The sequence below is a fragment of the Hemibagrus wyckioides genome, linkage group LG05 (genome assembly GCF_019097595.1).
Source record: "Hemibagrus wyckioides isolate EC202008001 linkage group LG05, SWU_Hwy_1.0, whole genome shotgun sequence".
Taxonomy (NCBI): Eukaryota; Metazoa; Chordata; class Actinopteri; order Siluriformes; family Bagridae; genus Hemibagrus; species Hemibagrus wyckioides.
The window spans coordinates 17,396,495-17,468,583 of NC_080714.1; the positions used below are offsets into that span (position 1 = coordinate 17,396,495).

At 37.6% G+C, this 72,089-nt stretch overlaps 5 protein-coding genes across 11 annotated transcripts in view; 2 read left to right on the forward strand and 3 right to left on the reverse strand.

The window, feature by feature from the left end:
* The window catches only part of prok1 (prokineticin 1), a 2,249-nt gene extending 131 nt beyond the window's left edge, over window positions 1-2,118 (reverse strand). Inside the window, exons 1-3 of the mRNA XM_058390608.1 lie at window positions 1,890-2,118; window positions 896-1,021; window positions 1-195 (exon numbers count right to left, since the gene is read on the reverse strand). The exon at window positions 1-195 is cut by the window's left edge and continues 131 nt beyond it. Coding sequence (XP_058246591.1) covers window positions 76-195; window positions 896-1,021; window positions 1,890-1,961 — 318 coding nt within the window. The 5' untranslated portion in view covers window positions 1,962-2,118 and the 3' untranslated portion in view covers window positions 1-75. The remainder of the gene's footprint in view (window positions 196-895; window positions 1,022-1,889) is intronic.
* A 5,011-nt stretch (window positions 2,119-7,129) lies between these two features.
* Window positions 7,130-10,724, forward strand: lamtor5 (late endosomal/lysosomal adaptor, MAPK and MTOR activator 5). Its single transcript, XM_058388791.1, has 4 exons — window positions 7,130-7,284; window positions 7,434-7,495; window positions 7,804-7,921; window positions 10,351-10,724. Exons 1-4 carry the CDS (start codon window positions 7,250-7,252, stop codon window positions 10,409-10,411), a joined length of 276 nt encoding a protein of 91 aa, XP_058244774.1. The 5' UTR covers window positions 7,130-7,249; the 3' UTR covers window positions 10,412-10,724.
* Window positions 10,725-13,137: 2,413 nt separating this feature from the next.
* slc16a4 (solute carrier family 16 member 4) lies at window positions 13,138-38,145 on the forward strand. 7 transcript variants are annotated; one of them, XM_058389242.1, is made up of 10 exons: window positions 13,138-13,397; window positions 19,456-19,588; window positions 27,755-27,884; window positions 28,050-28,182; window positions 28,475-28,618; window positions 28,801-28,962; window positions 29,133-29,714; window positions 33,047-33,258; window positions 34,917-35,010; window positions 36,911-38,145. In XM_058389242.1, exons 2-10 carry the CDS (start codon window positions 19,566-19,568, stop codon window positions 37,114-37,116), a joined length of 1,686 nt encoding a protein of 561 aa, XP_058245225.1. In that variant the 5' UTR covers window positions 13,138-13,397; window positions 19,456-19,565; the 3' UTR covers window positions 37,117-38,145. The 7 variants fall into 7 exon arrangements, with proteins under 7 accessions (XP_058245225.1, XP_058245228.1, XP_058245224.1 ...); XM_058389245.1 differs by lacking the exon at window positions 13,138-13,397 and adding an exon at window positions 18,315-18,337; XM_058389241.1 differs by lacking the exon at window positions 13,138-13,397 and adding an exon at window positions 18,740-19,011.
* Window positions 38,146-38,409: 264 nt separating this feature from the next.
* On the reverse strand, window positions 38,410-47,654 carry rbm15 (RNA binding motif protein 15). Its single transcript, XM_058389236.1, has one exon. The coding sequence runs from the start codon at window positions 47,495-47,497 to the stop codon at window positions 44,921-44,923; it is 2,577 nt and encodes an 858-aa protein (XP_058245219.1). The 5' UTR covers window positions 47,498-47,654; the 3' UTR covers window positions 38,410-44,920.
* Window positions 47,655-49,715: 2,061 nt separating this feature from the next.
* alx3 (ALX homeobox 3) lies at window positions 49,716-56,711 on the reverse strand. The gene is made up of 4 exons (XM_058389255.1): window positions 56,299-56,711; window positions 51,169-51,446; window positions 50,786-50,911; window positions 49,716-50,471 (listed from the first exon to the last, which is right to left on the reverse strand). Exons 1-4 carry the CDS (start codon window positions 56,624-56,626, stop codon window positions 50,121-50,123), a joined length of 1,083 nt encoding a protein of 360 aa, XP_058245238.1. The 5' UTR covers window positions 56,627-56,711; the 3' UTR covers window positions 49,716-50,120.
* Window positions 56,712-72,089: the final 15,378 nt, after the last annotated feature.

Consider the following 72,089-nt stretch of genomic DNA (forward strand, 5'->3'; position numbering starts at 1 on the left):
TAATTTTTTTCTGTCAAGTACTCATTTCTCCTAGCTTGCAGTCCTCGGTTTTCTCCCTGTCTCTGCTCTGTGCTTTTAAAAGTCTATACTTTTGAAATCTTTGGTACAACGATATCTGCTGTCAATAAATCTGGTGCACACTAATTGTGGCAGACAGGGGCAGGTGTGATGCTGTCTCTTTCCAGGGAACGGTACCTGTGAAGAGAGATATGTAGATATTGTTAATGTTGTTTCCTAAGCATGAATTGAATCGATTCAATTGAATCCAGTCAAGATATTCTGTCATTTTGTAGCTGCAAGAATGTAGTGAATATTACAGAACAGCACTGACATTTCTCTTATTTAAATATAATGTTTTAATTCAGTGCCCTATAGATTAACAATGCATGCTGGTCAAAAATATCCCTGAAATGGAAAAGAACTGTAAGCGCTGTACTTCTAAATACAACACATTGATCTTTATCTTCGTTTCTTTATTCGCTGTGCCTCTGAGTCCCACCTTGGCTGCACAGCTCCACTACCTCTTGATCAATGTGGCGGATGCAGTGAGTGATGTATAACTCAGATCTCTCTCACAGCACCCATGATCAGTATCAGCTATTTTTGTCAGTAACTGCACTACAGATGCCCTTTGAGCAAGCCCTGCATGTGGCTATCCAATAACTAACAAAACAGATGGCTGAAAGTGAGGATGTTTTGTTTGGCATATCATATTCATCTTATCTTTTATGTTATTACTATAATCCTTTACTCTGACACAGCTCCCAATTGAAATATCTTATATCTTCCTTACTATAGGATATATGCTGACAGGTTTCACAAACATATTCTTTTATATTATTGCCTTTAGATGGAGACTTGTCATATGGATGTACCAGTGTTAAATAATATGCACCTTGTGGCTGAACGGATGACACTCGTCTCCCTCAAACCCCTGTGGTGTGCACATTCGTAGGCCCCTCAGCCACAGGCTGACCGCACAGCACATCCCGATGCCGCACTGGACGTCCCTATCACACGCCTGTCATACACACAGACAGATACACTACAAGCATATGCTCATATTTACACTCATGCACATCAATTATATACTTAATACTAGCATATAAATACAAAATATAATATTTTTTCTACTAATATTTGCTTATGGGTTGTAATGGTTGTGCAGCTAATCCAGTAGAACACAATTCATTGATTCAAAATTGGTTCTGTCATGAATTTCAAGGTTGAAGCTTCTTTATTTACATTTAAATAAATGCAATGTAGTGAACTATTTTTCCGTAGTTACACGTCCCACAATGTGCCAACAAACAGAACCAGCTAAACGTGTACTCACAAATAATAAAAATAGACACAATAGAATATAATAAAATAAATAATTTTTAAAAAATCTCTATTTTTTATCCATCATTCCACAATTTATCTTTTGCTCATGATAAAAATAAGGATTTAATATGTTAGTCTTTTTCATGAGATGTCACACTAACACAGATCAATTTCTATGCAGATTTTCTTTTTTTATGCCGTTAGAATTCCATGAATGTTTCCGAATTGCATCAATTAAATTTAACTGATAATTCAAATCAATGATTTTTTAAAAATGAGTAATAACCTACTTATAAAATACAGTTTAATTATTTACATTTTTTTTTTTTTTTTTTTTTTTACAGTTAAGTGCTTTATTATGGTTAAATGTATTTTAATCAACCTTTTTTTATGACATTAATTGAATTCATTTAATTTAAAATAGTTCCCCAAATTTGCTTCAGTAACACATCGTGTAAATTAGGTAATGATCAAAAAATCAAATCTAGAATCTAAAAAAAGGTACTGCATATTATAAAGAGACTTATGCGCTCTTAATAAGTAGATAAAAAGCTAGTTCTTACCCCAGTGATCACAGCACATCTGCTGCCACTCAGAGATGCAAGCAGTACTGAGAATAAGATGAACAGGCTCATAGCAGCAACAGCAGAGCTTTACAGCGGACACTTCAGCGCTTTTACACCCTACAGTTCTATCTATTCCTCCCTGAACTCAACCAAGGTTCACAAAGCTTTGTGTCAGTTTGGAGATGCTGAGGGTCCTGCCTTAGCTCTGTTTTCTTTGCCTACTTCCTTTTCCTCTTCTTAGCTCATAGGTGCTCCAATAAGTTCTATACTGAGATTCAGTGTTTTCTCCCTCTCTTTATCTCCGTTCACCCCGGTGCAGCCCCCTCCCCTACCTCCGTATGATCCTCGTCATCTTGCTCTGTATGACGCTGGACAGGTTGATGGCAATGCCTTTTAGTGGCGAATGATCCTTTGACATAATACAATACTTTTATTTTTTGCAGTACTTGTACTTTTTTTTGTGGTTGCTCCTGACATCAGCAACATTAACCATGAAGTCTTAGAATAATCTGTGTTAACTCGTATATTAAGAGCTGATTCATTGTGTTTAGTTAAATAAAGAAACAAAACATTTTCAGAAAAAAATCTTTTTTCTCCTGATTGTCAGCGTTTCAACTCAATAAATAAATAGTGGATTTTCCTGTTAAAACAGTTACCCTACAATACAAGACTACGATGCTGCAGCCAGAGGTAAATGAATTTAATGTCCCTTTATATTATCTGAGCATTAAACCCTTCATTACACATGTCTGAGAGACCACCATGGGCTTAATATTTGGGTCTTTTGTTATTTTTTAAAAAATAAAATTTCTGAAGATGAGTCATCAAGTAGAGTTAGCCAGAGTGGGTGGAACTTTTATTTCCATTTCCAATAAAGGATTCAGCTTGCAGGTCGATCACAACAAATTAATCACTTGTCAGTGCTTTTGGGAACATTTAGCCTACAGTGACACAGTGATATGATTCATCCTGTCATTCACTGGCATTCTAAATTTGCACATTGAAGAATTCTCATCAGGGTATAGGACCACATACGTCCAGACACTTTTTTAACCACTGGCACTTTTTCAGTGAAGACGTGTATGCATTCTGTACAGTCAAATAGAATTAAATTCAGACTATCAATGAGAAACCCCTGTCTACGCATCATCTTTTTAAATCAGTGTTATATTCAGCCACAGGGTTCATTGTCTTGAAGTGTAGCGGCTGCCACATTTCATGTTTCAATCCCTTTCTCAGCCAATTATGGCAAATGATGAGCCATTTAGAGGGGTTGCACTTAGGTCAGACTGTGCACTTTGAATTCTGACACTGAATTGATTCAGGTCATCTTTCACTATACTGTATGATTGCAATATGATTTCCTGTGACCTTTGCTGTATAGATTAACAGCACAATGCTTAATGGGAAACATGGTTTATTTGTAATACTACGTCAGCCATCAAAGAGACAGAAACAATGAAGTCAGTCTCACCGTTGCTCTATTTCTGTCGACTGGTCCAATGCACCATAAAATTTACAGTAAGACACTAGCAGCAGAGATGTCTGTAAAGCACAGGAAATATACAGTAACTAATTGTAAAATATTGCGAAGCATTACAATAAAGTACTGTAATGTGTTTATAGGTAGTTACATGGACTGTTGTGTATGTAACTTTTAATTACCGTTCTTTTTTTAAAATAATATTACTGACATGTAATGTAGTAGCCAGTATTTGAAATAATTTATAATCAATTTCATTTGCTTGACATTTTCATCTAAAGCAAATTAGAAGGATACAACTCAGCAGTTGAAGGTTAAAGTATTAATATTAAAATATTAAATAGTAATATTAAAATCATAATAGCTTGGCGGTGCACAGTTTTCTGATATGTGAAGCAACAGCTAAAACATTGAGACGCCATTTTCCTCAACCTACTTGCACTGATCCAATCTCATCTACTGATGACTTCACAAACACTACACGGTTAATTTCAGTACTTTACTAAACTCGATCTGAACTTAAACTCAAAGAGGGTTTATTTCCCCCATAAAATAGTGGCTAAAATAAAGGACACAAAAATAATCCACTAATTTTCAGATGTCGAAAGGAAGAAAATATCGCTCCTCCCTAAAATGTTAATTATGCACTGCTCTATTTACCCAGCTGTATACAGTTCAATCCTTTAAAATAATAAAAGAGCATTTTGTTGTATGATATGAGTAGTTGTGCCGTGGTTTATACAGCATGGCAAGAGATCATACTGGGTATAAATTCATCTGAAGGATTCAGTGTTAAAGGTTCAATATGAGATTCTTCCTGGATGATGAGGGAACTCCTTCACCACATGGTGAGTTGTAGCAATCAACATCTGTGAGGTTACACTAGTCAGTGTTTTCTTAAACATCCTTCTTCAAAACAACACGAATAAATTCAGAATCGAAGTAAAGCAACTTTAAATGCTCTGGGGTGGAGCAGAATGCTGCTACTCATGAGGACCACATTTTCATTTTATTGCCGTTTTGAATTTGAGAGCTGGATAAATTAGGCCTATCCGCTGTGAGAGCGAAATGTGTGAGGTATGACAGCCCTGAAGGTTGTTTGCGTCTGTTAGATACTGATTTAGGGCCAGAAGGAGTCTGAAAGTGCCATAGGTTAGTCAGCATGGCATCACTGAGCTGCAGTTAGGAAGATGTATGCCTCTGATCTACAGGCCACATAATTACATTGCACCATTTTGCCTGGTCAGCACAGCAGTCTGGCCCTTATCCTGCAGAAGAGAGCAAAAAATCAAAATGGGGCGAGACAGTGAGCTGTAAACCAAAGTACAGTACCATTGTGAGTAATAGAAACTTGTTTAAAAGAAGTTCATATTGTGAATTGGGTTATGTTAGTTTTATATATAAGTACTGCACAGTGTGGTGTTCTATCACCACAGAACTTGTGGTGATAGAATCTACACTGATGCTAGTTAGGAAATGCAAAGAAATGTTAAAATGCAAATTTAATGCAATTCTAATCTCAGCATAAAGTGTTAGCCCTTATATCCTTTCTTCCAGCATCCCATGACCAACTCCACGTCGACCCACACTGGCAATGCTAGACTATTATTTGTGACATACAACAACATTACAAAAATTAAAAAAACAAACAAAAAAAAAACAAAAAAACACACACACACACACATTAGAAATGTTATGTTTACATTGTATTCAGACCATCAATAATTATTACATGTGCATTACAGTTATCAATGTCTCCGATCTTACTCAAAAACTGCACCTTCAGAAAAAGCTGCTTTCATATAAACCATGATTCTCACACACTTATTTTCATTCACAGGGAACTGCCCTATCCTCACATGGCTTTCTTTACATTGCTGCCCTTAGTGCCCACAGTGTCAGTTCTATAAAGTAAACTAATCAAAATCTATTTTGTTCAATAAACATGGAAAAAAGACATTATCAATTACTATATTAATATACTTATATACTTAGAATAATCCTTTATTGTTAACCTAGTATTCTTATTAATATTAATATATTAATAGACTACTGTATTAATATTACAAATTAATAGACTTTTTAAGACACTGACAGTTCCCACCCACCAGCTAATGTTCTCATATCTCATGATAGATACAAACTGGGGACGATGAGCAGTATGTCATGGCTGAGACGCTTGAAGCCAGTATTACCAATTAATTTTCTGAGCAGATGTTAACAGCTCTCCTGCACTCGAAATGACTCTCCAGCTCACATCACAGCTGCTGGTTATACGAGTCATACGAAGGAGCAGGTTTCCTCGACTGTTAATTTGTGAGAAAGGGAAGGAAATGTAAAATAGGAGTTTGACATCCTCACTGAATGAGGATAAGTTTAATACTGTGCTCTGCATTGAATATGTGTGAATGTTGTCAAGCAGAAATCATTGTGAAAATATTTGAAAAATAGATATAAGACAAAAAGTAAAATGAAACCATAACCGCCATCTTTTTAATATAATATATATATATATATATATATATATATATATATATATATATATATATATATATATATATATATATATATATATATACAGAAAGTCATTTGATAAGGAGGTCCAGCAGGCTGTCAAAAATGGAAGGTATTCCTGTCTTTTGTGTCCCTAACAGAGTCCATTCATAAAACACAAACACAAAGGCGTTTGGCCATGGTTTTGACACTGAACAGAAAAAAAGCAGCAGAGATTTCTGATAAGAACGTATACCCTTTTAAGAGTGCATGTTGAGAAGAACTGATCTTTTCATGGTGCTATAGTCAGTGACCAGGTGTCATCTGATAGACTATCCACATTCAGTCATCAGTTCCCCAGTGATCACACTGACAATAGTGAATAAATGTGAGTTTAGTCTTTTTAAATAGTAGCAGCTCAGCGCTTGGTGCTCTGGCCAACTTATTGGAAGGTTATGAATTTGATTTGGAGTACTTTTACCGTTGCGCCCTTGAGCCTTCATGTGCTCAATCTGTTCAATTCTAGGGTCCTTTCGGAAAAAAACATATGTGAACATAATGTTTTTACTGGCATGGCTGGATGTATGTAGGGGTAACCTGGGCAACATTTAAAAGAAATGTTGTCACTGGTTTCTCCAAACGTTTGTCCTGTGACATTAACACCACGGCGTCAGTGTCTTCACCACCTGAGATGTTAAATGGATTTTAAACTGCACTCAAATGTGCTAACTTTTGAATTTTTACCCCTGCACTTTTGAGAGCACCATGATGTAAAGCATCGCAGCCCAGTTTGGGAACAGCACAGAGTAGGATAGGCATACTGTGGTACGATCAGCTCAGCACAGCATCCTCTATGAGCTCCCTGACCTGCAGTCTATCCCCAGCAAGCAGTGCTGGACCTAGTGAAGGACCTCAGCCATCTGAACGGTGAAGTCTTCTCTCTCTCTTGCAGCCGGGAAAGTGTTTCCACTCCTTGACGACAAACACAGAGGAAACAAAGAGGAGCTTCTTCATGGCATATGGTTATGTATGTGACCAATAATGTATAATGTGCAGTATGCAACCATGTATGACCAATTGTTAGCTCTAAATATGTAACACTTCTGAGGATGTTTAGATGACAGACGTCTCTCAACATAGCTCTCAATACTCATTTTGAACATCCAAGCACTAGTGTTTTAGAAAAACCTATTTAAGGCAATATTTACGCCATAATTTCGCCAGATGGCGCTTTACTCTGTGTCCGCTTTAAAGGAATCATGTGATTCAGAATCAGGTGATTCTTTTTCCCGGAAGTGACTTACGTGCATATAGCCTTTAGCTTATTTATGCAACTTTCCTTATTTTTGCCTTTAAATAAAGCATTATTGTACTTGTTTTCATGGAGGCTACACTAGAGCAACACCTCGACGATACGTAAGCGTGGCTTTCTGTTACTCGTTTTATTTGATTGTAGTGTTATTTTCATTGCGTTTGGTGTTTTCATGAAGTTGCTGTGGTTTGTTTTGTTTATGAAGCCTGTATGTTTTCCTGTTTTTGTTTTTAACATCATTTTCTTGTGCTAGAATGAAAAACCCTGCGATTGTTGGAGTTTTGTGTACAGACGCGCAAGGCCATAATCTTGGATGTAAGTATTCATAAATTGATTTCCTAGTATCTAGTCTGAAGATTATTGATCATTCCTAAACCCAGTCTAAACTGTACACGTGCACTGGGAAATAATACACTGAGGTTTATTCTGTTTGACCAGCATGTGTGCAAGCGACACAACTTCATTTCTTCGACTTCATAGGGGTGTCTATTTGTAATTATTGTACATAAAAAAGTAACATCATGGAAAGTTTTAAATAATAAATATTTATCCAAACCCAAAGTCTGTTTCTGGTGGAGCGGTGTATGGAGTGTTACAGGAGTTCGTGTTTTGTGTCTTTGCAGGCCGTGGCTCCCTTTCTGATGAGCATGGTGGAGTTGTGTCTGTTTTGGCTAAACAGGCTGCCTCTTTAACTAAAGATCCAACAGACTCTCCTACTGTGTGTCTCGAATCTGATTCAGGGTAAGATACTAGTTTTACACACACACACACACACACACACACACACAGTGTGATGCTGGTGGAGGAAACTGATTCACTCCACCAAAACACCCCAGAAGTGACTAAATAACATCTAGATCTGGTGACTGTGCATGTCTGTGAGATGCTCAACAGTTTCATGTTCATCAAACCACTTTATCACCAGTCTTACTGTGTTCATTATCATCCTGACAAGGGTACAATGTTTGAACCGTTGGGTGCACATGGCCCTCCAGAATGGTTTACATGTCATGCTGATCTAGCAGAAGTAGTAGGTCTAGGGAACAGTATGATATTGCAGTCTAAACCATCACTGATCTACCCCCCTGCTTCATTCTGGGTGAGGGCGGTAAGCTTCTTTGGGGCTTCCCTGCAGCGTAACATTCCCGGATGTGGGAGAGATAGTAAACAATATATGTTTCATCACAATGCATGTTTCACATTTCCCTCAGCCTAAGATTTCCGCTGCAGGCACCATTGAAACTGATGTTTGGCATTCGTATGAGTGACCATAGGTTTGGCTATAGCAATCTGACCATGAATATTGACCCTGTGGAGCTCCTGACAGTTTTGGTGAGTCAAGGTGCACTTTTGATTCTGCACTGAATTGGACAGCTGTTTTTTATATATATATATATATATATATATATATATATATATATATATATATATATATATATATATATATATATATATATATATATATATATATATGCATGTTTAGAATCTGTGTTTGTGCCCAGACATCCTTTTCAGTCAGCTTTTTCTGTGGTATGCCGACATTACTCAGGATACTGTGGTTCTCAATGAACCACAAAGACTTGCTGTCCCGGTCACAAATGCACCAGCGAGACACGCACCAACAATTTCTTCTCATTTGAGCTCTGATATCTCTCCCTAATGTTGTGTGGATTGCAGTATTTCATGTACAGATGTGCTACTGCTCTGCCAATTCAACCTTCACACTCTGCTCTTACTTATGGTTTGGGATTGACCACCAGGATGTGCACATAAAGGTGTGAAACCTCCAACACCATATTGGCCAGTGTTTCAGTTTTTTTGTTCAACCCCTGTGCCAAACCCACATGATCACACACATGTGTCTATATATTACACACATGTGTGCATGTTGAACATTCCATTATAGATTTAGTCCCCCTTTGATCTTATAATTACCTCCATTCTTCTGGGAAGGATTTCCACTAGATTTTTGGCGCATGACTGGGGATTTGTGTTCATTCGGTCACATAAGCCTTAGTGAGGTAAGGCACTGATACTGGGAGAGGAGGTCTGGTGCAAAGTTCACATTACAATTCATCCCAAAGGTGTTCAGTGGGTTACAGTCAGGGCTCTATGCAGGCACCTCAAGTTCTACCACTTCCACTCCAAAATTATTAAAACATATCTTTACAGACATCTCTTTGTGTACACAGCCATTGTAATTCTGGAACAGGTTTGGGCTCCTTAGTTCTAGTAACGTGGGATTTTTTTTTTCTTTTTTTTTTTCTTTCAAAGTTATTCATGACCTATCTTTTTCAGTACAATTAAGATTAATCATTTGATCTTGGCATTCAGTAGACTCGGTTGTGGCTTCTGCTTCGTAGGAATGCACCCACACTGGCCTTTCCTGCTTAAGACAGGACAACCCTGTTATATAATTGTGCGAGTAAGACAGTTTGTCTAAGGCCTGGTTAGGTACACATAAATGTTGATGTTATATGTGAATGATATATAAGCTATAAAGTCATTCATTAAAAACATGCATTTTTAATTTGACAAATGTCATGTTTTCTAGAAACCACAATTTTATTTATTTTTTAAAATAATTTTAGGCTTAGATAAATATAAACCTGCATGCATCTGTAGCCATGATGTGGGCAAAAAAACCATTATACATTTTTTGAAACTGTAGGCAGATATACCTATACTACATGTACAGACTTGGATATGACAACACTGGCCCATGCAGTCTAACCTAACTAGCTTTGAATTAAATGTGCAAATCTCATCTGTTTACTCTATATTAATGTATTCGATCTCTCTACAGTAAGCAGATGAGAGTCGCTGGCTTTTTTTAAAACCACAGTATACATTAATATTAACGTAATTCTTCTTGGCGGCAATATTTCATAAGATTACTTTGCTTGCTGAACTGACTTGATTTGATAAACCTTCTTTATTTCCATACAGATAAATTGATACTGTCACGAAGGTTCCAATAATATTAAGGTTATCAAAGGTTCCAATAATATTAATGTCATCTGTAGTTTAAGAAACTGTCATGTGGATACAGCAGAGAGAGCACATTAATATAGACACATTATATAGAGTAACCAGAAAATATCTGCATATTGCTACTCTAACACTTCGTGCTATTAAAACTTGTTGTGTTGGGGTTTTTTTTCCTACAGGAATGTTCTGGTGAGGACACACGGGACAATCACAGTAGCCGTGCACAAGATGGTTTCATAAAATCTTTGGATGCATGCTCCATCTTTACCAGATCTGAGTTGTTGCTAATGTACAGAAACATGGCTGATGCACATTACACCTTATCTGCTTTTGTTTACAAAAAGACTCATGCATATCTGATAACTGCCATGTGTTGTGCTTTGCTTATAATGACATGTTTTGCAGTATTTTAAGTAACTGGTATAGTGCTTGCATATATACATTTCCTAATTATTTAGTACTTTCTGGTTTAACACGAAATTCCTGATGGTGTCTTAAAATGTTGCTGTTAATAAATTATTTAATAAACAGTTATTTGATGGTTTGTCCTAAAGTACTATCAAATGTAATTAATTTAGTCATCTAAAAAAAATCGAACAAATTTTAACACTGCACCTAGTCTTTTCTTATCAATGAAATTTCTAACTTTTTTTTTTTATCTTAAACACTTGAGAAGTATGAAAATTGAGGATATCTTGCAAATGCAAAATAGTGTTAGTACAGCCTCTTCCAAAACAAGAAAACCCACATCAGGTACAATCTGATATTTCTCTCACTTGAGAAATGTGTGTTCAAACAAAAGGCCATGTTAAGCAAGTTGCTTAACTGATCTTGATGTAAATATCAGGAAATGAAAGCTGAAATTCTGATTTAAGATCTGATTGTCAAACCCTGATGTCTTCAGGATATAGCAAGAACAGTAGTATTGGCCTTGAAGTTTAAATACTTTTCACATGGGGCCGTATATTCAATTTTATTTTTAATAGGTATTGTCTCAATACAGCTTATTTAATGTACTTCCATTGCATATATTTACACACGTATCTTTTGACTTTGTACATATATATAAAATGTTTACAAAATGAAGTGGATGGAGATAAATGTTCAAAGCCCAGAAATGTCCAGCAATAGATCTTTTTTGTTGCAAAGCTGGTTGCTGGCAAATACACCATTATAGAAGATTTTTTGCCTTTCTGATGGCAAATTGTATTCAAATCCCCAAGGTTACAACAGCCCTTCTGAGAGACTCGAAATCTTCAAACACATGCATTTTCATTTGTGTTCAAGGCAGGAAATTTGCAAAGCCTTCTTGAATCATTATGTCATTAACTAGCAATGAAAGTGTTTCTTTCACTGAGGTGTAATGCCCACCATTTGCAGAGGAGCAGCCTGTATTATTGTGCTCCCACATGCATACTTCACTGTGGGTATGATGTTTTTGAAATTAGATGCACAACACTTCTTTCTCCAATCATTGTAAGCTGAATTATTACCAAAGATTGTTGTTTAGTAATGCTGTCAAGCTGCAAGTTGCACAAGAACAATTTGTACTGTTATGAGACTCATTGAAACTGGACACTTTTTTTTTTATTTAATTGTAATTTATTTATTTATTTATTATTTAATTTATTTATTTTTTGAACCATTCTGTGTAAACTCTATAAACACACATACATATGGTTGCAATGCGATGGGTTATCCACAAGGCGGCAGTAGCTAAAAGACATCAAAAATCGCAACGTATTAAAAAGGCAGTAGGAATAACCTAGTTTTTTCCTTACAGAGAGCACACCATGTGTATATTCAGTAGATACATTTCATCATAGGGATGTACTGACACTAAACTTTACATGTGGCCATTGGTGGAATCCAACTGCAGCTCTGATATTTTACCACCTCTACCTGCATTTACAGATCCGGATATTTATTATAGTCTACAAAACACAGTATCTTGTATTATTATTCTAAATAGTGTTGTTTCATCTTTTTATGGGTTTGGAACGCTTTTTGTATTTAATTTTTTAACCGTCCAGTTAACAGTTTATCCTCAGAAGCTACAGGAATGGAGCATGTCAGTGGATTTGCTAAAACAAGATGATTATGATCACCCAAATGTTTAGAGGCTTATTATCCATGAATCAAAGTGGAACTTCAACAGCTGTGTATGTGTACATACAATGAGCAATTTGTGAGTTTCACATTGGATGATCAAAGCTTAAAGCCTATATAGGCAGCCTGTTAGGTGGCCTATATGTTTTACTCTATTCTCTTTGTCCAGGTCAAGGTCGCAGTGGCCTATCTTGAGCATGAGGCCCAAGGTTTACAGTTTACACCCTGGTGGGGATGCCAGTTCATTAGTGGCACCATGCACACCCTCAGTCAAACTGGAGAAACTCATTCTGACAAGGACAGCATGCACAGAAATGCTGCACATTTTATTTTCACAATGTCTTAATATTTTGAAATTTATTTTTATTTTGAGAAGATTTTTAAGTTATTTTAAGCATTGTTTTTCCATCTGATTTTTTTTCATATATATATCTATATCTATCTACCTATCTTTCTCTCTCTCTCTCTCTCTCTCTCTCTCTATATATATATATATATATATATATATATAATGTGTGTGTGTGTGTGTTTTATTTTTTTATTTTGTTCAAGAGGCCAAGACTTATGTTCACATGTGCATCAAGTACTAAGTCTAAGCTTAGTACTTGATGTCAGTTAAGATCAAGTTTGTTCCAGGGGAAAGGTTGCCCTAAAACTGAACCTCTGCCATATCCTGTGCCTCTTCCTTAACCTTTGGAGGTCTGCTTCCTAAAAGGGTGACACTTGTGTTGCATAAGCCACAGCCGGCCTTGTCGCACGAGGTTTCGGGTCGAACCTTATGGTGGCGATTCCAGTCACGTGGTTCTCACCACGTGGTCAAGTGCTCCAGTGCCACAACGCGAGCCAGCGCAGGGAGCGTTGGGTCAGTGCAGTGCTCAGCTTATGGAACTTGTAGAACTGGGACAAACTCCAAGAAAAAAAACGAGAACGCATAAAAACCAGCCATGGTCAGACATGATATCTTAAAGGCATATCACTGTTTATCAATACCTGTGTGGAAGAGGTGTGCGGACGGTGCAGAGAGCGCGGCTGTAGATGCTCAGGAGAACAGACGTCACCGCAGCTCCATCCTTCACCACTGACTGCACCAAGCCTTCATGCCGTTTCACACAGCAAGGTAACAAGCTGCTGGTTTTACTCCAATTTGTGCGTTGTTTATTAACTGGTGCGTTCCAAATGCAGCAAACTGGGTTTAAAGTGTAGCAAAGCGGATTATTAAAGTGCAAAGGAATTTATTCAAATTCTCAAAGCCAGGCGCCTGAGGGTGTAAAGGAGTACTAACCCCGTTATACCACAGTAATATGATGCTGAAACAAAACTCAGATTTTGCTCCACTTTACAGTTTTGGGATCTAAGATATCCCATCATTCACTCTTTCTCCTACACATATATAGGCATGATTTATTAAACATCAGTGTACACACACACACAAAGTGGCTCGAGGGTTTGTTCAAAACAGACCCAAGTAAATAAAAACTTGTTTTCCTGCTTTTAATTAATAAAAAAATTATAGAAAATACTTCTCATGCAAATATCTGCTGATATCCCCTGAATAAAAAGCAGCTAACCCAATATGAGTTAAAGATAGCTTTATAACGCTTTCACGCGCTGTGGCTGGTCACGTGACCGACTAATGGGGTGAGGGGTTAAATTATACTGGTTAAAGTACTGCCAGAGCGGATTATTGTACATTTGAACACAGAAGCTATACAAGGTAAGAACAAACTCTGTATTTAGACACTCTTGTAACTGTAACGAGCAATGCATCTACAAGAATAGATATTTGGAACAAACCAGCAAGCGAACAAACAAATTTAGTAATTCAATTGGGTCAGGTATAAATTAAAAGACGCGGAGTCGTCTTTGACCGCTAGAGGCCGCCATATTTAAAAATCGCCAATTTTTTTCTCTTTAAAACTATAATTCTCTGCGCAATGTTAGGATTAAACGAATTTCCATCAATATTCAATATTTCCAGTCACATTTGGCCGAGACAAGACGTATTTGTACTGGTCGAGATAATTTAGCAGTGTTATAGTTTGGGCTGGTTTCTATGGCGGGGTCTGGTTTAATCCATGGTTTTTCCCATGTGGGCAACTTTACTTCTTCTGCCATGGATTAAACTTTTCTTTTTATATAGTCAGCTAACAAACACACACAAAAACTCATCCAAATCTCAACATCCATTGATGCTAAGTCTGTTTTAAATATATCAGACTCATGGTTCAGTGCTCATCAACCACTGAAGCCTTTTTTTTTTTTTACTTCTTTCCTTACTGTCTGGTCTCCCACTTTTCTCTAAGTCAGCAGATATAAGGAATTCATTTTAGTGTCACAGCTTCCAGTACACAGAGACAACAACAATTCAGAGACAATAAAAAAATAGCATGAGAAAGCCAATCACATGAAGTTTGCTCCTCAGAATCTACCAAATTAATTGATCTTCCATCTGCTAGCTAACTGGATTCAGTGAAGAAGTGATGAACCCAGGGAGTTTCAAACAGGGACTGGCTTTTTGCAGGGTCATTCCAAACTAGCGTGATGAAAATCAATGACTTTAAAGGGAAGAACCTGTGGACACTTTGCTCTAGGGTGCATGGTTTTATCGCTGCCTAAGGTAAAAGCCCATAGTGCATGCATTTTTAAACACACCGGAGCCTTTGGAGGGAGTAGGTCATCGTAATGATCACTTCACAGTTATCTACAGCCAGACAGAGCGTAGAAACAATTTCAGACCCACACAACTTCATCCTCAAAAATCTACAGGACAACCAAATCTGCACAACATTCATTCAGTCCATTATATAATTTAAACACTTATTGGTAAAAAAGCAGACCTTAATGCACTCAGGAGCTCCACATGTATAACATCAACGTAGTATGAGTTATTACTAAAACATTTAGATGATCCATAGCAACTTGGAGACACTTTCAAAACAACCATTTTATAATTGCCATTATAATTGTCTATGTGGCACTGAAATGATCAGGCCATTTTCACATTTCCTATACCTGTTAACCACTTCTTCCAAAGTTCTGCATCTTTTTAGTGTAGCATGATTTTATATATAACACAACAATCGACTAATAGCTCTTCCTCACATGTGCTGTACCACTAATGATTAGTCATCTTAGTGAGGACTTAGTGAGCACCATTTGATGTATTTGCTAATGCCTGCTTGGAATGGTAGTGAGCAACAAAATCAAACCCAACAACAACAAAAAATTCTTCATTTTGTCAAAATGCTGAGGCAAGGAATGTGTTGCAAAAGGAATATTTTCGAATAATTGTTGCCCATTAGAAGCAGGAGTTATCACAGCTATCAAGGTCATCATAGCTGTTAAGAACTGGTACAGGAATACATTTACATTTCTGGCATTTAGCAGGCACCCTTATCCAGAGCAATTTACATTTTGTCTCATTTTATACACCTGAACAGTTGAGGGTTAAGGGCCTTGCTCAGGGGCCCAGCAGCAGCTGCTTGGTGGACCTGGGATTCAAAGGACCTGGGTTTCTCTTCTTCTACCCATACTGAGGCATACAGAGATTGTGTCAGCTCCAGTGGCATCCAGAGATTGACCAGTTCTGCTTTGTGAGGACTGGGGTTTTCAAAGCAACGCTGCCAGCCCTATGTGGACGACAACAACCTCCTTATTAATTTACACAACATTCTACACATGCTGTATCGGCATCACACAATTGATTATACATAAATGCAGAAAGGACATTGTTCATATTACACTTTCCGGTGTCACCCAAATGAGGATGCGTTCCCTTTTGAGTCTGGTTCCTCTCAAGGTTTCTTCCTCATACCATCTAAGGGAGTTTTTCCTTGCCACAGTAGCCTCAGGCATGCTCACTTGTAACATCTAGGACTGTTTGTCTGGTTGTATGTTTGTTTCTTTTGTTGTTTCTTATGTAAAGCTGCTTTGAGACAATGCTCTTTGTTAAAAGTGCTATACAAATAAAATTGAATTGAATTGAAACTCAGAACCTTTTCATCAGTAGTCCAACACCTTAACTGAGGTGGTGTTACCTTAACTATGAAGCGACCACATCCCCCAATCCAGTATCCCATCAGTCAGGAACAGCACTGGAGAACATTTTCTATGACTGGATCCAGATTCAAGTGTATGTGTTTAATTCAGGCATGAAAATTTAAGATGCAGTTTACCAACCAAAAGTATTATTCTCCTTAACAGCATTGGTTGCTTCTGATGATAGTAGTCACCTGCACTGCAAATCCTGGCAGGAAAAGCAGAAAGAAAACAAATAGCTGAATGCATGTGGCTCAGCTGCATGAGATACTTACTCTCACTGCATATGGGGAGTCATTCCTCTGGTTAAAGTTATCATGTTAAAAGAATAATTCGGCATTAGAAAAACTGGTCAAGTTGTTAACACAGCTGAAAACTGTTGTGCTGTTTAAGGGAGCAATAAATCTGGCTTTAGGCTGCTTGAATATCTGGATCATCCACATTATTAGGTTCATTATGGCCTATCAAGAAGATGTTTTACAAAGGTGTGTACTATTCCCTTTGCAGAACTCTAAACAGAATATAAAAAGAACTGGGTGTGGGTGAGCTAGCAGCTTTATTAAATTGTACCTAAGCAATAACAAGCCTCACCTTCAGCAGTGACGTGGTGACTCTGGGACACTGGCCTTCTAGGCAGTGGAAAACATCATAATGGGAAAATAATACAGACGTTGAAATTACTGGAAAAAGTGAGATAAACATGAATTTAAGTTTGAGGATCACAAAGAAGAAGGAGTACCTCAGGTGCCTGCTGAAGGAATAGTGATTGTCTGGGAGTGATCTAGTGCTGGTAAAACATTTTTACGGGGTAAAAGGAATATTGAACAAGAAAGGTTATCAGTACAGGCCATGGTATACCTTTTGGAAAGCCTTGATTGGAGCCAGTTTTATCCCACAACAGAAAAATGACCCAGAGCATTGATCCAAATGATGCAAGGCCTAGGGGAAGAAGCAGTCAGCTGGAATTCTGTCTGTAATGGATTGCCCAGCACAATCACTGGATCCTTTTGAGCTGTTGTGTTAGCACCTTGATCAGATGTTATGAAAAATGTGCCCATTAATCCAATCCAACTGAAGCACTAAATTGTTATTTCTAACCTTGTCAGTGTCTAGACTGTATTTTGCAACTCATTTGAATAAAGATATGTATATAATAAGTTTGGAACACTAGTGTAAATTGGATGTTTGCAAACATTTGCAAGTTTAAATTTCTGCCAAAAGGTGGGTTTAGGTATACAATGCAAGCAAAATGTGTTTTAATTAAACAAGATTTATCGGAATGTAAAAAGGTAAAATATTAAAGTGATGCATTTATACATATACATTAAACACTAGACAGCAAACTTTTCTGAAGTGAAATACAACTGTTATAGATTAGCCTAGCAGACTAGAAGTCCTATACGGAAGGATATCAGTCAGACATATTCATTAGAATATTAGGACTGGACCCATCCAATTCTCAAGTCACACTGAGATTTTAATTGTGATTGGTATTTGATTATTGTTTTATAATTATCTGTTGTGTTTGGTTCCCTTCAATCTTTGCTTTTTGATTAGTATATCACATAGTTTGAATATCATACAAACTTTTAATATTTGGTACATTGTGCCCTGGAACCACAAGTTTAGTAGTTTTTTCATTTAGCTATCACCTCTCAGAGGTAGGTCTCTAGTATGTGGCCAGTTTACATTCATAGCATATCTGCCAATGCATCACTTCATATGTGCAAAGTGACATGTGAACATAATAGATTCTTATCTGATAGCCAACACCCTTTCTTATTGTGTAAATGGATCTCACAAATGAAAGAAATGAACCTGGCACTGGTTTCTGGTGAACTACTGCTTGTTTGAAGAAACTGCACAGTGGCCTGAGGGGGAGGAAGTCATTGTTTTGGCATACTGCTGATACTGTCCACATTTTCTCTTCTTCCCATCTGGACAACCTTCCCAAGCTCTGATATTCTTTTTGTTTTCTTTCTGAACCCACTTGTTCATGGATTTTGGAGTCAATATCATGTAAGTGTTCAATTCCGCATAATAATACTGACAAATTCAGCTCTTTAATGAGTGAGGTTCTTAATACAATTCTCTAAAGTCAGAAAAATTATAATCGTTATTTTGCAATGACAACGTAGAGTGGACTGTTTTGGGGTTTTTTTTCAGATGTGACAGAAAACAAATACATTTTAATCATGGGCTCCGTGTAAACGCTCCTGTAAAACTGAATACAGGTCTGAGTCTTTGCGCACTTCTCCTAGGCTACACTTCAGCACCACACACAGGCCATCAGTGCATCGAGGTGATAAGACAAGGCTTCACTCCTAATGCTATAGCACAGCCTCCTGCTCCACCTCCTTCCTCCCTTACCCCTTTGCTCCCTCCCTCTGGAAAAGCCTTGATTTACCGCAGCATGTACATAAAGTCCGCATTTCACTGCAGCACTGCTAAATTATCTGCATGCTAGTTCAGGGTTGTTTTAGCTTGGCTCACTGTATAGCTATATCAGCTATAATATTTTGCAACACCTCTGCTATATACTGATACAATAACAAAGCGGGTAAAAGAGAGTTCAGGGTATAACAGTTTTAGAATTTAGATTTAATTGAAAAAAAAAGGTAATTAGAATTGACATGGTATTTTGGTAATTCTAGAAAAGATATTCGTACTGCAAGTGGATGGTCTAGAAGTAGGTAAGCCAAGATTTTGTTCTGCTCCACCTTGGCACCAGTGAAGGAAAAATTAGTTTTAAACATTAACTTTTTTAAGACAGTACTTTCTTGCCTGGTCTTAAATGGTATGCCTACAAAGGAGGGATGAAAACAGGTGAAAATCACCAAAACACCCAGCTAGAACACAGACCTAAAAATCATTAAATCAGTATTTTTGCTCATAGATACCTGTTACAATCACTTTGTGTCTACAGAAATGACCCCTGTAAAGATTTTTCTCTGAATTTCTTTTGAAATGCACAAAGTGTGAAAGTTCACCTAAAACATATAGATTGCGTGAGCAAAGTGAGGCACTTTATGTTCTTTCTTTCTTTCTTTCTTTCTTTCTTTCTTTCTTTCTTTCTTTTTTAATTGACTCTTCCTTTTTAATGTTAGAGTTGACCATTTTCTTTTCTGTTGTTTTAGGTCTAACAGGAGTACAAGAATAAGGCTTTCCTGTTGTCTGTCTTGAGGATGACACTAAGAATATAGGCTCTGCAAAGTTTCTTCATTTCACTCACATCAGATCATCTAATATGCTGCCCAAAGAACACAGCAGGTAAAGCAAATATTATTGGACTCATATCACATATCAAATAAAGTCATTTTTTGCTCTGACTGAAAGAAAGGACAGACACATGACATTCAGTTTCTCAGCAAGTGCAAAAAAGAGTGGTAAATGAGTGTACGATTATTGATTGTGCATGATGTGTTCACGTTGTTGATCTAAGAGTGCACTCGGAGAGATAGTTTTATAGTTTGTTAATAGGACCTGTTTCAATATTCATCTTGCTCAATCTTACACAAATGGGTAAATTAAGGTCCCAGTTTTTCTTGTGTGAAAAGCCTGTGGGATCATATAAAGACCTCGGTAGTTAACTTTAGGCAAGTTATATTAAGCTAGGTAATTAAATTTAATTGAAACTGCATTCAATTGCAAAAACATTTTTAAGTTGCAGTTTATACATTTACACATTCAAATGTGGTAGCTGTTTGGTTGTAACTAATATCAACATTGTTACTAATATCAACATTAGGCTTACCTACAGGTATCTTAATTCATCTAGTTCTGTTTACCGGAGTCAAACCTGTAAAGTATTTATTTATTTATCATTTACTGTTAATTTTAATTTTAAGAATCTTATACTATAATCTATACTAGATGTTTTTTTTTTTTCCATTAATGAGTGCATTTGAAACAGTAACCTTTTTAAAAAAAAAAAAAAAAAAAAAAATCAGTTTCAGATTAACTACCTTGCACTGCATGGTATCTCTGTGTAAAATTACTTACTTAGTAGTTGAAAGGCTTTCTCAGAATTTTTTCTTTTTAAGAATTTCTGTACTGTTTAAACTGTTTTGGTCTGTTGAGCCAATGGTTACTGTGTATAAAGTGTTTTTAATAGCAGCAGAACCGGCCTGGTATCGTTTCGCAAAGAGTGCGTATATTGTTTACACCTCGGTTGAAGACGAGCAATTATTTCAAAGATGTGAGTAATCTTTTTATTAATCCATAGAGCACAATCTGTTTATAGCAGCAATACCTAGGTACAAATCTACAGTGGTGATTGCTTTAAGACTGTGTGGGAAATCTGATCCCCTGAAGTTTTGTTAAAATGCCTGATATTTTTCAACAGTCTTTGAATACATAATTTTGGGTCCAGATCTGGCATGAAGCTTTACTCAGGGTCTTTTGATGCTCTTTTTTAAGAATCATACAGGAGGCCAGACCAGCAGATAAAATACAAACAGACACACATATATCAATAATAATAGGCATGCATGCGTCGCCATTTGAAAAAAACACCATCAACATCTGTAATATCCATCCATCCATTGTCTATACCCGCTTATTCCTAATTAGGGTCACGGGGGTCTGCTGGAGCCTATCATGTGCTTTGAGAAGCTAGTCATGAAACACATAAAGAGCAGTCTTCCAACAGTACTGGACCCATTCCAGGATGCCTACTACCCTATCTGATCAGCAGAGAACAAGATATCTGCAGCCATCAACCTGTCTCTGAGCTACTGCACTGCTGTTTACATCCTGACTCATGACTGTGATACTACATTGATGATGATACTGCAGTGGTGGCCCTCTTCAGCAACAATGATGAGATGCAGGCAGAGCAGCTCTCACAATGGTGCAATGGTGAGATGTCTGTTGAAAGTATAAAAACAAACATATTCCATTATTTACCAGCTATTGGGCTAGATCTACATTTTGGACACTGGTTTCCCTAAATATAATGTTCTCCATTAGATACAGGATACAGCTATTTAATCCTAAAAATGAAAAATTAAAATGTGTACAAGGAGCTTTTCGTACCCCCTCTGCAACATAGTGTTTAGAATAGGAACAAGTTATCCTTTTTGGATTCATCTTCAAATGAGCTCCCAGAACGCAGATGAGTGCACCAATACATGGCCTGTTCAATTAAGAAACAGTGGCCTTTTGCAATGTTGTGCCTCCATTCAACAGCACCTGACCGCAGTGACAAAAGTCTGATCACTGGTCAGTTTCACCACAAAACATTACTTTTTAGAATATTCACTATTAGATATATATGAAACTACCAGCTTTCATTGTGCAAACGTTTAATTATTATTTGTGTCTCCAAATATTGAAACAGCATTTTAACGGCCTGTTAGACTTTCCCCAACCCAAGTATTGATTTTGAGGTTGATAACAACAGTCGGTCAGGGATTGGATGCTTTAGTAGCTAGTTGTCATTAAAAACCTGGCTCACCTCAACATTGCAATCTAAATTTTACTGGCAGCTTCAGCATCTTCTGAGAACAGAGAGTTGTTTAAAATAGATGGGCTTAATCCTAACCTCACTGGTTTTGGAATGATGGCTGCCAGTCTGCTTTATGATATCACACATCTGCCTATAATACATACAGGAAATGGCAATGGAAGAGCCCCCAACTCCCCCTTCAATCCCCACTAAATACCAAGATGTAGAAATTCGACCACCATTTTAATACTTAAAAAAGACAAAATCAGTATTGGACTAGTATCCAGTCCAATAAATATCTTAATTCACAGCATTAATACTTCTTAAGTCCTTGTCCGTGAAGTTTAAAAACTCAGCTTTAGCAACCATATAAGTAATGTCTGTACTACAGCATTCTATAACCTTAGAAACATATCCATGGTAAAGAATTATACAGGAGCCAGACCAGGAGAACACACATACAGTGCATATAGAAAATCATCATACCCCTTTGAAATAGTTACTTTATTTGGTGTACAGCCTCAAACCATTAAAAAATCATTTTCTAGCTTTTTTCTAGAATTAGGATCATTGCCGTGTTGGAAGGTGAATTACTTGCCCATCTTCAGCTGTCTAGCAGAGGGACGTAGGTTTTCCTCAAGAATTTGGATGTACTTGGCAGCATCTATTTTCTCTTCAGTCCTGACCAAACGCCTATGGCCTCTTGGTAGCTTCTCTGATCAATATCCTCCTGGCTCAGTCATCCAGTTTGGATGGACGGGATTGATGTAGACAATGTGTTGGTGGTACCATACGCGTTCCACTTCTAAATGATGCTCTGAACAGTACTCAAAGGGATCTTCGAAAGCACTTCCCCAACAATTCTTTGCATTACCATGCACTACTAACAGTGTAATCATCAAGAAGCCACTGTTTTTTATTCTGAAGTAATTAAAAACCAGTGGAAATTGATTGGTTGCACCATATTACGTTTATAATGGAATACTCTAAGGGGCTTCTCACTTCACAAAACCAGGTATTTCACTAATTAATTTTTAATTAAAAAGTTAGACTAAATTTATTTTATTTGCCAGGGTGTAATGTGCCAAAATTAAAGATTTTCATCGGGTATGATGACTTTCTGTAAGCACTGTAGATATACTATTCAATAATAGGCATGTGTGCCTCCACTATTTAAAAAAACACCATCAACATCTGTAATATTTCAAATTTAATTTCATTATTAGAAATGTACAGATTGCACACCCTAACACATTTTGCATTGCCTCTGGGGACTACATGAACCTGACCACCACCACATGGATTTCATAGGCGTTGGAATAAACACACTAGATCTTGTTTGAATTGTTAGTGCGTACAAAGCTGCAACACCACCTCAACTTGGACTCAACTCAACTCTCATCACTTATATGTATATCCCAGCACACAAACACTCATGAAACCTGCATAACCTGATCTGATGACAGGACATCATAACTGAATTGAGCAAAAAAAAAGAGATGTTCAAACAGTCTGCTACATATAACCACACCTAAGGAATACACGCCATTAGTGACTGGCTGTAGAGCAGCTAGACCTGACAATATATTGGGCTGGGTGCCCAGGGGTTGTGCTGATAGGCTGGCCAACGTCCTTAGAGATACACTATATTGCCAAAAGTATTCGCTCACCCATCCAAATAATCAGAATCAGGTGTTCCAAGCACTTCCATGGCCACAGGTGTATAAAATCAAGCACCTAGGCATGCAGACTGTTTTTACAAACATTTGTGAAAGAATGGGTCGCTCTCAGGAGCTCAGTGAATTCCAGCGTGGAACTGTGATAGGATGCCACCTGTGTAACAAATCCAGTCGTGAAATTTCCTCGCTCCTAAATATTCCACAGTCAACTGTCAGCTGTATTATAAGAACGTGGAAGTGTTTGGGAACGACAGCAACTCAGCCACAAAGTGGTAGGCCACGTAAACTAACGGAGTGGGGTCAGCGGATGCTGAGGCGCATAGTGCGAAGAGGTCGCCAATTTTCTGCAGAGTCAATCGCTACAGACCTCCAAACTTCATGTGGCCTTCAGATTAGCTCAAGAACAGTGCGCAGAGAGCTTCATGGAATGGGTTTCCATGGCCGAGCAGCTGCATCCAAGCCATACATCACCAAGTGCAATGCAAAGCGTTGTGTAAAGCACGCCGCCACTGGACTCTAGAGCAGTGGAGACGTGTTCTCTGGAGTGACGAATCGCGTTTCTCCATCTGGCAATCTGATGGACGAGTCTGGGTTTGGCGGTTGCCAGGAGAACGGTACTTGTCTGACTGCATTGTGCCAAGTGTAAAGTTTGGTGGAGGGGGGATTATGGTGTGGGGTTGTTTTTCAGGAGCTGGGCTTGGCCCCTTAGTTCCAGTGAAAGGAACTCTGAATGCTTCAGCATACCAAGACATTTTGGACAATTCCATGCTCCCAACTTTGTGGGAACAGTTTGGAGCTGGCCCCTTCCTCTTCCAACATGACTGTGCACCAGTGCACAAAGCAAGGTCCATAAAGACATGGATGACAGAGTCTGGTGTGGATGAACTTGACTGGCCTGCACAGAGTCCTGACCTCAACCCGATAGAACACTTTTGGGATGAATTAGAGCGGAGACTGAGAGCCAGGCCTTCTCGTCCAACATCAGTGTGTGACCTCACAAATGCGCTTCTGGAAGAATGGTCAAAAATTCCCATAAACACACTCCTAAACCTTGTGGACAGCCTTCCCAGACATCATATTGAACCCTATGGATTAGGAATGGGATGTCACTTAAGTTCATATGCGAGTCAAGGCAGGTGAGCGAATATTTTTGGCAATATAGTGTATCTTCAAAGTTGCACTGAGCCAAGCAGTTGTTCCTGTGTGCTTCAAGATAACCATCTTCATCTCTGGGCATCATCATCCCCCAAAGATGTCTGTGACCTGCCTCAATGACTACTGGCCACACTCCCACCTATCATCATGAAGTGCTTTGAGCAGCAAGTCATGAAACACATAAAGAGCAGTCTTCCAACAGTACTGGACCCATTACCGAATGCTTACCACCCTATCTGATCAGCAGAGAAGACCATATCTACAGCCATCCACTTGTCTCTGAGCTACATGGATAAAAAAGACAGTTTCTGTATGTGAGGAGGCTGTTTGTAGACCTCGGCTCAGCGTTCCACACAGATAAGGAAAGCTGAGCCTGTTGGGTTGAACACTTCCCTCTTCAACTTAATCCTGGACTTATTGACTGGAGGACTGTAAAGATCAGCAGCATCACCTCCAGCACTACCACATTGAACACCAGTGGTCCCCAGGGATATGTACTCAGTCCACTGCTGTTTACATTGCTGACTCATGACTGTGATACTACATTGATGATGATACTGCGGTGGTGGCCCTCTTCAGCTGCAATGATGAGATTTTGTAAATAAAATTTTAATGGCAATTTCAGCATCTTCTGAGAACAGAGAGTTGTTTAAAATAAATGGGCTTTATCCTAACCTCACTGATTTTGGAATGATGCCTGCCAGTCTGCTTTAAGACATCACACATCTGCCTATAATTCATACAGGAAATGGCAATGATGATTGGAAGAGCCCCCAATCCTACAATCCCTATTAATACCAGTATTCTAAAGCCCTATGTAGAAATTCAACCACCATTTTAATACTTAAAAAGACAAAATCAGTATTGGACTAGTATCCAGTCCAATAAATATCTTAATTCACAGCATAGATACTTCTTAAGTCCTTGTCTGTGAAGTCTAATAACTCAGCTTTAGCAATCACATAAGTAATGTCTGTACAACAACATTCTATAATCTTAGAAACATATCCAAGTCCATTCCATTCTCCGGTGACAGTGAGAAACTTATGCAGGTATCACCTAGGCTGGATTATGGTAACATTTAAAGATCTCCATCACTAGTTGCACAGTTATTGCAACATGCAGTTCTATGAATCTTGACATGCGCTTGTTTTTTAGAATCGATTTTAAGATGTTTATCTTATTTTTTCCTGTTTTTCTCCCTACATTTGTCTTAACCAATTCCCACCTGTCACTTAGGTCTCCCGGTCATATAACAGCTACCAGTCAGGGAGGTTGAAGGTTATCACATGCTAACCTTTGTTGGAAGGACATGTGAAGCCAACCAGCAGCATCTTTTCAAACTGCTCCTCATGCTGGGTCACTGGACAGTGCAACACACTCAGAGGAAAGCATTGTCCATATGTATGAGCTCTCAGATGCTCATAATTGCCTCATGAGAGAGTGAGAGAGACAGAGAGAGAGACAGAGAGAGAGAGAGAGAGAGAGAGTATGCCACTGCTTCCTAAATGACTCCCAATCATGTATGGCTCTGGCATTGTCATGATCTAAACCTTCAAGGTCTTTCTCCTTTGTATCACAGCAAACAGATTGTTAGGTGTTCCAGTGAGAGCTGTCAGATAAACTAACAGAAACATGCTGGTCATACCCACCATAAAGACATACTGAATAATCTGTCCTTGTCAGAAGGTGACTGAGTGAATGAATGATAATGAATACTTTAGTAACTTTAGTAGGTGTATTGTCATTAGATTCTTCATAATGCATTCATGTCCCTCTGTCTGTAGTTTTTTTTTTTGGTAAAGATTGTACACTTTAAGTACGTATACCTGTTTTTCTTACTCACTTTTTGAGAACATTTTAGAAACCTCAAACTTCCCAAACTTTTTGGTAATATAAGAGTGACCCAAGTCACCAAGAAAGAATCACTTCTCAAGTCATAGAACTGAACTAAACACAGTGACAACACCCACATGCACACACTCACACACATGCTATGTGGCAGTTACTGGGTAGCTCATGTATAGGAATACTTTTACCTGTAACACAGTTACAGTTTATCCTGCTCTAATCTGCTAAGTAGTCTTTGACAGATTTGGGCTAGGCCCCTCAGCATGGCCATTTCTGCTCAGTGGTATGTATATTAGCATACCAGCAGTATTGACTCAGAAGCTTCTAGGAAATGTTAGTTAAAAAAAAAAACACATTGAGCTGTGCATCTGAGCAATAGAAATGGTCCAAGAAATGATTTGGTGAATTCTTTACATTTATAATTACCATAACACTCTAAACAATAGCCTTGTACCTGCTAAATGTGGCCTGCTTCAAGGTAAAAAGTATTTCTGTATTTCTGTGTCTAAAATGGCATTTCAGAGGCCCGTAACTGTACAGTATATTTTGTATTCCTTGTTTCTTTAGTGTTGCCTGCACACAACTAGCTTTGGTCTGTCCCTAACATATTTTTGTTTGTATGGCCTGCAATAATTTCTAACATATACTTAAACATATATACTTTAAAACACAGAGCCCTTGAACTGGATAAACAGCTAAAGGGAAAATAAATTAATAAGGTATACATGTATTAATGAAGGTACACAGAATCAATCTTTTCTTTTCGTTTAGTTACCAAATATTAAGCTGTTTAAGATTTACTATGACCTAGTGCAATCTGAGAAGGACAAAGATTAAACATTTATAAGGACTGCACCAAACCTAGCAGCCTCATAGCAGTTATGTTAAACAGTGAAGATCTGGGACATTAACCTGCTTTGGTCAGCTATATCGACTGTTTGTTTGTTTTTTTGCATTTATTCTAAATAACAAATTCACTGTTGCATTTTCAGGAATCTACTAAGAACTGGTCAATGACTGACATTTAACTGTGGTGACTGATTTTGTAATACTAACTGATTAATGAAGGTGATTTAAATTTACCCTTAACTTCTTGAGGGAAGGTTTCCAATTTGTATTTCACATTTACTGGGGCTATTATTGGCAGAATTTAAAGCCGTATGTAGCCAAGGTGGCTATGTTCAACAACACTGAACTGAACTGCTGAAAAAAGTGCATAATGGACATGAAATGTAAAGTAGTATGTCCAATGATTGACTGTTCGTGGATGTTGATTTTGAATAAGCATCAATGTGTTTTCAGTGAGGGCAAAGCAGCCAAACTCACGCAGTATGAAAAGAAGCTTGAAGTTCCCAAGAAAGAAGAGAAGATGCGTTACGTGGAGCCACCTGATGGAGGATGGGGCTGGATGGTGGTTCTACACTGCTTTCTGGTGTGTCTTTAACAACAGTACCTACCTTAAGACTGCTTTTTCTTTTGCAGCAACACTCAGTTCATCTACAATTTGATAATCGCTGATCTCTAGGAATGTGATTTCTAATTAACTTTTGCCACAGTAATTCTTCCATTTTGATTTGTGCTGTTTTCTGTCTACCAGGTGAACGTGCTGGTGATGGGGACCTTGAAGACTTTTGGGATCTTCTTCGTGGTGCTGCAGGACGAGTTCGGTGGCTCGTCCGAGAGCATCAGCTGGATCGGCTCCATCATGTCCAGCATCAGACTCTCAGGAGGTAGACCTGCTGTCCCTATAACAACCATCCCTTACACGCGGCCAAACTGTTCCACCTATTTCTGTAGCACTCACTGCATCCAGGAACTCAGACGAATATGAGGGTTGCGTAGCCTTGCAAGAATGACAAGGTACAGTTCCTTGTGTAGATGTTGGAACTGTAAAGTCGCACCCCTGAAATGGCTTACCAACTGTGAATACGATGCTAGCAACCTGGATCTGTAGCTTGCATTTTCTTTCACTTTACTCTGGTCTTTGCATCCCTCCAAATAGTGTTGTCCCTGTACCACCAGGTCCGCTGGCCTCTGTAGCGTGTGCTAAGCTGGGGAACAGAGTCACTTCCGTCATTGGAGCCCTACTGGTGACTGCAGGATTTCTCATCAGCATTTTTGCTAATAGTATCGTCTACCTATACATCAGCATGGGGATGGTGGTGGGTGAGTCTTTGAACTTTGGAATATTAAGTTCATGACAAGTTTGGTAAATGAGTACATAGACATATGTACACATTCCACGACTAGATGCTGTTAATAGTAGATAATAATTTATTGCCTATAGATTAGACAAATCACTTTGATGTTTTTCGTTTCTTTACAATAATTAAATACTTTTTCTTCAGGTCTTGGCTTTGCACTGCTGTACCAAGCCTCATCTGTTGTGACTGCAACTTATTTCCGTAAGAGATTAGCCACGGCATACTCCATTGGCCGCTCTGGCATGGGCTTGACCTTTGCGCTGGCACCCTTCACACAGCTGCTTCTGGATCAGTATGCATGGCAGGGTAAATATGACTCAGAGTATCATATTTAAAGTATTTTCATTTACAGAAGATACAAAAAATGTTCTGAGATGCTTTGAAGTAGTAGAATTATAAAATTTTTTAAATCAAAACAAAAGTTTTCTAACTATTCATTAATGCTGATTATTCAACTGATCTGTTTGTTTGTGTAGGAGCTCTATTGATTTTGGGTGGTCTGATGTTGAACCTGGTGGCTTCTGCAATGCTACTGAGGCCCATCCAAACGCAGCCTGCTGTCTTTCCTCGGCCATCTTCCCCCACCCTCTGCAAAGATCTGCCTGCCTCTCTGACACAAACGGAGAAGGAAACTCTTGAGAACAGTCAAAATGTGACTCTAGCCATGTCTAATGGCATTGCCAAAACAGAAGCCCCTTCCATACACAAGGATACACTTATCACTGAGAACACATCTCTTGGGCAGTGTATGCACCCAGCTTTAGAGCTAACAAACCTGGTCCAGAATGGTGGCAATGAACTGGACAATTGTCCAGTAAATGTTTGTCCAGAGACAAATGGCAAACTGACAGTGAATTCCTTAGTACAGGAGAAGACTCCAACCAAAAAAGCCAAAGTTTTGGATTTCTCACTCTTAAAAAATCCTTTTTTTTGCATATATACCTGGTCACTGGTTTTCAGTCAGTTAGCCTACTTTATCCCCTACTTCCACCTGTCAGCGCGAGCCAGGACTTTGGGCATTGACCCCATGGATGCATCTTTTATCATATCTGTGGCAGGTGAGTTTCAGGAAATCAATGCTGGTTCTCAGCATTTCTGTAATTTTAGAATCATGTTACCTGTATATTATTTGCTGCTGTAGGGATGAATTTTACAGTCAGTCTATAGGGAGACCTACTAGATTTTCATATTTTAAGGCTGGCTCAGTGTAAGGTGTCAGATTTTCTAGTGAAAGTAATGAGTCAAGTGGACAAATAGGGTATGCTTTGTCAGTCTCACATTGCACAGTTTTTACCGTAATTACTTTTGTACAGGAAATCGCAGAGAAAAGTCAAAATATAAGACCTGATGTTTTCTACTCTTATGAGAGAGAAGGAAAAAAAAGCTAGTTTTCCATGACATCTATGGCAACCTGTGCATATGACAAACCATAGACAAACTGACAGCTACAGAGGAAAGTCATCAGAGGGGCTGAGTTTGATCTTTGAGTTTTATTTTGTGTTAAGTTTGTCATGCTTGTTGCTATGCTTTGCACTGAGCCATATTTGAATGAATGGTTTAAAAGTAGATGCAAAAAACCTGTCAGTGTCTGCACATTAATTATTTGTAGGCTACTGCGAATCTGCAGGGTTATGTAATGAATCTTACATAAAAGATGAACTTTATCCCAGTTGCCAGAGTCAGTGGGTTCAGAAGTATCCCAACTACATCAGAGAAAAAGATGCTATATATTAAATGCTATATATTTAGATAAATGTAAACATAAAGTAGACTTAAATGTTCCATGACATTGATTCTGAGTGACAGGCTTTACAAATCTCTAAAAATCATGTTGAAAGAGCACAAATCTTTCAACATATTTTCTCTTAGTTGGCGTTTTGATTATGGCAATGGAGAATACTGTTTAATACATTGCTCAAATTCTCCTATAACCATTTGAAATTAGATATTCATTTAGTCAGCTGTTGTGTTCTGTGCACGGGACTCCCATCAGAATAGAAAAGTTTCATCATAGAATAAAGTGATCAGTTAGAATAACTTTGTATTGATTTGCATTGGTTTATTGGTTTAAAAGAAAACCCGTGAAAGAGAATCAAATATTGACTTGATTGTCCAAGTAACCAAAGCATCTAATCAGTCATCAAAAAAAAAGTAAGTAGTATTTGTCAGTCTCATATGATGACATTTTCATAGAAAAGCTGTCCTTGATTCAGAGCTTTTTTCCAAGTAGGACAGCCTGAGTGATTGAGGGCGACTCAGGCCACTAAAAGTGTCTCCTCATCGTGGAACACTCTGTGTCACCGAGCTGGGGAGGTCGCTAAGCAACGGCAGGGCTTCCCAATTCCACAAACACCTCTAAAGTGGCTGACATTGTACTAGGGAGCACTGGGGCATAATAGCAGGAGAAGAGAGCGGCCAAAAACGCTTGTGCTCTTAATGAGTGGACTGGGAAATTGGACATGCATTTGGTCCGTCGTCCCCCAGCATGAGTTCATTGTCTCTTTTTTATGTAGGGGGGACACTGCATTCCCTCATTTTCAGTGGTTGTTTGGGTAACACGATAAAAGCACAAACACCTGTGCTGTTGAACTGACTGCTGAATTGGGCCTCTTGTATGCTAGACTTTTAATTGTGGGATAGCAGAATGGTAAAGAGATTTAAAAGCTCCATTTTATTTCCTTGCTATTGAAGTGTAATTGTGTGATACATGATAAAGACAGCTGTTAGTTTCACTGGACCTGCTGTGTCTTAAACACACAAGCAAATCCTGAAATGTCTCTGTGTTCAAGTAGGGGCACACCAGGATAAAGCCTCTGGTGGTGTGGTGAGGACAGACAAACATTGTCCAGCTGTTTTGCTTCATGTTTGACCACAGCAAAGCACATCACAGTGTGTGACACTGTGATACTGGCACTGCATTAAGAGTGGCCTATATTTTATGGTGGACCTTATTGACTGTCTATTCAATACTGTATTCAGTATATGTTTCCCACATTCTCTTGGCCTCGTTATAATTACTTGGTTCACAGTATGCTGTTGTGGCTCTGGTTAAAACCATTGCATTCATTTCTAAAATAAAATAATGCCTTCATTTCTAAAATAATGCATTTTTAATGCATTGTTATTCTCACAAAAAGATAGGATCCATAATACAGTGCACAGCTACATTTGCATCTAGTGTTCAGTGATGGCTGTGCTCAATAGCACTGATCCATAAATATTTTTCTGCTTTAAATTATTGATCTCTGCGGTACAAAGCCTTTTCCTGACTCAGTCCATTACCCTGCTGCAGCACAGACCCTCAAAACTCAACACCAAAAACCAACACAATTCATTTCGCTTATTTGTTTTTGCTTATATGAGATTTTAAGGAGATTTTAAGGCTACTCTCTTCCCAATATCTGATGAAATTAATATGGAAAAATGTGTTAGGGCATGAATAATGACAGGAAAATAAATGTATGGTAACATCAAAATACGCACATAGTAAATTATTATTTAAAAAAAAAACGTAATCATCTAAATAACCAAATAAGTTACTTTTTTTGGTTAATTGATATTTAATTGCATTTAATTGCAGTTTATTATGTTTACACATAATGTTTTTTGTGTCACACAAAGGGCAGCATACATCTAAACAACTAAACTGATTTTAAGGATTATTGTGTCTCTGTGCATATTTGTTTTAAAGCATGTTACACCATGCAATTTCAGCAGTCTTTTGCTGCTACTTTTTCACACTGTACAAGATGATCCCAGTTAAAATCTGAACGCTGAATTTTATGACAGACCAGTTCTCCATGTTAGATTATGCAGTGAAGATCCTGTAATTAGATTGACTTTGTTCTACTTATGTCATCAATCACTGTGATCTGAGCTCATGCAGAAAATGTACCAGAAAACAGAAACATTCTTCAGTAAGATAATAGGGATCTTTTTTCTGTGTTTTTCTGTATTTGAGCTCCCATGAGTTTCACGTAATCCTGTGCTGTCCTCCTATTGGTAGATTTTAGACAAGCATTCTAGCAGTGTGACACTCTGAGATAGTAATAAAAAATTCTGACACTGCAACAAATAGGTCCTAAATATCCCTATTTATGCATTTTAATCTCAGCTGATGAACAAAATAATTTTACAGGGTGTGATTTTTGACTGTGACCTCCAAAATTAGGCCAGTGGATTGTATTGGAGCCATTCACCACAACAGTGAAGTAACTGTTCACTGAGTCCTATTGATTGATGCTTTTAGCAACATTACTGACTCAGAATGGTTCATGTGTGGGACATCAGAGAGGCTGTTCTTGAACTGCTTCACGCCGGTGATTTTTACCGAAGCTTTGTACAGATGCAGTGTGGGAGTGTGTGATGAATGGGTTCTTGTTTCATACAGGTATAACTGAAACTGTGGCTCAGCTGGCCTCTGGCTGGGTGACAGACAGGAACCTGGTCCATAAGTACCACTACCACAAGGCCTATCTGATCCTTTGCGGGATTGTCAACCTGCTCTCTCCCCTTGCCACCTCATATGTCCAGCTCATGATCTATGCCGTGTTCTTTGCCATCTTCTGTGGAGGTTACATGGCTCTGCTCCTGCCGGTCCTGGTGAGTACTTAACTGACACTCAGAGACAATATGCTTTGTCATCAGGATGTAGTATCAGTATTTTTTCCAGTGAGGAAGAATGGATCACTGAGCTTCATTCTACTAAATGATGCATTTTTTTAGTCAGTCTGCCCCATTACTGAATGTATTCAGACAAACCCAGAGCATATCAGGTTTCTATGCAGGAGACTACTTCTGTAGGTTCAGTATTCTACAGCACAGTTGTACTATTGTTTATTTATTGATTCATTAATATCAGACTTTGGGTATTCTACATATACTGATCCTTACTTTGTTGGCCATGAAAACACACGTGCATGGTCAATCACTTAGACTATAGGGACATTCTTTATAAATTATTTGATTTTAAATGAAGTACATTGGCTAGATACATTAGTTATCTTGGACTGAGTAGGGTTTAGTCATTAAAAAAAAAGTCAAAGAACAAAACAAAGAAAAAAAACATATATAAAAGAACATATTGTAAACCTGCTGCTGCTGTTTTAGAGCTTTCCAAAAACTAAAAGTTTGGCCTAGCAGGCCTAAAAGTTATGCGTTTGAGCCTCTTAAGAGTTCCTAAGTTAATTCCATCAAATGGAATTTTTAAAAATGCTGAGTTTTTTCTTGGTCTTATAACAGTGAGCAAGCCAGAGCTAAGAGTGTATGGTGTGTGTGTGTGTGTGTGGGTAAGGTGAACAGTAATCAGCAGGCCTGTCAGACAGATAATGTTGTGGCTTGTGTGGCTTTGTAAGTCAGTGACCAGGTTGTAATCAGGCAAATTAACAGGCAGACCGTGTTAAGTCTGATAGAGTTTTGGGTGAAGTTATCTCTGACAGCAGCATTTTGGACCAACTGCAACCTATTTACATTTACAAGTGGACAAGTTTCTATGAATTAGTAAAAAAGCTATTTTAAATAAATAAAATTCCTATTTTTATAATGGTTTAATAAATGCATATGACAAAAAAAGTCCCAGACATGCCAGTAAAAGAAAGATCAGGAAAAATTATAGTGTTCAATTCACTGCACTAAGGGTTCATCTATGAGAGAAGAAAACTGTTGTCCTTTACTTTGATGTCAAAAGATGTGTTTTCTTTACCCCTAACTATTAAGAATAGTAAACACAAAGAAATGAACAATGGAAAGTCTTTATAAAAGTGTGGAGGATCTACACCAATGACAGATTTTAGTTAATGATAAAACATACTGTATATATAAAGGTTTTATGTTTGGCATTGCTGTGATAAATTCCGTTTTTTGAAGTTTGTTTCAAGACATCTTGCTGGGCACATTCCAAACAAACCCACCAAAGAGGCAGAACTTCAGACCTAGAGACAGGGGACATATTTAAGAGAAAATATGTTGACTCTGTTATGCTGTGGAGGTTTTACTCTGTCATGGTTTGGCTCTACTTGTCTACTTAGAAGGAAGCATAATTTTGGATGATCAGTGTTCAGCCATTTAATACAGTTCCAGGAGATTCTGTACCTAGCACATTAAAGCTGTTCTAACAGGGGGCACATCTTCCTAAGACACTTTATATTGCCCTCCTTAAATTTGTCACGTGTGTAAAATGTGATCTTGCCCAGGTAAAATTGCTGTGTTACATTTGTTTAACTATTCATTTATACACACTCACAATTGTTCATCTTTTCCAGGTTGACTTGGTAGGGTCTGAAAAAGTGAACAACTCTATGGGGTTTTCCATGTTCTTTGTGGGGCTTGGCTGTCTAACAGGTCCTCCACTGGCAGGTGGGTTTTTTCCCAGCATCGTAAGTAAATTATTGAATAATGCCACATATTCTGTTATCCAAAACAGTCAAGGCTAAAATGTTTTGCATAGTTTATTAGTCTTAGGAGGTACCACTTTTGTAAGTGTGTCATTGCTCTTAAAGGGGGAACAAACATATCTCCTTTTGCCACTGCTAGGCAGATCATGTCACTTCTCTTTATTTAGCACCATGTTAATTGCTCAGTTGCATGTTTTATTTCCACAGACCTTCATATTCAGTACAAGTAGTCCTCAAACATTGTTCAGTCAGTGATCCATATAATTGCAAAAGTTACTGATTCTCAGTACAGAATCATTTTAAATCCAACTATTCATATATTAGACTCATGTGTACAGTAATACATATTTTGACTATTTATTGGTGGCATATAGAGCTTTTTAATCCTTAATTGTCAATGGACACCAAACACAAGTCCATGTTATTTGACATTATTTATAATTCTTTTTGTGTTTTTTTCAAGTGATTGGGGTTTGAATTAAAAATTTAAAAATCACAGATTTGAGAACTCACTTCTCAAGAACTGATTGAGAAGTTCACTTTGAGAACTGATGTTCTATATAATTCAGTGTAGCTGAAACGAAATCTTGTAGCGAAGCAGCAGTAAGTTGAGAAAATGGTTTGTTTGTATTGCCATAATGTCTGCTTAAAACATGCCTGTGCATGCCATTACGGTCACAGATAAAATTCTTAGAAATTGTACACACTCACCCTTAGACAGGCCCCTGCTTAGGAGGGGCTGGTGCAGGCCCTATTGCAATAGCGGGTATGTTTACTCTTTCTGGGTGGGGGAAGTGTAGGGTCTCAATGGGAGAAGGCTGTGTATGGTATGTAAGAGAAAGGTGCTGTGAATAGTCAGTGTACCAGCTGGTCATAAGATTATGTACCATCCCTAGGAGCATAGGCATATCTGAATTAGATTTTTTGAAACCATCATTACTGGCTGCCATCCTGTAAAAGAATTCTAAAAGGTCACACTTCCTGAGCCTGTTTAATGTAAAAAAAAATATTTATATACTTTATACATTTGCTCCTACTTAAAAATTAGCAAGCCGTCAGTAGATGTTCATGCTACTGCCTTCTACAAAGAAGCAGAATAAAATGAAATGTCAAGTGTTTGTCATTTGGTTTAGGTTGATTAAACCAGTACAACTGAATACTAAAAACCAAACTAAAGCCATTATTTTCTATTCCCTTATATTACAATAATTGCAATACAAAATTTCAAATAACACAATTGGTGATACAAATGTGAATTAAGTACCTTCATTTTTTTTACTGATCATGTCTGATGAGTTAAATGTGTTACATACAGGAAGACTGTATAGCTAACACCATTATTCAATTCACAGAGAACACTGTAGTGCTTTAATGAAATACAGACAGGTGGCCTTCTTTCTTTCTTTTTTTTTTTTCTTCCAAATCTCAAACCTCAATGAGATTGGCTGTGGTTTAGGGCGGTATGCAGCCTTCCATGCCGGGCCTCTCACTCAGTAATGGTAGCAGCTTTCTCCCACAGGCAGTGTACTCCTTGACCTTAGTCCTACAGTCACACTAAACCAAACCATGTACACCTGAGCCTCAGCAAGGAAGTGCTGCCTCAGCTTGGCTAGTGCATCATATAGAATTACAGACACCATAACAGAATGAAATTCTTAGAATCCAACATTTTTTTAATTTGGTTTAATGATATATAATATGATTAAATATAGCAAGTTATTCCTTGTAATGACATCTTTTTTATGGTGTAAGAAAAATGTAAGTGAGTAGTAAATTGAACCTTGCTAAATATAGTATTGCTCAAAGATGTACTCCATGTATCAAGAACAGCAAATGTTTGACTCCTTACTCATGTCTGCCAGGTTTCCTATACGACTATACCCGAACCTACGACTGCTCCTTCTACTTAGCTGGTGTGTGTTACCTGCTCTCGTCAGTCTCTCTCTTCCTGGAGCCACTCGCTCAGCACTGGCAGGCCAGAAAAAAGCAGCAGGAGCTGCACAACAAAGAGCTGGGGTGGAGCAGCGGCTGCTTCTGTTCAGCATCTCAGAAAAACGGGGTAGTATAACTATACCGCATGGCAAAAAAAAAAAGTGACTTCATCCTCCTACAGCGGACTTGTCCTCAGCTTTGCATTACAGTGCAGTGGCACCAGCCTTTTGAGAGAAGGAGGTTTTTGTAAGAGGCACAGTGAACGACCAACTTAGTCACAATGTTTGAAGACACCATCATGGATGATGATTCAGATGATGTCGTCTCTAAATTCCAGTGAAGCAAAATGACTTCATGTATTAGATTATAAACTTTTATCTTTTTACCAAACTTTCAATTTAAGAGAACCGGCAACTTTTCATTTAATGTCTCCCAAATATATATGATAATACATGTATGAGACTGATAGTGTGTGCTTTTCTTAGCATGCTATAAATAACATTTTTGTTATCAAACAGCGATCAACATAATATTCAAATATTACCCTTAAAATGTAGATTATTATCTATGCAATGTGTCTGCTGGTTTGAGGTCAAGGTTTTTCCCCGTAATACAGGTTTATACAGGTTTATTTTGATGCTCTGCTAGAAGTTCCAGTCAGCAGTCTTAATACTCATGTATGAGACTTAAACACTACATAAATAGATTTATTATTGTTTTCAAATATATTCGACGGTGTATTTGGGTCACTGTGTCTCTGGACCTTGGAAATGGCTTTTTCCCCAGCCGGTGGTCTCAAATTTACAGTTGTGCCAGCAACCATTGACTAAGATGAAAAGTATTTCCAAAACAAAATGGCTTTAAACCGCTTTAATCCTGACAGGAGTGAAAATACTTCAAGGGCTCAGTCTAAAAGATTTAGGGCATTGTGCTTACAGCTACAGCCTTGTTTTAGACATTTTGTTTTCTGAAAACTGTAATTTGTATCAACATTGCTGTAGTGTTGTTTTTATCACCATTAGTTGCCTTTTGTGTACTGCATAACTGTATTAACTATTGAGATATGAGCCAAAGATGCAAGAGATTTGAAATTTTTTGTTTTTTGCATTTTACTCTCAGGCTTGTGTAGACTTTCTTTTTTTTTTTTTGTTCATTTATCTTTAAACTCAAACCCTTTTCTTAGCAAATGTTTACGGTTGCTTCTTAGATATAGTTTCTTTTGTCACAGAGTCCTCTAGTGGTACAGACACTGAACTACTGGTGAACGGTAGCATTAATTACTTTACAGTGCTAATTATATACTGTTGTGAGTATGCTGGAGAGCCTCATAGTGTTTCACTTGGTTTTTTTTCTCACCAAAATCAAAAAGTGACAAAACGGTGAGGTGGTAAGTAGCATTTATAGCACAAATTGAATACACTCCTGTTAAAAAAAAAAAAAAAAAAAAAATCTACTGTTGAGTTTTGTTCTGGTTGTTTGTTTAAAATGTTGTATCATGTTTCAACATCCATGCAGTCTGATTGGGAAGCACTGCTTATTTAATCTCCTAAGACTTTTTTTCTCATGGGGCCAAGGCGTCTCTATGAGCCACAGATTGCAGTCTAAGAATAAAACAGTTACAACGTAGTGTAAGAAATGTGCCAATTCAGTGTAGCCCACTCACTGTGTGTGGACATAAAGTCTGTCTTTTATATATGGCTATGTGTTTCTGTATAAATTCTGACAGTGGTTTAAAAAAAAAGGTGGACTTCTTATGATTGTAAAGGTTTTCATAACTGAAATTAAAGCAAATGGTAAATGGGTCTGAATTTCATATAAACTGTGTTTACAAGGTTGAATGAATGTAACAAGAAAAAACTAATTTATTGGTCATTTTTGTTGCCTTTATTGTGATTCACATACATATTTGCAGTTCAAAATGGTATCAGCAAGATTCAAAACAGTTTGCCCACCATTAAACAAGTGAATTAATTTATCAATTAATATTTTGAATGAATACTATAATAATAATAATAAAATAAATAATAATAAATACTACTACTACTACTACTACTAATAATAAATAATACTTATAATAATAATAATAATAATAGCAAAAACAAATGTAGTACAAAGTTCTACTAAACATATATCGCACACAAAGCTAAATTACTTACGATTTAGAAGCAATAATCGTAGCCCAGGGTTCTTTATAAACTTATAGATGAGCTGGGTCTGTACTGAAGTTCCAATACAACCGCTGGTACTGTGAGCAAATATAAGAGCACTGAAAGTGTTGAAAGAGAAGAGAGAAGAATATTACCCACAGTGTATTCATGGAGACCAACTGCTCACAACTTCATTACTGTAGCTGTGGTTGAGTTTCTCACATCAGCCTAGAAAGATTCAGTGTAGAATGTAGGTAAGTAGGGAAAAAATAGGTTAGTATTAATATGAACAAAAATCCATCTTATAAATTTTTTACTATAGTTTCAAATATTAGACCATCTACATCAATGTCTAGCTATCCCCAGACTCAAAGGCTCTTTTGAATCTTGTGCTAAACTTACTCATACCCAAATTGTTTTCTTGGCTTTCTAAAACGGTCAGATTCTCCCAGGGTTAAAGTGCACAGATCACAACTGTTATCATATTCAATCCTGACGGTTCATTCTTTCAATAACAACATATCATCCTTCCATATACATGTCAATACTTGCATACAATAAGGAAGTGCTGCAGATTTGTCTGATTCATTTCTAAGCAGACGTCAAATCTAATACTTTATATATACATACAAATAAATGACAGCAGGAAAACATGCTGAGAGGGGCATTTTGTTGGCATTGTTTGGCTCCATTTGTTCCCCTACGGTACCCGATCCCAGCCTCGGCCAGGTCCTGCACATTTAAATGTTTTCCCTGCTCTAATACATCCACTTCCATTCACCAAGGGCAGTTAATCAGCTGGTTGATTAAATCAGTTGTTTTAGAACAAGAAAACACTGTAGTGTGCAAGCCAGAGTTCTTGCAAATCAATACAGAGTCATTCTAAATGATGACCTACATCTCACGATGAAACTTTTCTATCCTGATTAAAGTGTTGTTTTTTCAGGACAACAACCCCAACAGTACATTAAGCTCACTGAATAGTTTAATGAGTCTGAAAATACAGTACATCCTACACCTTTGCCTTCACAGGCACCAGATATACACAATGGTGTTAGTGTTCTCCATGATCATGACACCAACAGGGAAATATCTTTTCAAGAAATGTTTTAAATATTTTGAGATTTCTATAATCTATAATCCAGTATTTTATAAAGACCTTGTATGTTTTTTTCCCCCTTTAACTTCTCTTTCTCTAGCTATCTATCTGTATACTGTCCTTAAATCATTATCGTTATAAAGCCTTTTTTTTTTTTTTTTACTGCTGTCAGTGTGAATAATATTTCATTTATACTGTTTTATTACCTTCCAAGGTCAAAGAAATTTGAAGCCAACCATCTGTTCTTCTGATTTGTGTACTACTGTGCAAAGAACTCCAGTATGTGTGGTCTAAATATTTACATAACAATCTGTGTATTCGTCAGCAAATTGTCAGATGATCATCTTATTTATGGTTTTGCTAAATATTGCATTTGTGCTCATCAGAGAGGAATAGACCAGTCTTTCCCAAATAGATCCTGGAGTTTCCCTTGTTCTCTCTCTCTCACACCACACACACACACACACACACACAAATAGTGGATTTCACAAGGATGTCTGGAAAGCACTTGCAGATGATAAGATGCCAAATGAACTTCTGATTTAGTTCTCATCTAAAGTGTCCGCTTAAAACCATAATATTGATCAAACCATCATCATTCAGATCCTAAAAGGTCATTCACCACTCTGAGAGCACAAAGAAAATATTGGGTGCACAGGCTAAAGCACGGGACTATAATCTGGTGAGTTTGTGGCGCTCAACAAGGTCTTTCTTTCTTTCTTTCTTGGAACCAGGCACTGAACCATTCCTATTTAGTTATTTTAGGTTTCTTTTTTTTATTTTGTAACCATCATCCAATCAGTAAATTCTGTACAGGGGATAATATTCACATGAACATTGGAAAGCTTTATGAGTGTTTATATTGAAAGATTTCAAATCAACTTGATCCTAAAAGTTTCTTATATAATTGGTGGCATTTCCTAATGTTTAGTTAAACCTACCTTTATAATTAAACTGTCCAGAGTGAATCTCTATCCAGAGACAATTCTCTGAATTGAAATCCTAGTCCTGAACTAAAACACAACATGACCAGAGTAACACCATGGTAAACCCCTATGTTCAAGACTTACCTCCTCTATAAAGCATGTTACTCCCACATACTAGTCATATATTATGAGGGATAGGATTATTTATTATTTAGAAATTACAATAAAAGTTAAACCTGACCTGCTTTTATTTATTTTTTATCTAAAAACAGCATTTTTTTTTTTTTAAGGAGAAGGGGGTGGAATTACTACTGAACATCAGCCCATGCACGAAGGAATTCAAATATCTAAATACATATTAATAAAAATGCAGTACTTGCTGGACAAAAATCTTCTCCAGTCATATTAATAACAAAGCTACATGGGGTCATTATAATCTGTGGAACTGTCAGTTTAGTGGCAAATATAAACATTCAACCTCTACATGAGTGAGTTACTCTGTCCTACACTGATACTTACCTTCAGCAGGCAGGCTTTGAGCAGCGTCCCCTGTATAACACACACACACTAGCCCTACTCACCACCAGCGGGCAGGCACTCACTGCTGGATGACCTGATGTAGAGGTGATAAAGGTGAACGCAACCGTTTACTAAGGACCATTTTTTTTTCCTCTCCAGCTGAAGGTTCTTGCAAGTACCTCCTCCACGTGTTAACTCGTGCTGTTTGAGGAAACTGGCAGTCTAGTTGGCAACACCTGAACTTCAGGTCAATTTAGGACAGGTGTAGGTTTAATACTTCTGTCGCAAACGCAAATGGGGAAAACAAAACTATCAGCCTTCCTTCGGGGCCTAGAAGGGCGTTTTTTTGTTTTTTTTTACTTTCTAGATTGCTCTCCTTTTTTTCTGATCATGGAAATCCTCTTCCTGTACTGATATCTCAATGGAGTGGAAAAAAAAAAATCAAATCAAATGTGCAAAAACCAAAGGATGAGGTAAACAAATGCCTGCTCCACCGAACTAGAAAGTATTCAAATTTGACCTTTAATTCGCAGGTGGTGGTTGTGCTGCCAATGCAAAGCAGCTGGGTTACAGCAGACCTGACCTCTTCCAGCTGTTGCAGGTAGGGAAGAAACTTGGAGGACATCACTGGTAGCGCTGGAACAAAACTCGAATCTTATCTGAAGGTCTGTTATGTGAAGATCTCCCCTCTGACTTTTGGCAGCAGCAGAGCACAAGCCTGCTACAGAGAGCACAGTAGCAAAAGCCCCCTTCTTTCTGCTCTCGCTTCCCTCGGGAATAAGGGGGAGGTTTAGGGCAGGAGTGTGCAAGGGCTGTTAATTAGCAAAGCCGGGCAACTCCGGGACACAAGGGTGGAAAACACTGATCAACAACACGGCAATAAAATGCTCTCGCTCTTGGCTCTTAATGTCATCCCTGATCCACATATGGGAATATTTTTTTTTCCTGAGCAGAAACAATCAGCAACAATTCCATCGAAACACAACCGCAAAGCAGCGGGAGATGTTCTTCGATTCATTTCCAAGGAATGAACATTTCTCCCTCAAATGAAACAATTTATTGATAGTAAGACAAAATCAAATAAGTGCCAGTGCACTTTTTTGTGTGTATGTGGACAGCTATTTCTTAGCTGTGCGAGGCGTGAATGAGCGATTCCTCTTTTTTTCCTCTCCTTCAAGAACCCAGGTAAACACACCACAAAGCAAGACGATCATATTTCCGTTTAAATATGGGAAGTGTAAGCACAAAAACATTTACACAAGTGTGAAGCTGCTCTCTCAGCGAGAATACACAATCACTAAACGGAAAGCTCTTGCCCCTCTGCATCCAAAGGGCTCCTGTATCAACTCAATCATTTTGATTCCAGCCATGAGAAGTCCTCTGCTGCAACAGTCCTTTTTTCATCCTGAGAGATGGCTACTGAAAGTACAGTATCTCCTACTCATCCATACATATAGAACAGCTTTGAAATTATCTTAATTCACAAATCAATCTGTTTTAAAAATGCAAATTTAGTGTGATTTTAAAATGATAGATGGCATAATACAGATGGAATTAACACATTTGTTAATAATCAGACTCAAGACACTCCAAAAAATCCTTTACATTGATAGAAAGGCAAAAAAAGAAACTAAAATAAAAAATCTGATGTGGGGGCATAGAACAGTTTGCTATGCATCTAGAACAGACTATCCAAATACAGATTATTCAACTTAAAACATACTTAAATTTAGGGCTGCATATGTAAACATGGTCCAATGAAAAGCTGAATCAATAATTAATGCACGCTCTTTAGTGGCATCATCACTGCACAATCATGTGTATTACCCAATTACAGTGCTTTGTGTTTTTGCACTGAGCCATAGTCATTATTAATGTAATGGAAAATACTAAACACCTTTAAATGTACAGCCCTGCTTCAAGTATGCCCTAAGCTGACAACTGAAGTGTGTTAATATATGGGAAATATAGCTCAAAGTAGAATTACATCACCATAGGCATTTATATGTTTATCAAATTGGAAGGACCACTTTTGCACTCACATTCTGGTACCTGGACATCAATTTAACAATTCCTTTAATGTGGCATATGGAACAAAACTGAGGCCAATGCTGACAAAAATGAAAAAGCCACATGCATTACATACTGCTATTTTATCAAGTTTTCTTAGTACTGTATTTTGTACTGTATTTGATGGGCAAGATTACTAAAAAAACAACACAACAATAAAAGCATTGAAATCAGTAGAAATTAGTGGCTGACTACATTACCAATCCTGAACAGAAATTAACTAGGAGTAAAAAGCAAAGTAAAAATGGAAAAATGTCTCAGTAGAACTAGCTTTTCAGATCTTGTCAAATACAAAAAGACAAATTAGAGGAGATCTAAATTATATAAGCTATGTGCAATGGTCTGTGCAAACGGTGGCTCTGAAACATGTTAGAATTAAAAAGAAGACCAAAATAAGTCACTGATTCATATTATAAGATGACTTGGGTATAATAAAATCTTGAAGAAAACAAACAATCTGTAGCCTTAATGAATGCTTGCCCAGTTACACACTGATAAACACTTTAGTATTGAAGTACAGTTGTGTATGAAAGTTTATAATCTGCAAACTTTTGAACTGTGAACTACCCCGTAAAGGTTTCAAAACAGGACAACAGTCAACATGCAGTTTTAAGTGAGAAATACCTGGACTGCTTTAGGTGAACTATAGAACTACACACCTAGGCCTATGTTACACTTTCTCTTCATCGTTAACTGATTGTTCCAAGCGTTAAACCACAATGACTCAATAACCTCTTTTTTTTTAAATAAAAAATATATATAATATACCTACATGAACCAACATTTTTGTTAATATCCATATAGGGAACTGCTTACAATCTAATGGCTAAACAAACATGTATAAGATTCTCAAGCAGTACAGTGTATAGGGTAAATATTCAGTTCTCAAATTGTCTGCCTTTTATCTTTCACTCTTTCAAACAGTTGCACAGTATCACAATGATTTGGTTTGGAAACTCGACTTGCAATGGTGAGCAAATATTGCAATATGAAAACCAATTTTGCTATATATGAGATGTTTTTCATGCATCGCATTTGGCAGAACAGATGACACATACCCTTTTAATAACTGTTTAAACTATGGTTGCTGCACCAGGCTTAACAGAGCATGCAAATGAGACATTTCTTTCATTTTTTTTTTTTTATAACAATGCTTTTTTTTTGTTTGTGTTCCGATTGTTAGGATGCTCCTCGGACAATGATCATGACAAGATAGTCCTCTTCTGTTTTGGCAAGAGCTTTTGCAGAGGAATCTAAGAACTGCTGAGAGAAATCGCAGGGTGGGAACGCGTGCAGCACTCCTGCATTGTCCTTATCGCGAGTGCCCCCCACAGGTAAACTGATTACCCCGGCCGCCTGCTTTTGCTTCAGATATGAGACCAGGTTGCGTAGAGGACGCTGGGTTGAGGCTGCTGGGTCTGTTGATGAGGAAGATGAAGATGCATCGTCGGAGCTGGCTGGAACTGCAAGGAGAATGGCATACCCGCCTGGACCTGCTGCTTTGATGCGGCGCGACACCTCATCGATCTTGGGCTGGTCGAGCCGAAGGCGCTGTGTGATGCGGAGCTGCGTCACCTTCCCTCCCGTACTGCCGTCGACCAGGAGGGTGTTGGCCACACTCAGGTCTCCCTCCAGGATGTGCATGCAGGCTGGGAAATTGCTATTCTTTAGCAGCAGCATTCCATTCCAGGCCATGCTCAGCTTCCCGCCAGTGTCCTGCTTGGATGACTGGCTGCCCTTGGAGCTCCCTTCAGCTCGCTCTCTCTTTGATGGCCCTTTGTTCAATTCACTTGCTTTGCGTTTTCTCTCTGATGGACTTGCGCCAATGCTGGACTCGGACAGGCTGCTGCTGCTCTTGAGACGCTTCTCTCCAGGAGCTCTCTCTAGGCTGCTGCGGCGCTCTCGTGCTGGAGACGGCCGCTCTGCTCTCGTTGGCCGCTCGGAGTCGCTGAATCGGCCGTCGCGACTGCTACCTCCTGGGCTGCCCTCAGTTGATGGGGCTCTCCGGCGCCGGACTGCCCATTCACTGCTGCTGTCGGGTGAACAGTCTAGGTGGCGTCCATCCTCTAGAAGGCGTCGTTTTCTTGCAGCATCTCTGCTCGGCAGCTCCCGCTCCAGGGACCATGGCTCTCTGGGCCGCCGATCTCGTTCCAAGTGCTCCAGAGACTCAAATGCAGGAGTTCTTACTCGTTCACGGATGGCAGGAGCTGGCCATTCTGCACCGGCATAGAGTTCCCGTTCTCTAAAATGCAGTGGTGGTGGAGTTCTTTCTCTGACCCTGATAGCTTCAGGGGTTGCACGGTGAACAAAGGACTCGGCCACAACCTCATAGTGGGGCAGAGGGAGCGGCTGCAGGAACTGCTGCTGGTAGCGATGCTCAGTGTCTGCAAAATCCACTCTGAGCCGTCGGTCTGGACCTCCAAGAGGAAACCCACGCATGTGTGTGCAAGCTGCCTGAGCAGCATCCAAGCTCTCATACTGAATGTAGGCCCACGTGTCCCCTTTCCTGTAATCTATAGTCCTAATAGTGCCAAAGCGATCAAACTCCCTTGCTAACGCAGCCAGGGGAACCCAAGGTCCGAGGCCCCCTACCCAGAGGCGTGTTGTTGGGGTCGCCTTTCCATAACCAATTTTAATAGCATTTCGACCAACCACTTTTCCTGACATGCTGATCTTTGCTCTGTGGGCCATGTCCAAGTTTTCAAACTTAAGAAAGCCATATGTGCTGTTTTGGCCCCGAGTGGGTCTCTTGATGTCCACTTCAGTGATTGCCCCAAAGCGGTCAAATGCCCTCCTCAGATCATTTTCAGTTACTGTAATGTCCAAGTTACCCAAAAACAACGTTCGGTTTGCTCTTTGGTCGTCCTCGGGAGAAATAAAATCCTCTTCGCGAAAAGCAGCAGCTCGTTCAGCAATGTAAGTCGGCCTTGCTCTGGCTTCATAAAAGGCAAATTCTCTCTCTCTCTCCAGCTCTCTGGGTAAGGGAGGCGGTGGGGGTGGAGGAAGTCGACCAAGTGCTAACTGCTGAAGTCTGTAGTCCCTATAGCCTAGTCCAGTAGGGGACAGAGGCCTCTGAGTGTGCAAATGTCTGTGGCCAGCCACTGCAGAAAAGTGGTCTTTTTCCACGGGTGATCGACTTCTCCTCCGGTTCATGTACACAGCCTCAATTTTCAAAGGCCGGTCATAGAGCACCAGGCGACCTCGGGCGTGTTTCGCCGCTCTGGCATCGTCGGGCCTCCTAAAGTTCACAAACGCAATTCTTTCGTCGTTAACGCGGCTAATTTTCACACTGACGTCGCCGAATTTCTTGAACTCGTGAAATAAACCGTCCTCGATCTCCTCGTCACTCAGCTGCGACCCCAGTTCGCTTATTTTCAGTGTTTTGTACTCACTCTCGTTAGCGGCGAGCTGGCTGCGTTGCTCTGAGCGGGAGTTGCTTCTCGCGGCCGCCTCGAGCGACAGGCTCGAGTTGTGATTCTTGCTGCTAGCGCTAACAACGGGGCTGGTGTAGCTATGACTGTTTCCCGTGCGGCTAGAAGCATGTCCGTCAAAGTCGCGGCTATCCCTTTTGTCTCCAAGCAAACTCCTTCTCGCCGAACCTCCTTCGCTTTTGGAAGAGCTGTTTCCATTGTTGCTTCCGCCAGAAATCGCCACAACCCCCATTTTCTTGCTGCTCGGATGGCTTCCTCCCCTATCTCGAACATCGTCCACGGCCCTTGAGCGTTTTTTCACTGGCGACCTTTCTTTTCCTTTCATGATAGATATTCGGCGACTCTACGGCTTATAACAAACAACTACGACGCGATTACACTACAACAATTCATTAAGTTAAACGGGGAAAATACTGCAATTCGCTCAATATCTTAGCTGCAAAACAACCACATACGCCATCTTGTATAGACTACAGCGTTCCTCGCCCTAACAATTTGATTGGTCCACTAAGCTGACAGAGTGCAATGCTATTGGCTGTGCTTCACGCTAATCAAGGAAGTCCGTAAACGCCCAGATGACTTCTCTTCGCTTAGAGATGCTTCGCCCTCGTGGCATGCGGAAATAAAGTCTTAAAATGGTATTTATGGATTTTACAGTAGTTATTTTTGATAGATATACACGCACGTCGCGAATTAAAACGACCGGTCATTGTAAATGTCCCACATTTCTGCAAAAATGGGGGCAAATGGTTTTATTTTACGTCTAAGACCGGTGACCTTTGCGAGAAGCAAATTCAGCATGTTCATTTTATGTCCAAGAGATGTCGCCATGTGTATTTTTAGTTTTAGAAACGCTCGGAAGTAGACACACAAGTGTAAATTATAAATACAGTATAATAATAATAATAATAATAATAATAATAATAATAATAATAATAATAATAATAATTATTATTATTATTATTATTATTATTATTATTATTATTATTATTATACTGTATTTATAATATACATGTGTATATAATAATAATAATAATAATAATTATTATTATTATTATTATTATTATTATTGTACTGTATTTATAATATACATGTGTATATAATAATAATAATAATAATAATAATTATTATTATTATTATTATATTTGTTGTCTAACTGTTGTGTAATTAATTTAGTAGCTATATTTCTTTACTCTTAAACTAAAATTTTTAAAAATGTATCGTCATTACATTATTTTTTTAGACATTTAATTAAAGATGTTTATTTCTAGAAACAGCTAGTCCACAAAAAAATATAGGTTTATGCAAACCAGTGCCACTTCCTAAGCAAAAAGACCTCATTTGCTGCACGCACATCATATTAACCCAGACACTATTAAAAAGCTTTTTAAATATATTTTTTATATGCTCAGTAATTATTTCACAAAAATTTTGCTTTTGCATTTTATTTTATTTTATCATTACATTATTGGGAGCAAAGCCTCTGTAGCTGGAGGAAGTACGTCTGTCTCAAAGGGTCAGGCTGGAATTCAAAGCTGTGGGTGTGGAGTGTGTGTGTGTGTGTGTCTCCTCTATTGAAAACACATGTCCTCTCTCTAAAGCATAACATAGTAGGCCAGAATGGCACTTAATGTGGTCCAGCGCTGATCTGATGTTTAACTTATAATTGAACACTGAAGCAATCTTCCTTTATGGCTTTCTCAGATTATCAGAACTATGGCTAGGAACAGGTTAATATTGTAGTATATTCCATTTTTTTGTTACCTAGTCATTCTTTCTACCACATTAGTGGCAGACAGGACCGACATGCAGTCATTAGATCCAGATGTCCCATGCATTACCGCATACATACTGTGTATGTGGCCATGCTGCACTCCGGTGGATATCTGGTGCTGTCTGCATGTATGTTACATGATTAAGGTGTTAAGGTTAGAGTATTATAGTCTGAAATCATAATGTATTTTTCCAGAAGCACCAGTAATGACTTCTCTTGAAAAAAAAAATACAAGGTTTTGAAGGATTGTGTCATATTTCATTCTGTGTGGGTTGTACTTTGTATCTTATGCAAACACATTGCAATATGGTTCATAATATTGTACAGTGCGTTACCATTTCATTCTTTAAGCTTGCAGTGCACATCTGCTGACAGAAAGTATTCTTGAAATGCATGAGTTAGCAAAAGAGTTAGCAAGAAATTGCAGTTTGCTTACACTGGCTAATTTCTGAAGGCCTCCTGAATTATGCTAGCCTCACATTACTGCATTTTTTTTTTAAATGACTAAGGATTGGGGCTTCATTGTAAAATGATACAGGCCTGCAGTCTATCCTTCTTTTAGAATAAAGTCTAATCTGCTCTAAATTTGTTGTACCGTAATATTTGGAAATAATGAAGGTTAATTTATTATCATTTTGCAGAAGGATCATTTGCAAAGTGTTGGAATTTGGCTACTTATACAACAATATTATGATGTGTCATGTGGATCTGTGTTTTGTGAATTAACAGGGCAGTTTTTATAGTTACAAATTAACTTTAATGGCAGCACAACTGAAACATAAAAGCCACTTATTGACTGTCATACTAGAAAAAAATCAGTATACACTAGAAATATGTGATTAACTATTTTAAATAAAAATGTCATTCTTTGGACAGTTATGCTATTTTCATAGAATACATTCTTTAAAAAATTCAACATTAAGGCAACCTTTGGCTTGCTTATTTTAAAAAATATTGACAGTAACCAATTACATGCTCCCGTATGGAAACATATAAACAGCATATACAGGTATTTTTGTTATTACTATTACATCAACTGCAAATCTAGCAAAGGATTAGGACTGAAACTGTTCCTGCTGCATGATGGGAGATGGACACTGTCCAAAACTCCAATGTTTGGATTTCTGTGTGAATCCGTTGATTATATGTTGGCTCAGTCCTAATTAAATACGAGTCACGTTGGCCAAGACAAGAGGCTGCCAGGGTCTTTGGTTTTCATGCGCAGTGCCACCAGGCCTGAAGGCTTGTAGTCAGACTCAGGGCTGGGCTCAAAGGAATGAGCCCCCAGACCTCCTTGGAAGCTGTGCAGGGAGTACAGGCCATTGATGCCTGGATGGTGAGGATGAGGATGATGTGGAGGGTGAGTCGGTGACGTGGACATTCCCATAAGCCCATGAGCATGGGGGTGTGCATGGGGATGAGGGTAAGGAGCCATGCATGAAGAAGGCATACTGTCTGTGCCCAAGACGCAGCCCCCACTGGCCCCTCCTGCACCTCCTCCTCCAGGCCACAGGTTACCCTGCATCTACGAAGCGAGAGAGATGATAAATGTTAAAAATAATGTAAAAGTATTAACTCAGTCAGAACTGAGATCAAAAGGAGTCCTAGACAATTCAACTGTTCCCTTCAGTTAATGAATGAATAAAGTGATCACACACACACACACACACGCACATGAACAATGTATTATCCATGGACATTTTGTTGCACAATTTTACTGATAGTCAAAAAATATATAATTATGAATAATATTAACATGATACTTTTGCCTGATCAGCAGCAGGAAAATGGGTGTCATCTTCATAACACATCTGAAGTGTACATATTGGATGAGTGTACCTGGTATGTATTGGAGCGAGGGAGCAGGGAGATGTCATATGTAGCGGCAAAGTGATTTCGCACTTCTTGCATTTTGCCATAGCGCTCCCGCTTCCTCCATTTAGCCCTTCTGTTTTGAAACCAGACCTGTCAGAGCATGCCAAAACAGACAAAAGTACATTTTAAAGTACATTTTAAATTTCATATTACTTATGTATATAATTAATTTTATTTTATGTCTATAAATAAACCTAAAATTGCTGAACTTAATAACATTTACACCTGTGGAACTTTGAAAAGGCAATGGCTGAAAATAGAAAATAACCAGCTTCAGTTATATAATTTGATTTTAAATAAGTAAAATGTCAGCGTTTAGAGTCATGTATCAAAGTCTCATAGAGTACCTGCACTCGTGCTTCAGTGAGCTCAGTCCTCAGGGCCAACTGCTCCCGTGCATACACATCTGGGTAGTGTGTCTTCTGAAAGACCTTCTCCAGTTCTTCCAGCTGAAAAGTACTAAATGTGGTGCGGTTCCTTCGTTTCTTGTTTTTGCCTGAAAGGTTGATGGAGTCTGCAATGGGGTCTCCTTCAGTTAGTCCATCTGAAGGCTCTTTCAATTTGCCACAGCATTCAGAGTCCAGAACAGGATAAGCCAAAGGCTTAGGCAATGACTTCTCACCCACTGAGGACAGAAGAGACAAGGCAAGACATGGTTAATTGTAAACATTCAGTATATTTAGATTAGGATGGGGGCGGGTTGGTGTTGAACCAAACAAGAATAGCACCCTGAGTTCACAATATGTAACACAAATAAGTGTGAAGAACGTACAGGAGTGCATTCAATTTAAGGCTGTTCTTATCACTGTACAGATTTCAAAACTTATTATAATCCATACTGACAACCAGAAATTTAGAAGTAGAGAATATTAAGTTTTCATGCAAATTTAATGCAATGATGAAGATAAATGTATAGTACAGTACAATATAGTATAGTATAGTATAGTATAGTATAGTATAGTATAGTATAGTATAGTACAGCAGTACAGTAGAGTAGAGTATCAGAGTCAATTTATACTGGACCCTATCCCTCCTTAGGGCCTATTCTGGAAAGACTGGGAGTGTCTACGGACAGGACACCATGCACACACACTTTCACACACTCGCTAACAGGAATGACAGTTTAGAGTATCCACCTATTAGTATGTTTTTGGGAGGTGGCAGGACTGCACCTCTGTGCTATGTTATTATAGTATAGTATGTTACTGTGGTATAGTGTGCTACTATATTATATTAAAGAATACTAATATTTTACTGTGATTTTTATTATTTCTTTGAATGTTTGAATTTAGAAAGTAATTGCAAAGGGATTGAATGTATCCTGTATGAAGTATTATTAAAATAAATAATATTTTCATTTTATAAATAGGTCGCAAACTGATTTTACTGAGAGATGTTAGTGAGTAAGCGCTGCTATGAACTGTCTTTTGGCACTGAAACTCACCAAAGAATAAATTATTTTTAAAGATAAACAAACAAATGTGGCATTGTATTTGGTTAACATAAGCACAGAACTGAAGGATTTGCACAACCATAAACATAAAATAATATTTACTATGAAACATATCTGGGCTTTGTTTTTAATTTAGATGTCTCGTGCTTTGTGAAGGAAACTGTCCCCTGAAATTGACAAGATTATCTTCATCTATCGAGAGATGGGCTCAAGTCCAAAATGTTCATGAGAGGAGAATAAATATTCTTGTGTTTGTTAAAAAACAAACTTGCTTCTCCAGCCTGCTTTACTGATGTGTTAGAGACTTTCACTGATCTCTTCTGTGCTAGACCAAAGTATATATTATATGTTAGATATTCTTGGCAATGAAAATGATTAGTATTAAAAGTTTTCTGCTAATCTATCCTACAGTGTTATTTCTATAAATATTCTGCTTCACTATTCGATTTGGTACATTATCAGTACCAAACATTTTTTGAACATTAACTTAAATGAGTAATTAGTAAATTCATTCATAAAGGGATATAAAATGCATATAAAAGCTAAAAAAGCATTCAAATTGCTTGAACTTTATCCAGAAGTGCAGAATGATTCTAGTATGTGTGCCTTGGAGTGAAGGGGCCTTGGGGGAGTGTCTGTAACAAGAGTATGAGGTACACATAAATGCAACCATGTAGCCTGTCCCTTCAAGCAGCTAGATTATTAATCCTTGTACCCGATCAGGGTATAGCTCACTGGGTAACACCATTTATTTTTCCTTGTTTTCTACACCTTTTTCCAGGTAATTTTTTAAAACTAAGCCAATTTAAACAGTTTAAATAATACCTTAAACCCTTATGTCTTACATGTTCATTACTCCATAAATTCAAAATTAATCATTTCATCAATAAATTTACCTGTCTAGGCTATCTGAACTTGATGTTAAGCTCTTCAGCCCTTAAGCTCACAATAAGCAAGTGTTTGTTTCTTTCTTTGTGTTCATTTATGTCAATATCCTCACTTTTAGTTTAATTTATTCATATATCCATACATCTATTTCACTTCTTCTACTTTCTTTTTCTTTCTCTTCTTTTGTTTCGGCTATTAAGCAGTACCTATTTTCACAGTTTTAACAGTTTAAACAGTTCATTTTATTTATCTACCGATATTTTACACAGATTTTTAATTTTACAGATATTTTATAAAATGTTTACTCAGGCTTTTTGCACTAACAGACTTATTCCATTTATCATCATTACAAAAATTGTATTTTATTTATGTTATCTTATTTTGTTTTGTATTTGCACTGATCTTTTTTAACTACTCTGTGTGCCTAAAATTGCCTTAAATTTTTTTTTTATTGAATTGAATTGAATGTGAGGCTGGACTAAAGTTCGATTATTCAATTACAAGGGTTTTGTATGTAAACCAAGTTATAACATGTGCAGTTATAACATTTAGAACACTTAAGGGTCCTCTGCTTGTCTGCTCTTTTAGGAAGCTAGGACTAATTATCTAATAAAACATTAAATAAGTGTAGTTTTTTTTTTCAATTAAAAATGCTTTTGTCTGTTGTTTCTGTTAAAACATTTTAATAATATTAATATAAATATTAAGTACTGACAGTAGTTTGTCATTTACGTGAATCATATCCAGAACATAAAGAAAAATGCCTTGATGAAAAGCAAAAGTCTTTTTACATCACATTTATTTACTTCTTTCAGTCATCAGGATAGTTTTGGACGCAGTCGTAATTAATACAATTTTCACGAATAAATTTGGAGAGATCACTATAGATTATAGAACATTTATATTTAAACATACATTAAACATTTTTTAGTAGGCTAAATGTCACATTGTTTTTGCAGGGTGTAAATCTGTAAAGCAAGCATGTAGCCAAATTATTCTTTTTTTTTACAGGACTCTGTAAACTATTATTATTCACCTCATATAAAAGCAAGTTAGTTAGCTAAACTGTGTAAAAGGTCACAATTACCATTTTGGGTAGCCAAATAAAACAGATAGATTTGCTGACCCATGTACATAAGGATTTTATTTATTTATTTATTTGTTTATTTTACACAAAACACCTTAATTTCATTGATACTATGCTAAGGTTCTGTTGTAAGGCCACTCTCATAAAAAGCTGTTAGTGATAGCCTATGAAAATGGTTGGGTGTGATCAGATAGTGATCAGATAAAGAATTAGAACTAGAGCAGGTTTAAGACGTGTTGAATTATTATTGTTATTTATTAGGCTGAGAGCTAAGAAGGCACGTTTTATTATGGGCCTCTTATTTTGCTTCATAGGCTCTAACAGTAAACAGGCCTACTCTCTATGAATAAGCGATGTATTTAATTATACTGCACAATTAAAACTAAATAAAAAGTCGACCTGTGAAGCAACAGACATAACTGTCATCGGTATACTAATGGACATTTGGACTAAACAATGTCCAAACATTTCTTTGTTTCTTTTCCGACGTATAAACTTTGGTATTAGAGTTCCCTTTGACAGATTCCTAGAGATAGTAATTTGAAACGACCGGAAGTCCCTGTTTATGTTCAGAACATGTCCGGTGTGACACAGTGTCAGAGCCGAACAGGAAGGACACCGCTGTCCACAGTAGTGCGCAAGTGCTTTAGCACATATACAGCAAAACAATGAATAACCATATTATTGCAAAACATTCATTTTATCCTAAAACCTTTATAAGACTTTTGATCTTTCAATTTCTTGAAAGATCATTCAAGACAATTCTGAATAACAATAACAAGGGATGAACCTGGTTTCAGAGAACGAGTCGCTTTTTTACGTTGAAAAATGAAGTCGAGTGTTTTTAATGCATCATTAACTGAACATAAAACGCGCATACAGGTCTTGACTGGCTTAATAACTCAGCTGCACATAAAGTAATTGCTCATACAAAAATATTATTATTATTATTAGTAGTAGTAGTAGTAGTAGTAGTAGCAGTAAAACAATAATGTTAATAAATATTATATATAAACATATATTAATAAAATCAAGTCATTAAAAAAATATATAAATAAACATCACAATAAACGTCCTCAAAAAGCCAAAAGCAAATAATATTATTTATATTAAATAACGACCAAGCACACGCATAACATTTTTAAAAAAGGTGCACGAATCGTTAGATTGAGTTTACAGTTTTCTTAAACAGTTCTATCCAAGTTTCCATTCACTCTTATTACTTCCAAAGAGTGCTTCATTCCAGCCCAAAACGTTTTTAGTTAAGGCAAGAGTAAAATGAAATATAATACTGTAATGTAACACAGCACACATTATCAAAGCATCCTTTTCACGATTAAAAATCATGTTTTGTACATTTATTGTTTTGTTTTTAAGCTAGGTATTGTTTTTAGAAAAACAACGCGTGCTCTTTAAACAAAATGTAATGATAAAATGATGTTTTTTTTATTAAATATTGAATAACAAATGAATAAAAACGTATAAAAGGTTAATAACATTTGTATATCCATTAGTATTTTAAATTGTTTAAAATTCCCATCAACATTTAGCAGAACGGTATACGGAATATAAAATATTATTTATAAGCGCATCGTTGCAGGCCTACACAAATGTCCACGTTGTCAAAGACATAGTTGAATTGAACTTTTTAATATTATAGTGAAATGTTGAGTTTAGACGTAATATAAGTCTTTTCTATTTTAGAGAGCGGTTTAATTGTTTTTGTGTGTGTGTGTGTGTGTGTGTAGTAGTAGACTTCGTTCATACTTCATTTATAGGACTGCATTAGAGCATGTGTTCAAAAGCAGAAATATAAGCTTTTCTACAAAATTAATATATGGGTCATGATGATGATGATGATGATGATGATGATGATGATGATGATGATTATTATTATTATCATTATTATTATTATTATTACTATTATTTTAACGGAGAATAAAGAGAGAATGATAACGATGTCCATACGTCGTTGTGTGCTATAACTCTAGATTTAACAGCTTATATCTAAACAAAGTAAAACCTATAGCTCACGGTTCATTTACTCACCATTGGAACTGCTGTCGTAAAATGAGCTCTTCTCGGTTATGGATAACGGTTTTTGGTCCGTCGCGGTGGTTTCCAAGTACTTGCCGTGTTTTCTGGGTGAGGAGCCGCCGAGGCTGTGCGTAAAGTCCGCGTGCGCGCCGTTCGCTGCGTAGCGCGCAGTAAAGAAGTCCGCGCGCCCGGCGTGCCTTTGCGACACGTGAGCGTGCGGTGATTTCTGCAGCTCGTCACACTGGAAGAAAGAGGCAGAATTATGTTCCAGACCTGGAGACTGCTCCGGCGTCGTCCTGTTCGGAGGAGAAGCAAAAGATAAACAGCTCTCAGTCTCCATCGTGCCACTCCACTCCGCACTGGCTGCTATTAACAGCGAAAAGGTTTGTGCGCGCTCGAGACGTTTTCGCTCCTGTGGCGTCTCCATTTTCAAGTGGGTGGGATTTCAGACATCAGAAACAAAGAGCCGTGAAACGAGAAGTAAGAGAGAGAGAATGCAGCGGTCTTATTCAATCTAGCAAAAATTCAATCACGTGGAGTTCCTGTCTGCCCAATTAACTATTTGTCGACAATGTTCAAGAACATTTTCAACAAAGAACTTTAACCAAGGGACCAACTTGTTAATGCGTTTTTTGACTAAAGAAAATTACACCTACGTAATAAAAAATGGTCGCAAGGTGGTGAACAGCGAATGTCACGTTCGTTATTTCGAAAGTTACGAGATTTAAGTGCGTAAAGAATTACTCGTAACTCGACTGCTGCTATAACGCAATACAAAACACTATGTGCAGTAATCAATGGGATGTGCAAAGCTCAGGTCCCATCAGTCAGACTTGAAGTACAAGTGCCCTTTATGAGGACTGAATTGAAATCTTGCATTTCACAGACAAATGTTTATATAGTTTTATATATATATTAAAAACCAAATAGTTAATATGCTGGAATGTATTTTATGTGCAAAGATTTTATAGAAATAGCATTATTTTTAGACAAGAGAATCCTAAATCATGTTTTTGTTTTTTCGGCCATTTGACCAGGCGATTAACGAACGGCATAATGACTTGTTATGAATGTGAATAAACAACAACAACAACAACAACAACAACAACTGCAAGTAAACTACTACTACTACAGAAATTAAAAATTGTAGTATTACTGTAGTTTTATTATTATTCGTAGTAGTAGAGTAAGTAGAAATGTTTTTTTTAAATAGCAGTAGTTTCTGATTGTTTGGGGGTTTTAGTTGTTGTCAATATAGCATATGTTAGTTGTAAAATGTCCCAGAATTCAGAAATGAATGTTATGCGCCACGTAGTAACATGTCGCGCGCATGTTCAAGCATAACTGTTAGATCTGTCAAAACAAATAAAAGCTCTTGAATGTGACACAGCAAAGTCCATTTGTTTTCTTACTTTCGTGAACTGAAGGAGATGTTGACATACCGACTGACATATTAATTTACTTTATATAAAAAGCTCGAGAAAATTAGCACTGGCATCATCTATTCTAAATATGCATAAATCCGTTAAATGTCTTAAAGCCAATTTCACATTATAGGCTGAGTCAAGTTATAACTCAAACCCTTACGAAATAAAATAATAATAATAATAATAAAAGTTGTCTAAATAAAAGTGCCTAGATAATTAACAAATAGCATATTGCGCTATCTTTCATACATTTTTAACCCAAATATCATTTTACAAAATCCAAAAAGAAGTGCAACATCCTTAGCGTATATAGGCCTAAACCTATTAACAACTGATATAAACACTAACACTGCTAAGGTGTGTATTCATGAAAATATTATTGCAAAAGTCTGAGAGCACACTGAAAATCTGGGATTGTCCTTTTTCAGTTCAGCTTTAAAATAAATTTAATAAAGAATTTCGACATATTTAAAGCAACGTTAATGTTCAATATTTTAAATGTTCAGAAGTTAATATTCAAGTTTCTACACTATTCCAGGGTCCAATAAAAATGCAGGAAAATGTGTGATATTTACCATGATTTGTACACAAGGTCAAATTTTCATTTTTAATCACTTCGACTGAAGCATGTGTTCACACTACACGTTGATGAATTTGATTTAAAATGGATCATAAGGTTTTGCGCAAATACTCGGGGTTCACTTTGGAGTTCACTCTGTCCTTAAAAGGGGACATAGCAAATACAAAGAAAATCTGAAATTCATTTCAAAGATTCTATTTTCATTTCTTTTCACTTAAGCTGTTGTTGATAATATAACTTGTAATGGAAATTATTGTATATATAATAGTAATGCAAATAATAGTAATATGAATACAAAATAGATGCATTTTCACCAGTGCAGACTTTTGGACCCCACTGTGTATAAGGTGTAGCGTGTGTGTGACAGAACACAGCGTAGCTATTACAGGTTAGTGTGTAAAATCATGACATCACAAGCAAAAATGAACCTCATTTAAAACTTCAGTAACCTTTTACGTCCTAGCATTTGCAGGATTAGATCTCATCACTATTTGCATTATTACGTTAAGTCTAAAATCCAGCCCACAAATAAACGTAGAAACGCACGCTCAGCCTGTAAGTCACTCACCTTCTGCACACACGCATGCAGGGTTGATTCATTCTGTAAGGACCTTCTTCAAGTAACTCATGAATGTTGATTTTGACGTTGCTGTTACAATCTCTGCAATCAATCTCCAAACACGGGGCACTTACACAGCTTTCGTTGGTTTGAAGACGCCGTAGAAGTTTGCTGGATACCTGTAAGGCCACACGGAGACAGACTGATGGACAAGTGTATAAACAGCACGGCCATTTACCGCGGGGAGTATAACAGCCAGTTTATTCCGCGCTGGATCCTCAACTTTTCCCAAATGTCCCATGACGTCCTAATAGTGGAATCTGTTTAATGCATAGGCTTTGCATATAGCCTTCATATCGAACTGACTGACTGTCTTAACCGACATATGCGTATAATTTACTGTATATAACTGATTTGATCTAATAGAAAATAACGTGTGTGTGTGTGTGTGTGTGTGAGAGAGAGAGAGAGAGAGAGAGGGAGAGACTTATTATATATATATATATTATTATATATATATATATATATAAGTCGCACACACATTAAACAATATTATATCTGAGACTTAATTGATATGCGACACTTTATAACAGATGTATAAATATGTATTTGGTCTTGGTTTGCAATATTATCAATATTTTTATAGGCTAGCCAAACACATAACATATGATAAATTAACCCGATTACGTCATTTAAACAAGAAGGATTTGTTGAAGGTCAGACCATTAGCCCAAAATGAGGTATGGAAAGTGACTGCAAATAAAAGTAATAAATGATTCATAGGAAGTCGGTAAACAAATTGTCGCTAGTGACCCAGCAACAAACTCATTAAAAGTGATTATAATGGAGACGACGTGACCGCGCAGAGAGGATGCTAGAGAGCGCGCTTTTCTTACCCAGCGGACACACCGACTACAATACCAATAAAACACCAGCCTTTACCTATATTCAAAGTAACTGACAGTTTGACAAGGTTTCGAAGACGTTTTAAACACGTTTTTATTGGCAGACAGCAGGCTGAAAACTGACAATGTCAACTTGGATAAAATCTTTTTTTAAATTTACGCAAAAGTAAAAAGTTTAAGTAAATTGCGTGAGGCTACTTCAGGGGTATTTTGAATGTGTGTGTGTGTGTGTGTGCGTGTGTGTGTGTTTCATCCTTATGAGAACTACTTTCATTTTAAACTTCTACATTTAAAATGTAATGCCATCTTGCACCATAAACTTCAAATTGTTTTATTTTGCTTTATTTCTTTATTCTTCGTTATCCTTACCGTAATGTTAATTGGGAATATTAGGAATATTTTGTGAATATTTCTGTTTTTCACTCATACCGGCGGGTACCCGCAAAACACGGTGTACTTGCTGTCCCCATTCACATGCACGTCCCTGGAGTAAAGAGTAAAGCATCATGCTTTCATAACCTGCTTTAATGTTTAGAATTCTCTCTATACGTAAGGGACGCATATTTACGCATGTAGTAAGGTTTTATACGGGTTTAGATCTATTATCTAACAGCCCATATGTCTATAGGGGAAGTAAACCATGAACAATTTTACATTAATGGCTTCTAAATCTAGTAAAAGTATTTAGATTTTTTCGTTGTCGTAGTTTTCCTTCCTAATTAACTCAATCAAGATTCAACAGTTTCGGACAGAATTTGTGTCTTCTTCAACTTCCACTATTTACGCTGTTGAAGAAATTTACTTTTGGGGGGTTATTTTGGGGATTTAGTTGCAGTGACCGATTGTATTATTCTACAATACTGATTAATGTAAAAAAAAAAAAAAAAAAAAACATTTAAAAACAAGTAAACAATGCGTTACATGAAATACAATTCACAAAATACCTGGTTTAAAGGCTAACTTGGGCCTGAACAGTGAACTGGTTAAAAGATTGAGTGGTGCAAAATGGCCCAAAAATATTCTGAAAACAACCGTATGTTTGCTCCATGCATCTATGATTTTGACTCAGTGTACATAAGTGACTCAGGTTACATAAAAGTGCATTTCCATTGGGACTTGGGGTAATGGATTGTGTTCAAAATCAAAATCCAAGTGGAGAAAATGCATTCCTGAGAGCAGAACATGCAGACAGGGCACTAAAGTTCTTGGCCTGCCATGTTCACACTGACAAGATTGGCTTTCAAACAGCCATGTGAAATGCCAGGTTAGCTGAAGTGAAAAAGAACAGCTTCATCACCATTAACCTGGATACTGGCAACACACAGGGAAATGAGGCCGTTCTTTCCGAAAGAGGAACGTGTTTGGCATTTTCAGGCCAACTCTCCATTACAGCAAGTCAAGTGACTGACTTCAGTTTAAATAAAGTATTTGAAAATAGTTTCAAAACACACTACACATGATGTCCTACAATATGCATATTCAAAAACTGATAAACATTTTTTTTTAATTTAAACAATTCTACAAGAATTATCCAATGCATTCGCATTATCCCCTGAAATAGTACTATTAAAATTTGTTTTTATGTTTAATGTTGATGAAAGACACAATTTATATGACACATGTCAAACATGAATCATATTCATGACGAAGTCAGAACACAGGACAGGAATTAAAAGAGAGAATTTTTCTTGAGCAATAAAACTCCCAGCAGCTTTGGATTTACCAGAAGTCTGACCCTCTCCCTTCTGGTCAACCTGACTTCTCAGCTGCTCTTGTTTCCTGAACCTGAGGCTGCTGAACCTGTCCCTGGCATGACCCTGTGCAGGAAATCAGTCCAGTCTGTGGTCCACAATCCCGACTCTGCCTCCCTCATTGTGCTGTGCAGTGAGACTGCAATTCCTGCTCAGCTCCAGGTCCAGAAATCAGAGTTAAAGGTGAGCCCTCTAAGCTCTTTAACTCTCAAGTTGCTATTCTTGGGTTAACCCTTCTTACATCCTTTCACTCTGCTTTCCCTTCTCTGTATCTGAGCAGTCTGTTTTTCCTTATCTTTCTGAAAAGCCTATTTAAGGCAAGAGACACCTGAGGCTTAATGTAGCAGTGTAATATTTTTACCTTATACCTACAGTACTGCATGCTTTTAGAAATTGATTAATCACAGATTACAAGCTAAGATACAGTTGTCATCAAGTTGGACATAATTTGATACTCATGTCTAATATATAGTGATCATTGTCCTCTATGGGCTTGCATTAAGTAAAGCTAGATATTAATAGTCCCAAAAAGCTATTAAACAAACTCTGCAATATATAATAATGTTTAATGGTCTACTTATTTGTTCAACATGCAGTTTTAACCAATTGTTTTTCACCATTTCTCAGAACAATGAAACCACTGTGTGCTTTCAGCAAACTGATTTATGCACGCTCTGAACATATGTAGAGGGCTTTGTTCTATCAGTACTTCCAAACGGCCAGCTAACCTGAGGTTTGCATTAAAATGTGAAGGAGGAAAGGGAAGGGCAGTAATTCAATTACATGCCCTGAATGTAGAGAGTTGATCCCATGCAAAAAAGGGGATGGTTCTTCCTCTGAAGGCTTTTCTCCTTCTCTCTCTTGCTGTCCAGCATGCTGACCAGCTGAGGGTTTGAGTGACAGATGATCACCCCTGGGTCATAAGACAGGACAGAAGCAGTCTGGGAAGCGATTTTATTCTGAGTTTGTTTCTGAGAACCTTAGGAGGTGGAATGTGTATGTGTGCTTGTTTGTGTGGGAGGGGGGTGTTGGGTGAAAGTTGGGTGACTGTCCTCTCTCTGACCCTACACTTGGCCACAAAAGGCTCAGTGGATTTCAGTGACATAATATAATATTATCAATATGTCTAACTTTTGGGAACATCCTTCTAGTAGTTAGAATTTTATGTCTAAATTACTTGAATAGCACAATAGTGATATACTATACTGGTACTCATATACAGAAACTAAAAGAAAAAAAATGCATTAGTGTATTGTTCCTTACAGTCCTCTTAAACTTCCAAAATGGGGGAAAAGACTCCATTTGACTTCATTAATTAGAGAGAGGGTTCATCCAGGCATCCTTGGTCTCTCTGTCCATCCATCCATCCATCCATCCAATCTGTTTTATCCATCCATGCAATGCTGTGTAAATGTACATTCTCATTTGCAAATCTGACTCACTAATCACTGACAGACCAAAGGGCCTTCACTTACCTCCTTCTACTCTGCAGGAATCCATAAACAGGCACCTCAGCAAAACCATCTGGGTATCAGTTGACCTGCTGTGGACGCACGCCATTGCTAAAAATAAATAATCCCTAAATGTGTTTATAGTGGTTGGAGAATGAGTGGTGAAGCATCCCTGTGACCTGTGGCCCTGATTAAATTAAAGGGTGCTTGCACAATGACCATGAAGTTTCTACTCTGGAGCACGGATGCTAAGGCCATGGGATTTTCATTAGCTGCAGCCTCAGGCTGGGAACCTCTCTTTAGATACTGCTAACCACTGGAGAGTTGGCTCAGCTTCCCAGTTTACATCTTTCCCCATTCTGGCCTTCCACACTAAAAAGCCAACAACTTCCCAGACACCTCTACTAAAAGGTATTCTATTGATAGATGAAATACACCCATCATAGCTCTATAGCTCCTGTATGATCAATATAGCCAATATCTCAGGTATCCTGAATGTTTTCATAAAACATTATTCTGAAAAACCTTAGATGGTATAAGTGCATATATATACACAATTAGGCCAATTCTTTTGTTTTTGCTAGGCAATGAAGATATTTGTGTTTGAGATCAAAAATTGAATAGGGCTCATATATCATAGAATTTTTAATTTTTTATATTTACATTTAGACACATTAAACTTAAAACATAGCGGTTTTGTCAACAGACCACCCACTTTTTAGTTGAGCAAAAGTATTGGACATTAAATCACATTACGTTGGTTAAATTAAATTAAATAATATATAAGTTGTGATTGAAAAGAATATCACATAGCACATTTAAGAAAAAATTAAATATAGCTTTAAGTTGCATGTATTGTACATACGTTTCAGAAACCATGATGTAAAAGCATTGATGTAATTCTAAATAAATTTAATATGCTTCACTCAATTACATTTAGGTATTAATGCACACATTCTCTATAATAAATAATACACAAGATTAGATAGATACCTCAATATATTTTAATGCTAAACAACTTCAAATTTAATTATAATGAAAGTAACTAATATAAAAAAATATATAAGCATATAGGTGGCACATCTATACCTCCATGGTCCTGGGTTCGAGTCTGGCTCCCACTCACTGTGTGTGTGGAGTTTGCATGTTCTCCCCATGCTTGGTGGGTTTCCTCCGGGTGCTCCGGTTTCCTCCCACAGTCCAAAGACATGCTTCTAGGCTGATTGGAGTCTCTAAATTGCCTGTAGTGTGTGAATGCGTGAGTGAATGAGTGTGTGTGTGTGCCCTGTGATGGGTTGGCACTCCGTCCATGGTGTATCCTGCCTTGATGCCCGATGGCGCCTGAGATAGGCACAGGCTCCCCGTAACCCGAGTATAGTTCGGATAAGCGGTACAGACAATGAAATGAAAAAAAAAAAATATATATATATATATATATATATATATATATATATATATATATATATATATATATATATATATACATATATATATATATATAAAAGCATATATAAGCATATCTCTGAAACAGTTTGCCAGTTTCCTTCACTTAGTTTGGCATGTTTAAGGAACCTGGTGGAAATTCGTGATCTGCATTTTGCAGGAGTGTAAACTTTCCCTTATAATAAGTAATTAGTTTGACACACAAATGCTTCCTCTAATTTTCAGGCACCCCCAGTGAAATTACTTCAGAATATTACTGTCCTCTAAAGAATAACCAAGATAATCCAAAAATACTGGAAAGCCATCAGGAAAAGAAATGTCTAAATAGCCATAATATCTAGTAAGGCAAATGAACTACCTCACCATTCTTTTGGATAACCCTAGCCTCTAGGCCCCAGCTTATTGCTCAGTTACTCAAGTTGAAAATATGACTTAGTACTACAATGAATATATTCAGGAACTACAAATGATATGTGGTTAAAAGATTGAGGACGTGAATAGACCAGAACAGGCAGTGACTCTGGCAGTTTATCGTCAAAGAAACCACTTTGATGGAGGATAGGGGACAGATCAAAAATTAATTTTAAAAAGTGAAAGAATTACAATGAGAGGACCTCAGTAACATGACTGACTCAGATTTTGCAGTGATATGTCTAAGCAAAGCCACATAGGAAATGTAAAATTAAAGTTCTTCCTGCAAGAATATAGAAAGCTGGATGCCTGTCATGTGAGAATGTGTCAGTTTTTTGGTGATCCTCTGCTGTCAAATCAGCTTCTAAACCAGCAACCTTTCCAAACAAAATAAAGAATTTTTAAAAGAATTTCAAGAATGTTTACACAGTGTGTGCTTGCCTTATCATCTTTAATGACAATTTCATTACAGTAATAATTCAAAATACTTCTTTAAATGTACCCTTGTTATATGGATCTTTGTATCTGGACATAGTTTCCTGCTAGATTACAAATTAAGTTGGTGGGAACCAGTTTCATGATCTAGAGCCCTACAGCCCCATGGGCCATATCTGGGTGCATGGCAGATGGAAGTACCGTTTCTGGTTGGGGTGCTAATGATGAGCACATGGTGCTTGATGAGAATTGTTGCTTTGTGGTTGTGCTTTGTAAATAAAATCTGCATATGGTGCTTGATAATCTTCCAGATGTGTAGGAGGTTAATGTCTGGTTGATCTTGGGTTGGATTGGGGCTGATAAATGCACTTTGTAGACATGATCTACAGAATTATGTGCAGTCAGACATGATCTCCAGACATGATTTGGTATTATAGCAGTTGATTTTATTTAATATTGTACAGTGAAAGATAATAAATTAAAGAAGAGTTTAAGAAGTGACAGTTTGGTAAGTTGAATATCTTCAGAAGATATTTATCTTCTACTGTACTGTATTGTCAATATTATCTGAGTATACAAAGTTAAAATATATTATAAAACCTTTTCGTCCATATCAACATTACCAGCACAGTTCACTTACTAGCTGAAAGATTTATTGCAATTACAGTAGCAAGTCAATCCAACATCTGGAAGTGTATTTAGCTTAAGCAATTTGGAAAAGAACCTGTATCATATAACAAAAAACAAATTATATAATAGAATTGAAGAAATAAAATAGCACAGGAAAGAATAACTGGGTTTGCAGATGGTTACAAAAATGTTGAAGACCAAAAAAGCAAAAGTACAAAACACACACAATTCCAAATGACCAGTAGTCTTCAAAATACCACAATTCCTATGATTGCCAATTAAACCCAGCTAACAGGGAAGGACCAGATCAAAATATTCTCAGTTTCATCAGAAACAATGTTACTATACATATAATTATACACACAGTTTTTGACAAAACGGACAAAAACATATATGTCTGTCATTGCCTGGCTAGCTAAACATAGTGACAACTAAAACCAAGAATTTTGACTGATGAAGCACTTTAACCTAAATGTCATTGTGGGTCTTATTCTGGAAACACTTGGCATGAGGTGGGAGGACACACTTTAGGATGGCATGCCAGTGAATTGCAGAGCACCACATACACACATTTTGCACTCTCTTTGACACTTTTGACAGTTTCATCTACTGCCATTTTTGGGCATTGAAAGGAAACTGAAGAACATGTAAGTGGATATGGGGAAAATAGCCATTTGCCACAAATTGGTATAAAATGTGCAAAATGGTAAATCTGTATATAATATCACTCTACATTTAATAGAATGGATTTAAATAAACTGGTGCTTTGGCAGATATTGTTGATTCAGAGTGTGCTCAGTGCTGAAACTCTTTATACCTCAATGGTGGATAGATAATTTGATGTCTGGAGCAGTGTTTTCACACAGGAGTGTCTGATCAGCATCTGATCACCAATGAGTCTGGATCAGCATTTTGGAGCTGCCGCTGATTGTACTCTAAACTAGCTGAGAGTGATTTGATAGAGATGTGCAACCAACAGCTCCAAAAGTTCGGTTACACAGCTTTGGTCACAATGGAATTCACTTTGCCACATTGCAAGTATTTTATTTAGCTTCAGGGGGCAACAAAAATAACTGCTGGAGGAAAAGAAATAAAACAGTATTGTTGACTGTAAAATTGGCAATTCAATGTGCTATTTTAGGCTAAAAGTACATTTTGTCGGTTTTCTTTACTGTCTATTTATTTACCATATCCCTCTCTGTATTTTCCACTACCCTGACCAGCTCCCCACAATGGTAACTAACAACCCCAAATTACAGTATTGCTGCATTAGAGAGTGATACAACTCTGGACCGTAACCAATAATACTGTCAACTAAAAAAATAGAACTGCTAAATAATGTAATGCATTGATACCAAAATGTTTAAGAGAGAGGACCAAATTGGAGTGCAGCAGGATGCATGGCAGCTGTGTAAGCCAAGCTGCCTAGGAACAGTGTGGGTCATCCTCAGTGGCCCTGCAGCCCATCCTCATCCTGAAAGCCTGAGGGCATAGCTGCTCAGTATGACCCCTCACAGAGCCACCCAGACTCTCACCATAATACAACCTTTCATATGTATCTAGTGGCCAAGTACCAGATTCATAGATTTGTGAAGCATGGCTTATTAATTCTTTTACTAAAGACACACACACACACACACAGCATGAAACAGACACACATGAGTATTGAGCATATACACACTATTTAAGTATACATTACAAAGGTAGATGCTTTGCACATGAACCCCATCCACTGTTCAGTATTAACTGGATAAAATGGACAAATAGTATAAACTGGAGCAACACAGAGAACCAGCTCAGAGAACTCAACTGAGGAACATTACTATCATACTGTCTGAATCTGCCCATCTCTTTTTTCTTCTAAAAGGCAGTGGCTGACCTTAAGTTTCATACTGATCGTACCAAAACGTAAACTGTTTGGAAATACTCAGCACTTAGATATATTGGAAGCAGATGCCTTTCAAAACACTGCATCTCTCTTATGCTTTGATGGTGGAACATTCTCGACACAGATTGAAAATAAATACACAGCCATCACAGTATAAAATTCCCTCAATTCTCTTAGCGTCAACTAATCTGTAAATACTCTCAGTCCAATCCAGGATATTCATGCAACACATCAAGCAAAGTATCATCAACCCAGTCTGGGGGGGTTCTCGGACATGGTGGTAATGATAAGGCCTCAGACTGCCAGCTAAGAGCATTCGAGAGATCTACAGGCCTGGAGCACGGCAGAAAATCTAATTTAAAGAAGCTCTGCAGCAGCAGGATTTGCACTTCCGAAGCAAGGATACTGTTACACCAAGCGGAACCTGGACCGTGGTTCCAGTGTTTTGGAGTTCTGCAAGCAACCAGAACCAGTCTTCTGAGAGGCTTTTCACATTGATATGAATGCTTGAGGCTCAGGAATTCTTCAGTGGATGCTTGAAAGACAACAATGCACCAAAGTGTGTTGTGTTTTATTTTCTGCATCAGGAAAAGGAGTGGACAAAGAACCGAGAGATTAAACTTAACTGAAATAATAAATAATGTGCTAAAATCTTCTATAAAATTATAACTATCAAGGCATGTGCAAAAGTAAAAGTATGTTTCTGATTGAAGCAACATAATATTTATATGTAAAAAAACAATAAACAAAATTTTATTACTGTTTAATGCTTGCTACAATTGCTTATAATTAATGCAATACTGATAGAAGATCATTTTTGCTTTAAAGCAACTATGCCATTTTATCTGAAATTTGCCATTAGTTAGATTTACTTGCTGCATCGGCAATTACTTTATACAATTCACTGTTCAGTCTAACCTGGCAATAAAACACGAAACAGGTTAATTCCGTTAAATATAATCTTTTAAAGTAGCAAAGCATTCCACAACATGTTTTCTTATCCAAAAATAATTGGAATTTTTGCTTTCTATGGAGTCAAAGAAGAATTATCATTTTATTCATGCCTTTGCTTAGAGCAGAATCCTGAAACATTTTACAGATGAATGGCCAGGAAGCCCATTGTCATGTTTCACACTGTAGTCTGTTGCCTTAGTCATATAAATATGAACATATGGATAGCTATTATGCTAAGCACATTGTTTAGCATGAGCAGATGATGAATTTGATGATTCTTTTTCTGCATGAACTGAAATAACTAGATGTAAAACTGAAATTTAAATAAAATGCATAGGAAGTATATAAAGCATACAGTCATTGACTAGATTGAGATTTCTAATAAGTACTTGGATGTTCTAAATAAAAAAAAAATATTTTTTTTGGAAATGTAATTAAGCACGTGTACTCAAATTATTGAATTTCAATGATACACAAGTGCAAAAAACATGCCAAAATAATATTTAAGTATAGTGTCAAAATACAGTTAATTAAGTATTTTGGTATGAGGTATTGTAAGTAATGAACATCTGAAACTGTCAATCCATTGAACTCCTTATTGTAGGAAAAGAAAGAAAACAGTGCAATCAGATCCACCGGAAAAAGTCACCCAACAGAGATCTTCGACCTCATGTTTCATCTGATTGGAATGTCCTGGCGCTGATACAAAATCTGATAAATATAACATTAATGAAAATAGTTTTATAGATCACATTACTTGCCTTGGTAGTGATTATATCTTTGTTAAATATCATTAGCTAGCACTAAATGTAGTCATGTAGGCACATACACAGTGGTTGTCCTACATGGAGGATCACTAGCTGTGACCTCTCGATGGCCAGCCACCCCCCAGACAGCAGGCCTCTGGTTCCAGCCTCCAAAAGCTGTATCAGACCTGCGGGGCGGACACCCCCTACCTTTTCCTCCTCTCTCTCTCCCTCAAAACACTCTCTCCCCAGTGCTTTCAAAAGCTCCCTGTGTCACCAGACTGATTAAAACAAACACAGGCCATATTTTGGTATCTAATCCAATTGTACTCTTTTTCTTCAAGCTGGCCCTGGAGCTAAGAGTATTGGTGTTTGGGACCCTGTATATGCCCCCCTACTTGGATGGGCTTCAATTTCAAACACTTAAGGACATCACATATGGAGGGCAAAGCGTAAATAACGGTTTACTGTTTATCTTTGAAAACATGCAGGTAGAAGTAGGGCATTTGTAAATATCTGTGTGACCAAAGTAGAATGACTAGTGTATGACTAGTGACTTGTTTTGGTAGTACAAGACATATGCCGTCATTCACCTTATACCTAGTGCATATTTGTATACATGAATGTGTCTGTGTGTGTTGGTGTGTGGCAGTGAACTGATATAAGGATGAAAGGCAGGGGTCTCCGAGGGGTGACCCCTGGTTTTCTGGAATGATAGTCTTGGGTGGGGGTAAATCCTTGGTTTTAGTCCATGTTTATTGTTTTATTAGTAAGGGCATGTTGAGCTTGTGGAGTCAAGACTCTCACTGACCTTCACAAAGCAGTACTTTAAATCACAGCCTTATGTATTAAGTGTGTAGACCCTTCAGTAAAAGATGATACAACAGCTACAACCTAAAGATCTTCAACTGGAACTGCACAGCTGTATAATTATATATTTTATTTTCAGTCTTCATCTCTGTGCAGGTTTCAGGCCATTAAACATTTGCAAATTCTTTTATAATAAATTACCAGTCCAGACATTTATCTTTTTTAGATAAAATTCTATATGTTTATTTTAAACAATCTAGCTGCATTTAAGCCTTAAGCTGACTTGACCTTTTTCAGCCCTTTGACATTTCAGCTATTTCAGTCAATGATTACAACTTGTAGCTGCCACTGTACAAGAAGTTGAAGAAGTCACTCATGTTCACGTTCATGTAGGGGTGGTGGTGGCTCAAGTGGTTAAGGCTCTAGGTTGTTGCCCAGAAGATCAGGGGTTTAAGCCCCAGAACTGCCAAGTTACCACTGTTGGGTCCTTGAGCAAGGCCCTTAACCCTCTCTTCTCCAGGGGCTCTGACCCCAACCTCCAAGGCTGGGATATGTGAAGAAAGAATTTCACTGTGCTGTAATGTATATGTGACAAATAAAGGCTGTTTCTTTCATCATTTACTATATACCCAGTGTATCTATCAGTGATCTGATGCTTTATTTCATCAAAGTTGTTTTCATTCTGGCACAGACAGTTGCTCTCTCCTTATCCTTTCTCACTGATTTGTCTCTAGTTTTGTGTTTTGTTAGGGTCCTTGTCACCACTTGGCACCACTTGTCCTTTATGGCACATCCATAAATACTGTCACAAAGTAGTTGTGTGTGACTCCCAGCCCAGTTTCAAGAGCATGGAGGAGATACTGGGAGATGGGCCATTACATGAGGAGAGCTGGACACATGTGTCCAGAGTGTGTAGGCAGTTTCTGGATTAGGCATTAAAGCCTTTGACTTGTCTGTGAAACTTGCAGCTAAACTATGCAGATCATCTTATCAGACAGCCAAAATCCCAACACTATATTCATTTGCTCAGCTCATTTTCTAACATATGTTATTCTTAGGAAATTGGCAGACAGGACACAGGCTTGCCTCAGTTAACACTCCACAACCTTGCGATACAAATGCATTGTGGATACAAAATGCAAGCTCTAGTGGAACTTGTGTCAGCCTTATGGAACTTGTATCAGCATATCAGTTTTCTTACATCCAGTACTGCGATCCCATAGTTTGTACATTTTGTGGCTCCCCTGCTTTAATAAGCATGTATTAAAGGAATTAATTTGTTGCACAGTCATTTCTTGATCTAAAATAATTCAGTGTATGATTCTTTTAGTTTGTCCAATTGCTTTAGGTCCTTAAAAAAGAGAGGTATGGGCACATATATAAAATGAAGTAAATCCTATAGCATTTTCCTTATTTAGACTGAAAGCAATTTAAGATCACATATTTAATTTAACCCCAGTATGTTGTGCTAGACAAATAACCATTACTTGATATTTATGTACCTGGCTGTACTATGTAGACTTATAATCCCATAATCCTTTTTTTTTTACTATATCATGTAGCTATATTCTGTACCTAAGGGTTGAGGTAAAAAGCTGTCATTCATTTAGCAGACTGTGTCACAATCCTACATATTCACTCACTAGGCCCTATACATATGTCAACAGCCAGTGACAAATTTTCGAACACACCTCACCTTGTACTCTCTCACCTTTTAGTGAAATATTCTCTGCTGTGGCTTGATGAAAACTGACTGACACACAGAAAGGTTAGCTTGCACTTTTTAACTTGGATTTGAGGCCTAAAACTCTCT

Coding starts and splice junctions, on each gene's coding strand:
- lamtor5 (XM_058388791.1), top strand. CDS start 7,250: ATGGAGGCTACACTAGAGCAACACCTCGACGATAC. Junction 7,285..7,433: donor GAGCAACACCTCGACGATAC/GTAAGCGTGGCT, acceptor TTCTTGTGCTAG/AATGAAAAACCCTGCGATTG. Junction 7,922..10,350: donor TGTCTCGAATCTGATTCAGG/GTAAGATACTAG, acceptor TTTTTCCTACAG/GAATGTTCTGGTGAGGACAC.
- slc16a4 (XM_058389242.1), top strand. CDS start 19,566: ATGCTGCCCAAAGAACACAGCAG. Junction 28,183..28,474: donor CAGCATCAGACTCTCAGGAG/GTAGACCTGCTG, acceptor CTGTACCACCAG/GTCCGCTGGCCTCTGTAGCG. Junction 29,715..33,046: donor TTTTATCATATCTGTGGCAG/GTGAGTTTCAGG, acceptor TGTTTCATACAG/GTATAACTGAAACTGTGGCT.
- rbm15 (XM_058389236.1), bottom strand. CDS start 47,497: ATGAAAGGAAAAGAAAGGTCGCCAGTGAAAAAACGCTCAAGGGCCGTG.
- alx3 (XM_058389255.1), bottom strand. CDS start 56,626: ATGGAGACTGAGAGCTGTTTATCTTTTGCTTCTCCTCCGAACAGGACG. Junction 50,912..51,168: donor TCACTGAAGCACGAGTGCAG/GTACTCTATGAG, acceptor ATGCTCTGACAG/GTCTGGTTTCAAAACAGAAG. Junction 50,472..50,785: donor CTCGCTCCAATACATACCAG/GTACACTCATCC, acceptor CTCGCTTCGTAG/ATGCAGGGTAACCTGTGGCC.